Source organism: Salvia splendens, chromosome 7 (assembly GCF_004379255.2).
Source record: "Salvia splendens isolate huo1 chromosome 7, SspV2, whole genome shotgun sequence".
NCBI lineage: Eukaryota > Viridiplantae > Streptophyta > Magnoliopsida > Lamiales > Lamiaceae > Salvia > Salvia splendens.
This window is the reverse complement of record NC_056038.1, coordinates 10,004,690-10,073,415: the sequence shown is the minus strand read 5'-3', so window position 1 is coordinate 10,073,415 and position 68,726 is coordinate 10,004,690. Positions and strand designations below refer to the sequence as shown.

Genomic DNA, 68,726 nt, shown 5'->3' with positions numbered 1-68,726 from the left:
GAAAGTCACTACCGCAGTAGTGACGTGTCTTCCAGGAGAAAGAATCCTCAACCCCGACATGTTCCTGTTCCTCCTCGGTACCGGAACCACAGGAGAACTTCATCTCCTCCGTACCGAAGAGATGTCGGGTTCGCCATGTACGGAGCATTAAAGACTCCGTTCTCAGACGACATCACCCGAACTCCTTTGCCGCGGAACTACCGGACACCGTCAATGACTTATGACGGGCTAGAGGATCCTCATGACTTCTTGGGACGCTATCAATATAATATGGCGAACCAGGGTCTCAATGAGGTCCATATGTGCAAGCTGTTCCCCGAGCTGCTCATTGGGAACGCCAGAAGGTGGTTCGACAGCCTTCCTCAAGGCAGCATTAGATCCTACCGAGATCTAATGGATGCTTTCCACCGGAGGTTCTTTCAGAAAGCGGAAGCCCGGATCACTTCGGCTCAGCTGCTTTCCATTCGTCAAGGTCGCGACGAAAAAATCAGCGACTTTATGACAAGATTCCACAAGGAATGCCTGCAAGTAGACGATCTCAACGATCTGCTTATCATCTCGGCATTCCAAAATGGAATCCTGCCCGGAGCTCTCTACAGGAAGCTCGTTGAGTGCGGTCCGCAGACAGCTCAGGAAATGTGGGACATTGCGGACCAGTACTCCCGGGCCGATGAGGCAGACCGTCGCAAACGGTCGTTAGACAGCTCATCGTCCCGAGAAGACAGAAGGAAGCCCGATCATAGCGATCGGGGGCATCCTCGCCGGACTCCATTTGAAAGAATTCAAAAGGCCCCGGTGCAAGACAGATTGGGACCCCGTCTCAATCCCGAGAAGCTGCCCGCTCAGTTCGTACCGCTGAACAAGTCAAGAGCGGAAATTTTCGAACTACATTCCGATATGTTCGAAAGACCAAAGCGGATGACGAAATCAGCCGCACGGCGACCTCAGGATCAATATTGCTCCTTCCATCAAACCCACGGTCACGATACCGAGGAATGCCGAGATTTGGCTGCAGGTATTGATGTTCTTGTGAAAACAGGAACGTTAAAAAAATATCAAAGCAAGCAGCCGAAAAAGAACAAAAGGCAGAGAGGTGCGAACTGCAATCCTCAGGATCCGAAAAGGCATGAGGATCCCGAGGACGACGACGAGCCGCAATACGATGGAGTAATCCTGACTATTGATGCTCTCCCTGCCGGGAAGACTAAGTCGTCCCTAAAAGCAGAACGCAGAGGTTCCAATCAAGAGGAGCCAACACATAAAAGGCTGAAGAAAGACGAAGTGATTACATTTTCAGATGCCGATCCCGTCCCAGCCATCTCTCCTCACCAAGACGCTATTGTCATTCAAGCCGGAGTGGCAAACAAACTGATCCACAGAGTATTTGTGGATACAGGAGCGTCAGTCAGCATTCTTTTTAAAGAATGTTTCGATAAAATGGAAGTGGATCCAGCTCGGCTCAGTCCGGCTCCACTTCCTCTGAAAAGTTTCGCCCAGGAGGACACCCGCCCTGAAGGTATTATCAGCCTTCCGATCACGGTGGGAAAGGCGCCTACAAGTTCCAATACGATGATCGAGTTCTTTGTGGTAAAAGCTCGGTCTCCGTACAACATCATCCTGGGGAGAGACTGGCTCAACACAGTTCGGGCCGTTTGCTCTACTTATCACCTCACCATCAAGATCCCCACTAAAGGTGGGATAGCGGTCATCCGAGGTGATCAAAAGAGAGCAAAAGAATGTCTGCAGATTGCGCTTAAAAGTGCCGAGCAATCAGTTCGGCACCATCAAGCATAGCAATCACAGCAACCGGAGTCAGAGGCAAGCGAGATGACCGAAGTCACTTCAGAGCCGAACTCAATGACCGTTCAGTTATACGAAGATGATCCATCCAGAACGGTCAAGGTCGGCTTCGCAGGAACGCCTCTACTCCGGGAAAAGACCATTCAGCTCCTCAAGGAGTACAAAGATGTCTTTGCATGGTCTCCGTTGGACATGACCGGAGTGCCCCCCGAGGTAATCACTCATCGGTTAAATATTGATCCTTCAATCCGGCCGGTAAAACAGAAGCAAAGACTCTTTGCGGCAGAAAGAAGCCAAGTCATCCATGACGAAGTCCGCCAATTACTAAAAGCGGATGTACTATTCGAGGTGAAATATCCTTCTTGGGTGGCCAATCCTGTGATGATCAAGAAAAAAGGAGGAGGATGGCGGATGTGCATAGATTTTACCGATCTAAACAAGCACTGTCCAAAAGATTGCTATCCCCTTCCGAATATAGATAAAAAAGTAGAAGCTTTGATCGGCTTCGAAATTTTCTGTTTTCTTGATTTATACAAAGGATATCACCAAGTATTGATGGATGAGAGTGACGCTCCGAAAACAGCTTTCATTACCGATTTCGGCATTTTCGCTTATAAACAGATGCCATTCGGTCTAAAGAATGCCGGAGCCACTTATCAAAGGATGGTAGACAAGCTTTTTCGGCACCTGATTGGAAAGGAGGTCGAAGTGTATGTTGACGATATAGTCGTCAAAAGCAAAAGCACTTCGGAGTACGAGCACAACCTCAAGTCCACTCTCAACGTGCTCAAGAAAGCCAACCTCAAACTTAATCCCCAAAAGTGTACCTTTTTGGTAGATTCGGGAAAGTTTCTGGGTTGTTGGGTTTCAAAGGACGGACTCAAGGCAAACCCTTCAAAAGTTCAAGTCGTTCAGAACATGGCAATGCCGAAGTCCATACATGACGTGCAAAGGCTAACCGGATGTCTAGCCGCACTGAATCGATTCCTTTCCCAAGCAGCCGAAAAGCAATTGCCGTTCTTCAAGGTGTTGAAAAAGGCACCAAAGTTCGAGTGGGGAGCCGAGCAGAAAAAGGCCTTTGACGAGCTCAAAAGTTATCTAGCCGAGCTTCCTATTCTCTCTGCTCCAACCGAAGCCGAAGTAATTTTCTTATACTTAGCGGCATCCGATCAAACCATTAGCGCGGTGCTTGTACGAGAAGAAGGCCTAAAGCAGTTTCCCATCTACTTTACAAGCCGAGCATTAAGAGGTCCAGAAACAAGGTATCAACCTCTGGAGAAAATTGCTCTGGCGTTAGTAAATGCAGCAAGGAGACTGCGGCCATACTTCTATGCTCACAAGGTATGCGTCTTAACCGATCTGCCTCTTCGACAAGTTTTGACCAAGCCAGAAGCATCAGGCAGAATCGCCAAATGGGCCATAGAGCTGGGAGAACACTCGATCGAGTACCTACCTCGAAAAGCCATCAAGGGACAAGCCTTGGCAGATTTTCTTGCAGAGGCCAAGTTCGATCAAGCAATCCCTGTCATTGCCGAACAGAAAAATTCTGCCAATGCCGAACTAGTACAGCCCTTGGAATCCGAAGTAGAGCCGCCAGACTGCTGGAGCGGATTCGTAGATGGAGCTTCAAACAAGATGGGAAGTGGAGCTGGTATTTTACTCGTCGCTCCCGACGGACACGAGGTAACCTACTCACTTCGGTTCCTATTCCCCACTACTAATAATGAAGCCGAGTACGAAGCCCTCCTTGCCGGACTCCAGTTAGCGCAAAGTCTGCTCGTTAAATCTCTCAAAGTCCATTGTGATTCACAAGTCATAGTAAATCACATGTTGGGTACAAATGAAGCCCGTGACGAGAGAATGAAGAAGTATTTGGACAAAGCGCAAAGCATCAGCCGAAGTTTCTCCTATTTTCGGATAATCCGCGTTCCCAGGGCGGAAAATAGCCGAGCAGATACCTTAAGTAAGTTGGCCTCAGATCCGAGCTCAAAGGCGGAAGAATTAATGCATCGAAGCATTGATGAAGCCGAGGTACATTCAGTGTCCAGCTCGCCGAACTGGATGACGCCGATCTTGCAGTATCTGGATCAAGGACAATTGCCCGAGGATAAGAGAGAAGCTCGGAAGATCACATGCCGAGCACTTCGGTACAAACTTCATGAAGGAGTCCTCTTTAGAAAGTCTTACCTCCAGCCGTTATTGCGGTGCGTAGGACCAGAAGAGACGGACTACATCCTCAGAGAAGTTCATGAAGGATCGTGCGGCAGCCACATCGGAGCTAGAGCTTTAGCTAAAAAAGTTCTAAGATGGGGATATTATTGGCCAACCTTGGTACAAGAAGCAGTGCAGCTCGTCAAGACATGCCCGAAGTGCCAAATCCATGCAAATATCCCAAGGATGCCGCAGACCGATCTATTCACTATGCAAAGCCCTTGGCCTTTCATGCAATGGGGCATAGACATAGTGGGACCACTTCCTCAAGCTCCTCGGCAAATGAAATTCCTAATCGTTGCCGTGGACTACTTTACGAAGTGGGTGGAAGCTGAACCATTAGCTACGATAACGAGCTCGAAGGCATTGGACTTCGTCTGGAAGAACATAGTGTGCCGATTTGGCATACCCCACATCCTCATCTCGGATAACGGGACTCAGTTCACCGACAAGACGTTCAAGAATTGGTGCCAAGAGCTGAATATTCAACAGCGGTTCACTTCGGTCTCTCATCCACAAGCAAACGGACAAACGGAGGTAACAAATCGTATCCTGGTGAAAGGGTTAAAAGCTCGGTTAGAACAAGCCAAAGGACAATGGGTAGAAAATCTCCCTCAAGTCCTATGGTCCTACCGAACTACACCCACAACCTCCAACGGTGAAACTCCGTACAGTCTTGTGTACGGCACTGAAGCCGTGATTCCGGTGGAGATCGGCGTACCCAGTCCCCGAACTCTAAATTTCTCCTCAGAAATGAATGACGACGGACTGAGAGCCGAGCTAGATCTTGCCGAAGAAAGAAGAGAATTGGCATGCATAAAAGCAGCCAAGTACAAGGAGCAAGTAGCCCGGTATTACAACCAAAGGGTGAAGAAGCTACAATTTCAAGTGGGAGATCTCGTCTTGAGAAACAACGAAGTAAGCCGAGCAGAAAAGCTGGGCAAGCTCGAACCCACATGGGAAGGTCCGTATCGGGTGGCAGAAGTCCTCGGCAAAGGGTCTTACAAATTGGCTCACATGTCAGGAGAACAGGTACCCCGAACATGGCACATTTCCAACCTCAAAAAGTTCCATTTGTAAGAGACAGTCCGGTCAGTCAGTCTTGAGTCTTGTTCAGTCAATGTGCTTTATTTGGTTTACTTGGTCTTTATTTGTCTCTGTGCGTTTTGTCTATATGCGTTTTGTCTGTCTCTGTGCGTGTCGTCTCTTACAAATGTTACTGAGGTATCTTGTTCTTCGAAGGCTGATCCCCTTCTTAGAACATATACAAGCTAAACGGTTGTGAGTCAAAGCTTCTACAGAAGATACAAGACCACAATTCAGCTTAAACAAGCACTTCGTCTGAAACGAACTGCAATAAGCCAACGATTGTGAAGTCAAAGCTTCTAAAGAGGATACAAGACCACAATTCGGCTTAAAAATCAAGCACTTCGTCTGAAACGAACTGCAACGAAAGTCCGATTCTCGCGATAAAACTTGCCTGAATTAGGACAAGGGAAAGTCCGATCCACGCGATAAAACTCGCCGAATTAGGACAAGGGAAAGTCCGATCCCCAAATTAGGACAACGGAAAGTCCGATCCGAGCGATAAAACTCGCCAAATTAGGACACAAGCCTAGTCCGGTCAAAGATGTTTATTTCATCAGACCAAAGACGAGTCCGGTCAAAGAAGAGTTCACTTCATAAGACCGAGGACAAACATCAACTTACCCCATACCTTTATTCAGAATGCCGAACTAATTCACTTCGCTTTCCGGGGGGGGTAGTGATGGAGTACGTACTAAACAAGCCCAACAGCAGTAAAGCCCAAGAAAGAGTATCAGTTCGGCATGACTAAAGAGTTCAGTTCGGCACAACCAAAGAGTTCGGCCCCAGCCTACAGCTCGGTAAAAGCCAACCAATCAAACTCTGCTCTCAGGTCGGCATCAAGCTCTACTCTCAGATCGGCAAAAGCTGCTCGGCAATAATTTAGCAGTTCGGTCTCAGTATTCGACCGAACTGGGAGATAGTGGACTCATGCAGAACCTCCACGACCTCCACTACACCCACGATCTATTTAGTGGTGTCAAGCAGTCATTAACTCATGCAGGATAGTGGACCCATGCAAGATCGCCACGATCTCCACGACATCCACTACCTAGTAAATAGCTGCATGCCACGATCTTGGTCCTTTGTATAAATAGAACCTAGATCAGATAGATAGGGTTACATTCTCTCGATCTCTAGAGATAGAATACAAAATAGCAAGTCTGTATTGTAAGCTGTAGAAAACAGATCAAGCAATACAACTCTGCCCTCTTTTCTTCCCCGTGGACGTAGATTTACCTCAGTAAATCGAACCACGTAAATTCTCTGTGTCGTGATCTGCGTTTTTCCTGCATTCACTAACATCAGAAATTCGCCGATTCATCACAAATGCTTTCAAGAGATTAAAGAATGCTAACTAATGGAGTAAAATTCAAGGTTACGTATTTACGAAATTAAAGTTCGGTGTATTTAAATGGCAAATATTGCATTTGATTCTACCAGGAAAGTGACACATAATAAGTATAGGATAGAACGATCAAAGACTTGATTTTAAAGCAAAATAAATTGTGAAAAGAAAATGACATGGTAGCTTGTGCAAGCACACATATAATATGTAGTATATTAGATAAATACCTTAATTATTTGTAAAGATTATTTGATGATTAGGTAAAGCAAAAAGTTGGTGAATTATCTAATCTTTGTCGGAGGTGCTTTACCTAATTTTGCTTAATCGTTACACCCACAACATTAATTAGTTTAACTCTAAAGTCTACATTGATTATGATCAATTGTGAAGGAAGTATGCGGTGTGCATCCTCACGATTCATCTAATCAGCAAACATACCCTCATAAATATACAAAAATTCTCTTCATTTATATACTATCATTCGTCTTTTATAGATTGCAATTAACCCTTCATTATATTATCATCCATCCATGTTAACCATTTTCAAGATAAGATAAAAAGCTAATAAGTCAAAATGAAAAAAAAAAAGCAAATCATAATAAAGTTCACACAGAACCAGAAAAAGTTGTTAGATTTGGCAACGAAACTTAAGCTTATATAAACGTTTTCCAAGAGGGCATAAAAACAGAAGCTTGAAATGCAACACTTGATAGGAAAACATCATGCTATATATAGCTTATGAGTTGTTAGAAATGGCAAGCTCGAGGGATATTATGAAGGTGGATCTTCCGGCCTCCCTCAGATACTGAACGTCGCCATTCATTAGCTTCACTAGTTTTCTGCTGATAAAGAGGCTGATGCCCTCATCAGATGCTTCCACGTCGTCCCCAAACATCTGGTTCAGCACTTGTTGGGGCACTCCTCCGCCGCTCTGTGTTATCCTGCCATGCCAACAACCATATTACCACGAATTCATTTCAAGACATTTAACCAATTCCAGATGTATCAAAACTCAAATAGAATGATCCTAGTAACACAGATCTATGCATGGAAGCAGAACCGACACGTTTAAATTGTACCTGAACTCCAAATGACCAAGCTGAATGGTTTTTCCTATAGAGTCTTTAGTCAAGGAGGCAGCAATGCCTAGTTGACCTCCGTTTGGTGTGTAACTAACTGAAATAAGAAGAAAAGCAGCTAGGATCTGCTGAAGTCTCAAACTGTCGCCATATAGCGTTTCTGTAGAGAGGTTAGGAGCCAAGTCATCAACTATAGTAATACCCTTCCCATTACTCTTTATCATCACTTGACTAATGGCAGCGATCAAGACCTCGTGCAGCTTAAACTCCACCATTTCCAGATCCAAGTACCTGAACAGGTGACAATATATATTTCAATGAGATAAATTTTAGGTGTCATACAAAAATTCATCAGTAACAGCTCTAGTTATAGGTCTACCTATATGAAATATGGTAAAAGTTATCGATCATTCAGCAAAAGGCCATGAAATTTGAGCCTTGTACATGCACAGCATTTTTAAAACACGTCCATTCTAGAATTTCAAGAACAAAGATGCTTCAACAAAAATGACACATTTCAAATATATCAACAAGCAAATCCAATCGATGAAACACTAATGGTTATGAATTAGCTAACGTACCCCTCAATTATATGGTCAAGATCTGTATCGTCCAGAACTTTGTTCATCTGGCGCTGGCAGTGAAGACTAGTTCGCAGAAGGTTTTTCTGCTCATCATCCAGATTAGTCCCTTCCATCATCTTCCTCGAAAATATAATCCCAGAAAGAGGATTCCTGATCTCTTTTCTGATGTAAGACAGAACTTTTAATCTTTTCAATGCGGTTTGTTCTGATAGGCGTTGAACATGGAGCGCTTGCTGTAGCTCTTGACTAGCCAGCTGTAAGAAACAGAACACTCCAGTTACTGCACCCTCTGCATCGAGCTTCTTGCTAACACACAATAGGCATTCTACATACTTTCCACTCCTTGAAAAAAACCCAAATGGTATTTTTTCATTATCTTGGCCAGTCACCGCGTTGTTCAGCACAATCCCAAGGTTCACATAAGCCTCTTGATTCTTGAGACGGCAGCAAGCTGTATTCATCCCAAATACCTCACCCATGAGCATTTTATTAATCACGTCGTCCCTAGTCCACCCAGATACTTTAGTCATAGCAGCATTCCACTCAGAACACCAGCCAAACTCGTCTGTCCCAAATATAGGTGGGATCAATGGGTTAGGATTTTGAACAATAGCTTTGTACTCTCCTTCGATTCTTGTGAACTTGTCCATCATACTCTTCTGGGCTGTTATGTCCTGAGCAATAAAACAAACTCCTACCACGTTCTCCTTCACATCCCTGCTAGCACAAGCATTTACAACTAAGCTGACTGGACCCGACTCACTTCTTTCCCCATGCGTTTTGATCTCGAAATGCACGTTTTGCTCTTCTTCACCTGAACAAAATGAAAAATAGCTCATAATTCTTTTACTATGGTAAAAGTGTGTGTTCTTACAAGTTTGATATACCCATATTATACGGAGTATGTAGGCTTTACTCATTTTGATTTAAGATGAGAATTCTTTGGCATCTAAACTTATTCAAAGTACTGATAACATTTATCTACTAAATAAAGATATAATTTAACTTATAATTGTGCCACATCGTACCATTTAGCTAGCATAAAATATGTAAGAACTATATCTTGTAACAGACCTCATGCAAATGCAACAGATACTATCTTCAATAACATAGTTACGACATACCTTCAAGCGCCAGTTTCAACATCGAACTCACTCTATCAGCTGAAGAATCTTCAAGGAGTGAAAGAAAATGCTGGCCAATTGCTTTGTCAACGGGAAGACCAGTTAAATCTGCGATCTTGGTATTCCAACCATTCACCATACCATCTACATCAACAGCCAATATAGGCACTGAGGCAGTTTCAATCAGTCGGACCATCTCAGAGGTCACAGCTTCAAGCTCCTGTATCCCATCGATTTGAAGGTCATTAAGCTGTGTATGGATAGCCTTGGTGTATGAACTCGTATTCTCAGCATCCTTGAATGAGTTTCTCAGGATAAGCTGCAAAGAGTGGATTGCATCCATCTCATAATCCTTCCATGGTAGACTCCTTGTCTTGACAACTTCAAGGAATGCCTTGAACGACGATCTTGGATGCATCTTCCTACCATCATCCTTGTCATCTGGTTCGTGCTTTGCACCGCCCCAACGAATCTCAGCTGCAGTGTGTGATCTAAACCAGAAAAGCCAGTCCTTGTCGGTTATCTTAACAGCTGCCATTCCACAAATTGCATCACCTAGGGCGAGGGCACCTGGAAAAGCAGCATCATACAAGCTGTCCGTACTCAAGCCTGTCGAGTCCCTGTGGTACTCATCAAGCCACGAAACTATATCCTGAATCTGAAAGTCGCTTGGCGTCAGCCCCAGCCTATATTTCTTGTTCTTGTACATCAGGGCAGCACCATCACATTTGACAAGATCCATTACGTTGGGGCTCTGGGATACAATGCCCAACGGTGCATCACGCAACAACATATCACACAAGAGCGTCTGAGTTCTTAGAATGTTCTTCTCCAGCATCTGACTTTCAAGCTCCAACTCCTTGTTAACATGAATTGCAAAAACTTGAGTAAGAAACTCACAAGCATATCGGAGAGGGAAGGGGACGAATCTGGGGCTTGTGTGATGGCAAACCACCAGTCCCCAAAGCCTTTTCCTCTTCTCCGGATGTGTAGAATCAGAGCCCTCTTCATCACCCTCGTTGACTACAATCGACATTACCAAAGATGCTATTGAATTCATGTTCTCCATGTATTGCAAATGGCAACTGTGAGGGGCTCTGAGCGTCGAGCCACACAATGTCAGTTCAAGGGGGAGGTTCGCATCCTGAACCACCGTCACATGATTAGCTCGGCAATCACATATCATCCGGACCTTGTTCTTCATAAACAGAAACCGAGCAGCTTGAGGTATATCCGTAGCAGGATAATGTAAGCCCACATAAGGTTCGAGGCCAGGCTTCCTGATCTCCGTAAACACCTCACCATGATCATCTTCATGAAACTTATAGATCATCACCCTGTCATAACCAGTGAGTTCAAAGACTTCCTGTGCCATGGTATCACAGAGTCGTTCTATGCTCCCACTAGGCAAAGACTGCAGTCGCGTAATAGCTTTGGCTGCCAGCTTATACGACTGCAGTGCCCCCGCAGCAGTCATAGGGACCTCATGAGGCTTCACAGGCTCAAAATCAATGATTAAGCTACCAGTGACTCTATGGATTATGGCATAAAACGGTTTCCCAGAAGTCTTGCAGTGAACCAAAATAGGGTTTAAAAGCGAAACCTCACCAAAACTTAAAGCCTTCTGCAATGCTGCAGCACTCGGAGCAGTAAAAACACTCCTGATATCAGATCCAATGCCAAGAACTGGGTGGTCGCCTACACTTGGAACAGCGTGACTCACCATTGTGAGCATTTCAGGAGCATTTTCACTATAGGCAATCACTCGGAATGTTTTCTCATCAAGGGCCAACAGACACCCAAATGGCTGTATCTGCTTCCCCTTCTGTATCTGATGAAGGTAAGCCGTGGTAACCTTATCAGACCTGGGCCTCTCCTGCACGTTTGTAACACGCACAGAGGTCGAATAATCAAACGAACTGCCTGATTCTTCAAAATCCGCATGGAGCTTTGCATCTACAGACGTCTGTGCAATTACTCGAGCACTATGCCTCGACCGGGCAGAGTTTGTCGAAGACTGGCCACGCTGTGCAGACATATTATCTGACAGCAAAAGGAAACAATAAATTGTAAAAACAACAAGACAAACAACTGATAACAGCCATTTACTATTTGTTACTACTATGTTATTTCCAGCAAACCCTCACTTTAGTCTCAATCTTCAACAGTGCATACAACCTACTACTACAGATACAGTGTCTATTCATGACCTAGAGCCATTAAAATTAATTTACCAAACTCAAAGAGATCAACTTCCGCAATACTGTCCAAGGAAATTGAACAAGAATTTATACTAAATGACTATACTATACAGAGCAAAACATCACAAATTCATTCTAGTTTAGAACGAATACCAATTGATTCTTTAGGAAATAAGCATATCACTTCATCTAATTTTAAGTCGGTATATATCTATCTCAAGTTGGTAATGATCGAAAGAAAAATTGCAACACAAACGATTTCAATATCACAAAATCAATCAACCTGCATGCTGAGCATAAGAACAAACTAACCGTCTAATTCAGAAAGCAAACAACAACTTGAAATTCCAAAAACCTAGGAAACTTCAGCAGCAACAAGCCTCAATTTATTTCTACCCAAATAAGAGAGAAAGTAGAAACACTGACCTTCTCGATGAAAAGTCGAGAATCAAGATGAAATTATAAATTAGCGAAGGGCGCAAATCAATTACTCGAACAGATAAAAAAACGAATTCCCCTATGCTTTCAGCCCAATCAAATCAAAGTTCCATCATGGGGTAAAACATGAGCTCCAATATCTAGCTCTTCCCGCTCTCCTCCCAAAGTATTGATCAGTTCACCGCCATTCTCTGCTGCCAAAAATAGGGGCCACCACCACCCCCCACCAAACCAACCCCCTCAATTCATGCCCCCTAGCGCAGAATCAGAGAGCCCACCATTTGCAATAAACAAATATATATTTGCGTATATTATATTCATGATGCGGGAATCGCATTTACCAAAGTCGAAGCAGTAGCAAAAGACCAACTCCTCCCACTCCATACCACGTGAATTTGTATGCCTCTTTCTATATATATATACAATTTTATATTACCTGTGTGTTTCTCGATGAGAGAGATAACCATTGACAGTTGGGCCGCACCTGCTAATCAGTGCACTCTTTATTTAATTTCGCAATATTAATCCATTCTGGTAATTATTAATTACTACTCCACTAGTAGACTCCGGTGGGGTTCGGTTTTTAAGATAAAATAATATCAAGATTCAATTTAGGATTGAGTTATGAGATTAGTTTAGTCACATGGGGTTAGTTATAACTAATCTATCTAAGATTGAGTTATGGGGTTGAATCTCATGAACCAAACACATTACAAATTTAATCTCGGATACAATCTTACAAACCGAACCCCCTAATATATTTGGTATTCCAAGTTGTAGGATAGTGTTACTTTATGTATTTTCATGATTACAAAAAAAAAGACATATAGGTGATGAAATTAATGTGATTGATGAGATACGGATTGGATTGCACATGGTTTCGGTTAAATATGATTTCTGTTATGTTGACAACCCACCAAAAAAGGAAATTGTAGACATTCGGCTTCCTCGTGCAAATATTTGTCTGCATTTATCATAAATAAAAAAATTATTTTAATTTGCTAGCATTAGCTTTCATTTACAAAATTTGAATTAAATTTGTTGATATATAGTCATAAATTTCAAAATATAAATTTAGTATTTAGGTTATCAAAAATGATTTCAATTATTTGAGTAATTAAATAAATAGGAGATAGGGTATTTGTTTGCTGCGAGCGACTCCAATATATTTAATTAATAAAAAAATTGAGAAGATTGTTTGGTAGGACCTCTGATCTGCAGTGGATAAGTTATAAATATAAGGATTTGTTTTAATGAGTAATAATTTGTTTAAATGCTTCGACCTAACTAACTGATAAGGTCAAAATTAAATCTAATAAGCACCATGAATTCTAACTTTAAAACGTGTCGGATCGTGCTTAACTTTGAAAGTTCAAAGTCTGAATTGATTGGTAACATTATAATAGATGCGTAAATAAAATTTCTGAAATGAAGTCTAGAGTTTAGGTAGATTTCTTTTGAAAATAATAAGCCGGATATTTGACTAAGGTATGGATCAGGAAAAGGTTAGAAGGCAATTATTAATTGAGTCAATGTAGGAAATAATTATTTATCAGCTTGTGACATTATATTTTACTTTCTCTATAGAAATGTGGTGTGGTGAATTAATGGCATTAAATATTTAGAAGGGATAAGAGAGTGAAAAAGGTTATACTTATATGTGTCCATGCCTCAACTAAGTCCAAAATGTTATGGACGTCACATGGAAGCCGCGTGGTTGTCACACCTATACTTGTATTTTTATTGAGTTTATAATTTTGATCATAAAATTGTATGTATAATAATATAAATCCAAAATATTTTACCACAGATTGAATGGGGCCCACAATTACCCTTTGCCCATAACATTTTTGTTTTGACTCAATTATAACTTCAAACTTTGGATCCCATTCCATTCCTCATCATCTTTTTTCCTATCTTGTTGCATGGTAAATAATGCCATCCAACGTGGCTTCCAAGTCAATATATACGTCACAACGTACTTGCTTATTTCAGAATTGTGGTCAAATTTTTACTATTTTGGCTATAACTGGCAAGATTATGTTTATAAGTATTACTACATGTTAATGCTAAACTAGAGAAAGACAGCCTATAAAATTGAATTAATTGTGGTTTATATAGTTATGTATGTTTAAGGTGACATAAAAATTTAGCTGATTGAACGTGAAGTCGAGTGGGTCATAGACTCATAGACCATGTTCCTGGTTTTAGGTTCCAAAACTCAATTTCTTCTACTTTTTAAAAAACATGTGATTGAGTTGGGTATGTTGTGTTCTTGGTTTGTTGTTGTAGAGCTCTTTCGGCTGTCATTTTGTCATTGACCTTTTTGTGTTTGCTAGCAATAATACAGCCATTGATGGTTATAGCTCAAGCAAAAAACTCGTTGTGTAAGTAAGAAGACAAAGTTGATTAGTACTGTTTCATTAGCTGAAGAGGGAATATTGCATAGGTCCCTACACTTTGCTAACTCCAACCACGATATGAATCTGCCATATTGATATCGAAAAATTATCCTATACCAGAGACTTGGTCATAAAATTCTTCTTTTGCGTATCAGCTTTGAGATTCACTTGTAGACTATTAAACTGTTGATTTGTTACGATTTTGCAATCAATCAAGATTTCAATACTGACTTACTTGCGTAGTATTGTCAGACGTCGATCACAATGACATCACATTGTAGGCAGCAAAACGACGTTGTATTGTACTACATTAAATAATTTCATTTGTTGTACTCACTTCCATCTTGCTTCTCACTTTTTCTCCTTTCCAATTCATTCGTTTCTAATATAAACTTTAATTCAACAAAATAATTATTTAACATAGTAGTATACTACGGCAACAAAACGTTTCGCTGTTTGCAACGTTATTTTTATTGACATTCGATAGTGCCACATAAGTGAGTCATCAAACTACGTCAGTGCCAAATAGCCCAAAAATATAGAAATATTTAAAATATAGAGGACTACTATATAAAATCAGAATTTAATAAAAAAATTAAGAAATTCACCAACAAATCACTGAAAAATATAAATGCATCGTGTTTTCCCGTAAAACCATAAGTAAACAAACCCACGAGCCACGACTATCTTTTGCACTGGATACTAGTAGTACTATATTTTCTCTCTAAATTGGAAAATGGGATTGACCCATTACTACTATTATAATCATTGTGATTACAATTAATCCCATCTTCGTCCATTTTAAACAAAAAATTCTTAAAATTCTATTTTTTTTTATAAATTTATGTAGATGAAAAATGTGAGAATTGATGCAGTTATTTATATCTCGCACTCCTCCACTGAACATAATTGTAGGTGCTTCAGCCACAGCCGAGGTTGCTCATTCTATGTTGGCTACAATACTCATCAATATCATGTGTTAAATGGTAAACCATAGAAGTTTGAAGTAAGATAAGAAATTGTAGAAATGAAAAATCTGCAGTCATAGAAAACTGAACTTCACCTTTCGGTATCTTAAAATCTTTACAGTAACCTAAGTTTGCCATCAAAGACAAGGCGATTCAAATAAAATGTGATCATCACCACACACAGAAATGATCAAACACAGATGATTTGCGTCCAACATCACTAAATCTTGGCGCAACACCTTCGTACCTGACATACTACTGTGGAACTTCAGGTTCATAACAAGCCTGATAGTAATGACAGATCCAGGTGTGGTAATAACAAATAAAATATGGCTTGGAGGAGACATGAAAGTGCAAGGGAAATGTGATATTAACAAGAGACGCTACTATCAAAATAATCTAGTACTGCTTCTGTTACATTTCAAAGTAAAACAAATAGTAGTACTAGAAAAAAAAAAGGTGAAAGTTGATGTAGTTCTCACTGAAGCTCCCAAAAAAAACCTTAAAGCCTGTATCATTAAAAGGAAAAAGGTGCCTATATGATTATTGTCAACTGAGCTAAAGAAAGCACTATGAACCAATACCAACACTTTATTAAATTAGACCCATAGGCATAATCTGTCAGGAAACTGCCTCAGATAAATAGCTGCGGTAGAGAATAATTTAGCGGCTATAACAAGAATTCATGAGTTTTTCCCTTCTTTTTCATTCCTCCTTTTGCTGTCCCTTAAAGTGTAAGATACACAACATTTACAAAAATGCACAATTACAAATACAAGTTATCCCTGGATTTTAAAGCCAATCCTAGATACAGGCACAATATCCAAAACAGAAAATAAAATTTTCTTATGACTACATACCTAGCATGTAATCCTTGGGCATTTTTTATCATTCCTATTGTACTATCTTCTAAGGCTTGGTTTATTTTGGTGGATAAGTGTGAATTACTAAAAACTAACCAACTTTGTCCAATGCTTACTTTTATCAATTCAAATGGGTGGATAACCCCTTGATTGTTTTGGATTTGAGAAATATAAAGCAACATATGTATGGGATATGGTTTATTCATATCATCCAAATTTATGTACAGTAAGTTTTTATCAATTTTATCATGCCCCACCTTCTATCCAATATATCACAAATCCGCCATATTAAAAGATCTTAATGTAAACAAGGGTTAAGATTGTTTCCTTTTGCATATTCTAAAGCAACAAAAAACAGGGATAATACTATCCTTATAAAAGTTACAATAGAAATCCACATTTTCAGAACCTGTTTCCCTTGGCAGCCAAAGCAGCAGATTTATAATTTTATCACGTCAGATGCAGAGTATTCTTTCATCTGTAATTCTATATAAGCAAACCAAGCAGCCCACCCAAGAGGCAAAAGTTCAAAGCAGCTGGCTAAACAAGATGGCAAAAGGAGATAACCATAGTAAACCACATTAGTCTAAGAAATATAGCTAAAAGATAAAACAAAAATTCTGTTACTAATCATTCTTCTTATTACAGCCCCACTTCACCTTCTTAACTATATGACATACACCTGTTGCACTCATCTGATAGTTTCAACAGCATCACTGTTTATCAATTATTACAATTACATCAAGTACTGCAAACATTTAGATGTAGAAGAAAATTGACAGGGAATCAAGACCAAGTCCGACTCTCATTTTGAAGCTACCTATCCACCATCATGCCATTGAAAAACCATAAATCACTACAACATAAAAGGAAAACTAAGCTGATATACCAAAAAGTTCCAAACCTGGTTGTAGTCTTCTATCACGTCTGAATCATGTGCACCTGACTTACAAATCAGAATCAAAACCTTTGGAATTAGTCTTCCATTAGCTTGCTATGATCATATGGAATAGGAAAATGTACATACTACATACTCCACATGATGTATGAGCATCAAAAAATAAGCCATACCATTCTTTAGTTTTAGTAGGGATTCCCAAGGCCAGACAGAGGCAATGAAAAACTCATAAAAGACAAAAGATTGCACACTTCTTATGCACTGTACATAATGTATAAATGGTCCATTTACTTTACATCATTGATAAGATACTTAATCCAGTACTTTAACTTGAATGATAGAAATTATCAAAGGCCTTGGCATAACGCAAAGTTCCAACCCATCTTAGTAAACAATTGATTAGCCTATACCAGTTTTATCTATCTAAATTAACACTAATACTACTCAAGATTAAAGACCACAATGCGTTTAAACATGCATAATTCAATCATAGAATAAGGATAGAATCAATCAATCCCTTCAAAATTTGATTAAAGAACTCAACAGCATCACTCCAGGTGTCTTTTGCTTCTTTCTACTCAATGTAACTGAAACACGAGCAAATCATAACAAAGACTCCAGTACACATCATATAAAATAGTCGAATTAATCCAAAGACATCACACCAACAATGTACACAATCGATCAGGAATCGAATCATATTGAGTGAAGAAATAATTGATAACAAAAACAGGGCGGCAATGATGAAGAAAATATCACACACAGCTAAGCTAAAACAAGGAATTTGGACAATTGGGGGCTTCCAATATGATCAGGCATCGAAATGCGGATTGCAGTCTTTGGAATAAAAATCATTTTTCTCAATAAGAGCTCTCAACTCATCAAAACAAAACTCGGAACTATTAGGATCACTGGACGGCGACTCACCGGAAGAATCGAGAGTCTTGGGCTGCCGCAGGCACAAGCAACACCACCCACCGCTTCTTCCCCAACTCCGTGAATTCACATAAACGCCACTCTGCTTCTGCTGAAGCAGTTTCTTGCTCTTCCTCAACCGAAAGAAGGGCGGCCTTTTCCCCTTACTCCCACACCTCTTGCACTTCCACTCTCTATCCTCTTCATTGCCGCCGTTGATTCCTCCGCCCTCATCAGCCTCCGCCCGATCTATATCAGACATCAAAATTGCTTCGCTGATCAAGAGAATCACGACAACGACGTGGCGACAACATGTGGTGGCAGCATATGATTCTGTGCGAGTCAAGGAATTCAATTCTTCCGATACGTACCAAAATTGACAATGGCGTGTAATAATCAAGAAATTTTCAGTTGAATTGTGATCATAAAAAATAAAAACAAAAACAAGTGAGGGAAGAAGGAAGCTTAGAGAGAGAAAACGAGTCGTCGTGTTTCACAAAGGAATTGTATGGCGTCGAATTGCCGAATTGGATTTTACAGATACTGCTTCGATACAAGTTGGTTTTCTTCCAAAAAGAGTTCGTATCATTTGAAGAGACTTATTATTAACACCTGATATGCATCGGACATAAGTTGCAAATAATAAATATATAAAATATAAGAATTTTAAAGTAAAAGAATTTTAAAGTAAAGTGAGTATTTAAAACATAGAAATATACGTATCTTATCTAAATGAAGAATTTACTACTACTTAAATGAAATAAAAATAATAAAATCAATGACATGTTACAACACTATCAATACATATTAATAAAAATAAGAAACATTATCATTACGAAGAGTTTTAAGAAATTGTGTTAAATGAATTAAATGAAAATAAAATACATATGATAGATGAATAAATTAGGAGAGATAAAAAGAGTAAAGCAAGTGATAACTAAAATTAATGATGGACTTTGAATATGTAAAGAATAAACTTTTTATTATGAGAATGTGCCGATAGAATTAGACATCCAAACTGCATCTTTTAAAATCCAGTAAAAGGCTTTTACAATATTTTATGTTTTGTCGTAAATTGTCTAGCATGCATCTGTTTATTAACAATCATTAAAAGGAACAACTTTCGTAACTTTTCCCGTTAAAAATGGTATTTGTGGTATTTCACCCAACTGCCACTTTATATTATTATGAATGCGATAATTTATACTACGACTTATATTATACTCCCTCCGTCCCATAGAAATAGGTCATTTAGGGTTGACACCGATTTTAATGTGTAATTTGGTAAAGTAGTGGATGGTGGGACCATAAATGATAAAGTAAAAGAGAAAGAGAAAAGTGTTACCATAAATGGATATGGACTATTTGTATGGACGAACGAAAAAGGAAATATGGCATATTTCTATGGGACAGAGGAAGTAAGAAGTTATACAAACTTTATAAGTTAGATTTAACTTTAAATATTTATATTTTCATCTAATTCCGGAATTTATTTTAATAAACTTAGTAGTATTATTTAATTAATTGGAAACTAGTTAAAATATACTCATTCAGCCTCGGCCTAAGCGAGACGTTTCTATTTTGGCACAAGAATTTAGGTAGTGGTGTTCAATGAATTAAATTATTAATAGTAAAGTAAGAGAGAGAGAAAAGTAAGAGAGAGAAAGAGAGAGGACAAAGTAAGAAAGAGAAAGAGAGAATAAAGTAGAGAGAAGATAAAGTAGGAGAGAAAATATGATAAAGTAGGAGAGGAGAGTGAATTGATTGTTGCCAAAAAAGGAAACGTCTCACTTAGATTGGGACGTACCAAAAAGAAATACGTCTCACTTAGGAAGGGACGGGTGGAGTATTAAATTAGAGACTAATAAAAATATATTAAATTTTTAATTAAGTAAATAAAGGATAAAAATTATAAAGATTACATATTTGAATTGTTGATTAGGTTGTGAATTAATGCTAAGAAAAAGTATTACAATAAATGGTTAAATTTCAATTTTAACCTAAATAGAAGGCAAACTAAATTCTCTAGTACAATTGCAATTTTAATCCAAATAAGAGGTAAATTAATATATAAATTTAATAGCTTAATTATAAAATTAATTTGAAAAATATATATGGAATATTAAACATTGCAATATTGAATTTCCATCCAACGGGCCCTTTTAGCATTGTAATAATGAATAATATTTTAATTTTAATTAAAATAGAAGGCAAATTAAACTCTCTAGCACAATTCCAATTCTAACATAAATTGAAGGAAAATAAATATATAAATTTAATTACTTAATTAGAAAAGAATCTATTTTAAAAATTACATACTACTATTATATAAAATCCAATAAATAATAGTCAAATTAAATCCTAATTTTTAAGACATAATTTTTTAATCCTAACCCCCAATTTAGAACTCTTCTCAAAATATAGTAAATTTTTTCAAACTATAGAATCCAACAAATTAAAGGTCCAAATTATATACTCCTACATAGGAAAATAAGTAGTACTACTACTCTAGTGTAAATACTACTTTCAAATTACATAATCCAATAAATTAAAGGCCCAAATAATATACACATACAATATTCTTAAACTAATATAGTAATACTCCCTAAAAACCCTACGTGACAAAAAGCCGTCTCCCTCTCCCTCACTCGGCGCCTCACCCTCTCTCTCAATCGGCGGAATTATCCTTTCCACGCCACTACCTCACGCCCACCACCCTGCCTCGCCGCCGCTACTTCCGCCTTGCGCCGTCGCTCCTCCTTCCTCACTGCTCCACTGCCTTTCCTCGCCGGATTTTCTTACCATCTGCCTGATTTTCGTCTCCGGCATCTCTCTAGTTGTTGCCGTCCAGCCGCCGTCTCACCCGCTTACCCGCTTCCCTTCCTCACCGTTGTTGCCGTCCAGCCGCCACGCCGGCGTCGCTGGAAAGTTTCTGGAGTGGTGGTCGCCGGATTTCGGGCAGATTCGCCTCCATGAGATAAGCACTGCAATCATAAAATTAGTGTACATTAGTTCAAATGAAATCATAAACATAGTCTCAATTAATTATACACTTATTTATAAGTATTTTAAAGCTTGTTTGAGAAGTCTTGCAGCAATCCATTTGATTTTAAAGTTTATTTGAGAAGCTACTTTTGCTCAATAGTAGCAGCCGCTTTTCTGTCCAATGATTACTATTCAAAATGATCAAATGGTTAAAAAAATAGCTTCACAGTTTCCCGCCAAAAATGGAAATATTGACTTTACATCCAAGTCTCCCTTTTAGTAGTATAGATTTGCACATCATATTCTGCCACGTGTTATCATAAAAAAATAAATTAAAAATATAAGTTTTGATCTTTGCAATTATGAGCATTCAAATTCATAGCTAGGTTGTGTTTGCGCTTTCTCATGATTTTACTTTTGTAATTAATTGGAGTGTTAGATTTTTTTAGAATGTGGATCATAATTGTAGGGATCAGACTTAGATTGGATTCACTATTTACCAAGACATCTTTGATCTTCATTAGGAGCTCAGTCAAACTCCAACCATGTGACTGATATTACAATCAAAGTAACAAATAATCTTGAATACAGAATAGACCTATCTATTACACAAGATTACAGTTCACTCCAAACTCCAGCTTCTTCAACCCTGCACACTTGACAAACGAATTAGTACTACAAAGATCAGATCCTTTCAGATCTGAAGCCGTTACACGTATGAACACAAGATGCAATGAAAGAAAACACAGAAGAAAAACTGCTTTGGCTCAGACACTCGCCGATAGCACAAGTCTATTCTCAAGAACACAGATCCAAAAGGAGCACAGCAGAATCAACCGGTGATTAACCTCACCCTCCAGATTCCAGCTCAAACAGACTCCTACACCCCAGATCTACACCGTCTGAGAACACCTCACACCGAAACCCTCAAAGACAGAAACCCTAGTTCTCAACCAACACCGGCAACCGAAGTAGTTGCCCTTACTGCTACTGTAGCAAGGTCTACAGCCCTTTCAACCGAGAGAGAACTCACAGAAACCGCCGGAGAACCGTCGGAGAAGAGAGCAGAAGAGAGAGAGACAGAGAGTTTCGGAGAGCTTCGAGAAGGAGAGAGAGTGAATATCAAAGAATGAATAGAAGTGAATGGACTCACCTCTCACATAACAAGCACACACCACAATCCAACGGCTGAAAGCCTTGATCCGGGTGAGAGAACATGTGGCTGCATCTGGAGAGTGAGAATTAGTTTTGGGCCAAGCCCAACACAGCATTGTCTGGGCCAAGGAAAAAACCAGCCCAAATGAAGGTCCACCAATTTATTCAACATACTCCACCTTGGACTTCATTCTGAGAAACCAACTTGTGCTATAAGCTAAAGTGAAACAATCATCACAGCCTGCAAGGTAATTCCCCCTTAGCCTTAAAGAACAAAAATAGTTCACTGGCACTCAGGAGAACCACCACACTGCCTCCAGACACCAGAGGGATAGACCCATTAGTCTAGGAGGACTTCCTGCCTCAGGTCATATACCAGCTGTACCAAGGCAAGTAAGATGACTGAAGACTTTTTCCCCGGGACATGCAAACTAACCTAAATCAAAATGCAAAAACCTTATGCAGAAAATAAGTTTTTCAACAGGTAAGCTTTTGGTGCCCATATCAGCAGGATTTTTGTCAGTGTGCACCTTTTGAAGAAACACTTCACCTTTTTCTACAATGTCCCTAATGTAATGAAACCTAACATCAATGTGTTTTGTTCTGTCATGGAAAACAGGGTTCTTGCATAACTGAACTGCAGACTGAGAATCAGAAAACACAGTAGGAGATAACTTCACAAACTTGAGTTCAGAGAGTACTCCCTTCAACCAGATTGCCTCTTTCATTGCCTCTATAATAGCAATATATTCTGACTCAGTAGTGGATAAGGCCACTATATGCTGTAATTGGGACTTCCAACTAACACAAGACCTGCAGACAGTAAACACATAGGAGGTAGTTGACTTCCTCTTATCCCTGTCATTAGCATAGTTAGAGTCCACAAAGCCAGTTAAGTTAACACCTTCATCACATTTAGAGTAACACAACTCATACTTAGCAGTATGCTTAAGATATCTAAGGAGCCATTTCAAGGCCTCCCAATGCACAGATCCAGGATTTGACATATATCTACTAAGGCATGAAACTGCATAGGCAATATCAGGCCTAGTGCTTACCATCAAATACATCACAGAACCAATAGTATTTGCATAAGGAACCTTCTTCATAGCATCTATATCAGACTTAGTTTGAGGGCATTGATCTTTACTCAACACAAAATGGGCAGCCAAGGGAACTGAAGTAGATTTTGCATCAATCATGTTAAATTTTCTAAGTACTTTGTTCACATAAGGTTCTTGATGCAACACAAGGGTAAAACTCTTTCTATCTCTGAAAATATTTATCCCTAAGATTTTTTGAGCATCACCAAGATCCTTCATATCAAAATTTTCACTTAGAGCAGACTGTACAGACTTGATGGTCTTCAAACAGGGACCCATAATGAGCATGTCATCAACATATAATAGTAAGAAAACAGGCACAGGAGTTTCAAGGTTCTTAACATACAAGCATGCATCAAAAGTACTTCTTACAAAACCTAAGTTGTGCATGCAACTATTAAACTTGATGTTCCACTGCCTTGGTGACTGTTTCAGCCCATACAAGGCCTTTTTTAGCAAGCAAACATGATTGGGAAACTTAGGATCAACAAAACCTTCAGGCTGCTTCATTAGATAGGCTTATCTAAATCACCATGCAAGAAAGCAGTTTTGACATCCATTTGCTTCAATTCCCAATTAAAGTGAGCACATAAGGCAAGCATTAATCTGACAGTAGTAAATTTAACCACAGGAGCAAAAATTTCAGTGTAGTCTACCCCCTCTTGTTGAGTAAACCCTTTTGCAACTAGTCTAGCCTTGTACTTAAGGCCCTCCACCTCAGTTTTTAACTTGTATAACCATCTGCAATCAACCACAGAGGCACCAGGGGGCAAAAGGACCAAAATCCAGGTAGAGTTTACTTTGAGAGAATGCATCTCTTCTAATATGGCTTTATGCCACTGATTCCAAAACTTAGACTTGGTGGCCTGCTTATAAGACTGGGGTTCATCCCCATCAGATTCATGTACATTAAAAGCAAGGTTAATAAGAGCAATTAAACCAACAAATCTGTTAGGTTTTGGCACATTTTGTCTCCTAGTCCTATCCCTAGCAAGCACATAATCACTCAAGTCAGTTACAGCAGTAGCATCTTGCACACTAGAGGGACTATGTGTAGTATTATGAACAGGAGAAGTTTGCCTAATAGGACTAGCATGCACATAAGTGTCATTCACATTATGGGGGACATCAACAATCAAATCTCCTTCATTGGGTGTGTCATCAGATGTAAGAGCTGGATAAGTCTGCCAGAAAGGCTGCTCCACCTCACTTGGAGTATCATCTTGATTCTCCACATCAGTGAGTGGGATTGAGGACTCTTCCTCCATAAGAGGTTCACTGTCCTCAGGTGGTAGAGATGAGTCAGAGGTCAGTCTCGGGCAAGGGAATTCAGTCTCATTAAAGACAACATCCCTGCTTATAATGACCTTAAACCCTGGTTCATCTCTCAGCCAAACTCTGTAACCCTTAACACCCTCAGGATATCCAAGAAAAACACCTTTCCTAGACCTAGGCTCAAGCTTATCAGACTTAGTATACACAAAAGCAGTACAGCCAAAAACCCTTAGGTGAGAAAGAGTCAGATTTTTTCCAGTGAACACATGCTTAGGACACTGACCATTTAAAGGCACAGAAGGAGACAGATTGATCAGATAAGCAGCAGTTAATAGAGCTTCACCCCAGAATCTTTTTGACAAACCAGATTTTGCAAGCATACACCTCACTTTTTCAAGTAAAGTCCTATTCATCCTCTCAGCCACCCCATTTTGTTGAGGTGTGTAAGGGACAGTCTTATGTCTCTTAATACCATTAGCAGCACATAAGTCATCAATATGTTTGTTACAGAATTCAAGGCCATTATCAGTTCTGATAGCTTTTATCTTCTTACTTGTCTGAGCTTCTATCAATAATTTCCAGGTTTTAAATCTCTCAAAGACTTCATATTTGTGTTTCATGAGAAAGCACCAAACCTTCCTAGAGTAATCATCAATTATAGATAGAAAATAAACAGCACCAGAGTGAGAAGATACTGAGGCAGGGCCCCACACATCCATATGCAAGTACTCAAGAACACATTTGCTCATATTGACAGGCACAGGAGAGGGAAAAGAAACCCTGTGCTGTTTACCCAGCACACAGGTATCACAAAAAGGCAGGCTGCCTTGCACATCAGAATCAGTCAGCATAGCATGTTTTTTCAGTATATTTAAGCCTTTTTCACTCATGTGTCCTAATCTCTCATGCCACAACATAGTTTTATCACTTTTAACAACATTAGCATAAGCATTTGCACATGACAGAGGCACAGCACTACAAACATACAAGCCACATTTCTTCCTAGCCTTGAAGAGACACATGGATCCTTTGTAAATTTTCATGCATCCATCCCCCCACTTTCCCCCAATACCAGCAGCCTCTAAAGCAGTGCAGGACATCAAATTATAGCATAAATCAGGTACATATCTGACATTTTTCAAACTGAGCACAAAGCCATTATCAAATTTTAAGCAGACAGTGCCTATACCATGTATTTCACACTTTTTATCATCAGCCATAGACACATAGGTGTTAGTAACAGGCTTTAGTTCAGAGAAAACTTCTTTAAAAGGGCTGACATGATATGTACATCCTGAATCACAGAGCCAATCATTTGAATTGAAAGGACATGTAGGGGAAGCATTAGTAAGCAGCAAATCATGCACCATGAACACACATTCATTTCCAGCTTCATATTTAGCCACATTGACAAGATTTTCCAGCTGAGTGTCATTATTGGGGTTTTTCTTCTTCTTGGGCTTAGTGCATTCCTTTTTATAGTGCCCGACCTCCCCACAATTATAGCACTTCCTGAAAGATTTAGGATCCCTGCTATTAGACCTAGATCTATTCTTTTTCTTGAAATTAGAGCTGGTTCCTGAAGCATTATAAGAGTCCTTACCCCCTCTTGTTTGAGATCTACCTCTCACATTAAGGGCCCTATTAAAAACACTCTTATCAGCTGCCCTTTCCCTTAGTTCAAGTTCTTTAGACTTTAGGGAGCTAATAATTAGGTCCAGAGGGGCAGTGTCTCTGCCATATTTAATGGCAGATTTAACATCACTATAGGAATCAGGTATGGCATTCATTAGAGCTATACTTGTGTATTCATCTATAGTTTTATCACCAGATCTCTTAATATCTTGCACAAGCTTCTGAAATCTATCAATGTTGTCCTCAATGTCTTTAGTTAAATCAAGCTTAAATTTGAACAGTTTTTCAAGCAGATACATTCTAGAGGACATAGAAGTCTCTGTATACAGAGAATCAAGTTTTTTCCACATTTCAGAGGCAGATTCAATATGATCAACTTTCCTAATCACAGAATCAGACAGATTTAACACAATAGTGGCTCTAGCCAACTCATTCATCTCATCAACTTTATCTTGAGCAGTATCATCAGGTAAAGAACCATCCACAACCTTAAACACTTTTTGTTGAATCAAAACACATTTCAATTTCTGTTTCCAGATCATAAAATCATTTTTTCCATTGAAAGGGACCAAACCCACAGGCTGAGTCATTTTTGCAAGAATCTTAACACAAGCACAGACAGCAAGACAAACACAGAGAGCCTTACAGACCTTAGAGCACACCGACATGGAGCAAGAAACACACAGAACACACTTTCTCACAGACAAACAACCTCAATTCCCTGACTGTCACGAGCACACTGGCAAAGGCTATCCCAGCTCGCAATCACTCACTCTTGGAGGGCGCAGGGGGTCACTTTGGCAGTATCAGTGCTTGGTGGCCAAGTGAGGTGAGGTCAGATGCACAAAGCAGCACAGAGCAACAGCAGAAGCAACAACAAAACACAAGAAAGCATAAAAGCCCTAAGTTCTTGCCAAGAACTATCTACCAGCAGCAATAACCCAAGCCTAAAGTGGCACTACAACAGAAAACAGTAAAACAAGCGGGTCAAAGCCAATTTACCAGAGTGAATCCCCACTCGAAGGAGGATTCCACTTGCCCACCTCCTTACGCGACTTGGCGTGCCAATCTAGTCCCCCCGTGGCTCTGATACCACTGTAGGGATCAGACTTAGATTGGATTCACTATTTACCAAGACCTCTTTGATCTTCATTAGGGAGCTCAGTCAAACTCCAACCATGTGACTGATATTACAATCAAAGTAACAAATAATCTTGAATACAGAATAGACCTATCTATTACACAAGATTACAGTTCACTCCAAACTCCAGCTTCTTCAACCTTGCACACTTGACAAACGAATTAGTACTACAAAGATCAGATCCTTTCAGATCTGAAGCCGTTACACGTATGAACACAAGATGCAATGAAAGAAAACACAGAAGAAAAATTGCTTTGGCTCAGACACTCGCCGATAGCACAAGTCTATTCTCAAGAACACATATCCAAAAGGAGCACAGCAGAATCAACCGGTGATTAACCTCACCCTCCAGATTCCAGCTCAAACAGACTCCTACATCCCAGATCTACACCGTCTGAGAACACCTCACACCGAAACCCTCAAAGACAGAAACCCTAGTTCTCAACCAACACCGGCAACCGAAGTAGTTGCCCTTACTGCTACTGTAGCAAGGTCTACAGCCCTTTCAACCGAGAGAGAACTCACAGAAACCGCCGGAGAACCGTCGGAGAAGAGAGCAGAAGAGAGAGAGACAGAGAGAGTTTCGGAGAGCTTCGAGAAGGAGAGAGAGTGAATATCAAAGAATGAATAGAAGTGAATGGACTCACCTCTCACATAACAAGCACACACCACAATCCAACGGCTGAAAGCCTTGATCCGGGTGAGAGAACACGTGGCTGCATCTGGAGAGTGAGAATTAGTTTTGGGCCAAGCCCAACACAGCATTGTCTGGGCCAAGGAAAAAACCAGCCCAAATGAAGGTCCACCAATTTATTCAACAATAATTATTTGGGAGATATTGCTCTTTCCTTTTCAAGCATTGCAACGAATAAGTTAGCATGCCTAACGCTAACCGCCATCTTTATTGATTAATTATCTTAATTATTGATTATTGTTTATTGTTAATCGGGTTGTGTGGTTGTTTTACGGTGTTTGCCTTTCTTTGTTTATCGCAAATCAATTGACTTATGACTCCGAATGTAATTATTGTTAATGTCAATGTAATTTTCAGATGCAAGTACGCCTGTGAATAATAATTACTACTATTATCGTAAATTGACTAATGACTCCGGTCTCCAAATGCAACTAGGAGGAGCTTTCCTCAATAATAGAATATTGGCACAGGTTCACATTTTCATGAACTATATTTCTTTGATAGTTGAATGCAACAAAAAATATATATATTTCTCCGTCCATTTCTTGTTCACTTATTATATGTCTATTTTGATTTTACGAGTAAGTGTTTGTTACTTAATACTCCATCTAACCTATTAGAAATGAAACGTTTTCTTTTTTGGTCTGTCCCATTAAACTTGAAACGTTTCTAAAAATGGACACAATACTCTCTCTACTTTTTCTTCTCTCTTACTTTACTCTCTCTTCATTAACTCACAAAACAATACTACATAAAATCCCGTACCGAAAAGCAAATGTTACATATTTAATGGGACGGAGGGAGTATTCTTTTTCCACAAAAATAAATCTAATTTTCATATATATAGACATATAAGATAAAAAATAATCGTATCTATTGAATTAAGATATGAACGGACTAGATTGCATTTTACGTGTTTTGATAGTACTATATATTGATCTGCATTGTGGGGGCATTATTGTCAAACATAAATATGAGATTAATTAAATTTGATGGAGCGAGATTTCAATCAAATGTTTGTTTAATCATAATATTATCTAATAAATGTACCTAAACTAGTAATACTGCTAGATATGGCAACACGTTCGTTTATAATAAAAGTTTTTTACATTATATTCTGGCATGAAAATATCTCAACATAATTAGAAGATGGAAATTTTCCTTATATATTATGAAATGTTACTTAAATTGCAATGGATATTAATCATATTATGATGTACTACAATATTGCAATGCATAATTAAATACTGTCACGGCATACCCCATTTGTACAATACATATCCAAGTCGGGCTTAGCGAATAGCCCAACTATTAGCCTAGGCCCATTCTGAGCCCAAACACCCAAGCCCATTTAGCAAGTGTGCCGATTCTTATGATTTTTTAATTCTTATTCCGAAGAAATTGCATGCAGCTCTCCCAACCGTGCGCAATTATACAAAAATATTAATTAAATAATAGACAAATATTAATTGATTCCAATTAATGTAATTGAGTAATTTAATTAGGATTAATTATTTTTGAACATAAATTAGAGTTTATTAATCTTAATTAAGATTTATTGAACTATAATTACAATTTAATCTGGATGGATGCATCACGTATCCGAATCTTTATTAGTTGAGAGTGCATTTTCATCATTAATTAACAAATAAAATAAAGCTAGTTTAGAAGGAATCATAAAAGTTGCAGCAAGCCAAATTGAAATGGTTAAAGCAAATTTCTATCTAATCCAACATCATGATGTCAGTTGTATTATTTAGTTGATCTGTTGTTGGATGACAAATCTTTGAATTATTAAACGAGAGAAAGAGTTTGCAATGATCAAGTCAAGTTGTAAAGAGCAAAAAATAATAAAGTTAGAATTAGTCTATTGCCTTATCACACACTTTGAGCTACCTTTTCCAACTAATACACATAAGCATAAGGAGTAGACTAACTATAAATAAGCCCCATCCACAAAACATACCTCAACAATTTTACAAATTATAATAAAATCGAATTAACGAGCTTTTTTCGAGCCGAGCTAGCCAGCATGCGGTGGCCGATGCCTTGCCGATCAAGGAAGAATCTAATGAGGACGGAGTCGAGGATGGACATCGAGGAGATAGTGAAGATGAAGCTGGAGAGGATCGAGGAGGAAGAGGAGACGAGTCGAGAGGGGAATGGCACGATGATTAAGCTTCGAACGGAGTCGAGCAAGGTGAGAAAGAGTGATTCGGTTGTCAAAATTGGGAAGGCTTTTGGTTCAAAACGGAGGTTTAAGGATTCATATGTTATATTCATGAATGGATTTGCTTCAAAGGGTGGTCTTGGTGGAATCCCTAGATATTAATTTCATCACTATGTTTTTATTTAATCTGTATATAATTTTTTTTTGATTTAGTAACTTTAAATCTGTTACTAGAGTTGTTGATCTGTTTGGTATTTCTTGATCTAAACTTGGTTGAGTAGTATTCACGAGATATCATTTTCAGTTGGTGGATCATTGGCTTTAGTTTCTAATCACGAGGCGTTTACTTTTGAAAATTAATGGCCTCTTATGATATTGACATTATCTGATTTGATCCTTTTTCAGTTTTTCTTCTTGGTGCACATGCAAACAAGACTTTGTATTTAACCCTAGTTGAATAAGGATAAATTGTCAAATAAATCAAAAAAGATGTCGAATTTTGGCTCATCATACTCTTTACAAAATCTGACAATTAAATAACAAAAGATAGAAATTTTTGGCAATTATTCAACTTGTTTATTTTCCAGCAAAATAAGAGGGGATGTGAAGTCGGTCTTGAATACGTGAATCATATGATTGCACACTAAATCAAATGTTGTCGTTTTGTCAAACGTTGTTTTGTCCATGTATTCAAGATCGATTGTCGCATCATCTCTTATTTTGCCGGGAAATAGACCAATGGAATAATTGCAAACTTTAAATTTCGTAATTTAATTTTCAGATTTTGAAAAGTGTAGAACGGACCAAAATTTGATCATCTTTTATGATTTATTTGCAATTTGCCAATATAGCATAACCTAGAAGCACACACAAAGATAGATTAAAACTTTGTAAATTCCTGAAAACCACACAAAAAGATAGATTAAAACTTTGTACTAATTCTTATTCCTACTCCAATTTTAGTGTTGGTGAGATTTAAACTTTGGACCTTCAACCACAGTATTACCCACGCAACTACTAAATCATCCCCAAAAAGCTTTTTATCTACATAATAAATTAAATAAAAATATAAATCACATCTCAACTTGCAAAGACATGGTATCACTTTAGTTATGCCACTATCACTATAAGCTGGGCCCAAAGTAGAAACTTAAAAGAATCAAAGAAGTATAAAAGATTACCCAATTATGTTTAGTTTGTCACGTTTATTTAAAAAGATGGAATATGGCAGAAGTTTACTCTAGGGCAATTACACCCAATAACAATTTGTCAGGATATTTAAACCCAATTATCAAGTGCTGGTTTATTTTGTGTGTGAGATTACTTTTAGAGATTAGCATTTGCGTTAAAGAGACGAAATCGATCATTTATCCAAAAATATAACCAAATGAGATGCGTGATCACTGCTCAATCGTTTTAGAAAGTAAAGGGCAGTAAGAATATTCATCAAACAAAAGCAAGAAATATTAGTTCCGAAACAATCAAGACATTCAACCAACAATGTAACCTCCTATACGAAATGTCAAAACATGTCTCTACAACAACTATATGTACATATCATAATGCCAGCAGATTCTAGTGACACAGAGACCTACTTTCTTTTCACTTTTTTAGGGGGAAAAAAGGAACATACACGGCATTCAGATGCTCTACAGACCGCATCCGTCACCTTGTCTCGGATTCATTAGCTGCTGGAACCTCTGCTGGGTAACTAGACATGTCTATGTCAACAAGTGAAAGATCATAGGGCACAGAGTCAGCATTCGATGTATCCATGAGCAACGAAGAGTTTACAGCCTCCAATTTTAGAGTATCTGGTGCAGCATCTGAATTTTCAGGAGTTCTACTCCCCGACGATGATACACTGGATAATTGCACATCTTCCAGCTTGTTCCCATACATGTTTTTGTTTCTTCTAACTGTGTCCATTTCAAGACCAGTTGGGACAAATGTCCGTGCCCTGTACTTTCTTGCTCCATCTTCGCTCTCACTAGGATTGTAGAGCACATAATCATGGTAGGTAGGTGCAAACTGCGCAAAAATTCCAGATGCAGATTGTGAGAATACTTTTAGTACGAAGCATGAATTCCATTTGAATGAAGCCCTCAAGCTTTGATCTTACCTGGTGTACTGTATCATGGTAAAAGTCATTCAATTTCAAAGCATGGGCAAGGCTTGCAGTAAAGCCGTGATTTGTGCCGATATTTGCACCAGAATACTCTTGGTAAGGGAAGGCATATAGATGCCCAATGGCCGCAATAAGCATCTCCACACAGATTATAAAATTTTGAAATTCTGCAGCTTCTGTAGTATCTTTAATAAGTTCAAACTTAGCAGCAAGAAAAACCAAAACACCCTGTAAGAGAAAATTCATCATGATGAAGCACACAAGATAGGTTATCAAGCACATAACAACACCCGTTCCAAAATAACAGCAACTTTGAAATCTAAGGCATCCCATTGCAATCCAGAAAAGGTAAAAGCAAATGTGAAACAATAGGCAAGCCACAGAAAGTGACTAGAAACACGACAAAAAAATGCTCTAGTTATGATAGTAAACATTAAACACAAGCCCCCAGTCCCAGCATCTGCCACAGCACTATGAGATGGATAAGATATAATTCTTTTAAACCTGATGACAAGACTCATGGTTTACTCTATACTCCAAATCTAATTCTACAGATGAGGAGATAGCATGGAAGTGATGGTGGCCACATAGAGATAGGCTAATGTGATTATCATTAATCAGAAAAGATATGAGAAAATACATAGGATGGCAAGAATGATACTGCATCTGAAGTAGAAGCATGTGTAAGTACAACACAACGTTATCTACCATGAATCCATAATTCAGTAGGAGTGTAGGACACCTCTTCTCATCATCAGGAATCTTAGATTGAACATATATACAGTGATTATATTTATAGCTAGCTCACTGTGTTTTGCTGTTGATGGCTCAGAGTAACAGAAACACACATCTTGACTTGTGAGTCTATTTGATGAGTATGCAAGAGCAACAATACGAAACCAGAGAACAGTTGAAATACTAGACACATATTCGTTGAGTCGCAGTTGAAACAAGAGATCAATGCATAATGAAGAAAACATATTACAAACAAAGACAGTTTTCCTAGAAATCTCTTCCTTCCAAGCAATTTGCTGCTACATCTCTAGATATTTCATCCTAAGTAACAACTTTTCATCATTTTTAGACTAACTAATCTTATGGTCTTAGAGACAGTTTAATACTCCCTCCGTCCCACTCAAGTTGTCCACATTCTTGAGTAGCACGGGATTTTAGGAGGAATTGTTAGGTGGAGTAAGTAGAGAGAAAAAAGGTAGTTGAATATTTTAATGAGGAGAAAGTTAAGAGGGATTTATTTCCAAATATAGCAAGTGGACATCTTGGGTGGAACAAACTAAAAAGGAAAGGTGGACATCTTGAATGGGACGAAGGGAGTTCAAGACTAGTCTAAGAGAACCACTAAATAAACAAAACAACTTAATCGAATAAGATATAGCAGCTTATATACTACTAACACAGTTAACTTAATATCTGATATATGATGGGGACACTCAAGTCAAAGAACAGGACATATGTAGGTGGAAAGTAAAGAACAAGGAATGTTTCAACATAGCAATAGAAGCAATGTTCTGATCTTACCTGCCAGTATGTAAGAAATACTACAGATTTGATTATGATGAACTTGGGAACAGGATTGAATGGATGGAGTAACTCTCTGCAAGCTACATAAAACAAGGCCAATGCATAAAGTGCCATCGAGTATGAGATGGTATAGGTAATGGTGAGGTAAAGATATGATTGTAGTGGATTGAAGTTTCCATCTTCATATTTCCCTTTCGCATAAAGCATTAAGGTAACAATGACTAAAATGGGCTTCAAGATCACAAACTGCAGACATCCTTGTTTGCACCTACGTATAAAACGCCTGTACAGCATAGCAACCATAGGTTAACTAAGAACAACCTAAGGAAGCTCAACATTCCCATGGACAGCATCCATAGGGCAATATCCGTTCCATTGAAAATTTCAGAGGTTCCAAATAATACAGCATAAACAAGATTTGAAGGAGAATTCATTAAGTACGACTGAGCAACAGGACAAAAACAATAATTGCTCAAAATGATGAAAAGCAACAGGTAACATGTAAAACCAATTACAAAAACAGCTACACAACTAACTGACCCGTGCCAATTAAATCAGGCAATCCAACAATTCTCGAAAAATTGAAGATTAATAAGCCACTATTTCTCAGCAATTAAATTATTAGTGTCTGCTGCATCAACAAATTAACTAATGAAATACCTTCAAATATAGTAGTCTTAGAATATACAATTTGACGGAAAAAAAAGAATTCGATAATCAAGTATATAACCATGTAGATAAACCTACTCTCAACCTCCCCCCCCCCAAAAAAAAAAAATCAGCATAATATATTAAAACACACTAAAATTGAAAGAAACTAAACAGATGGTACAGTGGATGATTATGATGCCTACATTAAATACTTGTCTCCACTCAAACAATTTATATTTTCATGGATTACTAGTAGTGACTTACCCATCCAAAGGAATTGGAGGAAAGCAACACGTCATTAGGCACCAATTTGGCTGCAGAACTTTACCAGACAGACTTACGACAACAGCTCCTGGACCACCAACCCATGCTAGGCACAGTGACAAAAAATTATAGATGACCCATGCTTCGTACCTTCAAAAGACAAGCACATTAAGAATAATCATATTCATCCTATTAAAAAAGAATAATCATATTCATGGATCAAAAAATCTAAAAACAGCATATTGGACCAATTATGTAATTTGAAGAATTGAGGCATGAAAAATACCTAGCAAGGCAAAAAAATAGTAGTCACACCGTTCCGTGGTAATAGAGATGTTTTTCCATTTGGGGACAAAGACTTTTTGAGCAAAAAGAAAATGGTTATGAGAGGACAAATAAGATACTAATAATCATTCAGGAAATATTAGGATACCATGCATACAAAGTAATAGTTGAGCCCTTAAGCTTATGCCATTAATATTTGGCTCACAATTCACGTGAGCACAGAGCAGTCAAGTCATTCAACGATTTTATTCAACTTTATGGTGCACTACAAAAAGATGAGAATTATGTTGAGTATCATCACAAACCTATGCCCATCGAGAAATAATTATTTCTTTATCACTTGCACAATATCTCGGATAGATGGACAATGAACTCAATCCCAAATACTAGAAAGAAAAGCAAGGTTCCATCTTATGGACGAATAAGATGGGTGTCCAGCTTCAAGAATTGAATTTAACTCCAACACAGTCTCTCCCATACTAAACTAAAGGAAAAATAATATTTCTAGGGAGTCACTAGTATGAAGGAGGATGTTATAATTATGGAATGGAATTATGATGGAAAGGATTGAAATAAATGTATCCATAAGGAATGTGGTATGAATGAAATATAATTCCTTTTTTTCGTTGAATTGAACTTGAATGGCAGTGTAATTCCTATACTAGTGTAAGAAATTTTCATTATTACAATTGATAATCACTAATTAGATACAATTAACAATTTAAGATTTATCATTATTAGTATTAGTATTAGTATTAGTATTATTAATCTTTTTAAAATTAGAGCCCAAACTTTGACTTCATGGTGAATTTTAAACTTAAAAATAGATTAAAGATATCTTTGTATTTATCTCCGGTAGCCTAATAGCCGAGACAGAAAAATAGGTAAATACTAAGCAGGGGAGGATCATTTGATGATATCCGCATGGGATGGGCATTCCTTTAGAAATGATTATTCCTACAAGAAAAACATTTTAACCTCATAATCAGGACCATTACCTAGCGTTCATTCATGATTTTTTTCTAGAAGGGGGTTCCGGGAGTGATGGAAAAGAAACCATATAACAATAAATACAATAGTTCATCAAGACAAGCAATACTCGATGAGTATGCAATTAAAAACAAAATCGATGAGAATATACTACTCAAGACTTAATAAAATAATATGAGGAATTTTATAGAAAGAATGAAGAAAAAGAGTGACAAAAGAGTCAACCAAATACAAAAATGACTTTTATCCCCAAAAAAGGGAATGAAGGTCAAGAGGACATAGGCAATAAAGTTATGCTGCTTATGCAATCACCACTCTTCAGTACTTATTAACAGCCATTTGTTTTTTAAGAAGGGAGCATAATAGAGATTCTCATACATATTACCCATATTGTGCAAATATAAAGAGAGATTCAAAAACAAAGAAAGAAATGTCTTCAGCCATACTTACATTTCTCTTATTGAATTGAAGTAAATTGTGCTTTTGTTTAGGACCAGAGATAAGAAAGACATCAATGCATAAACCTGTTAGATAACAGATATCAAGATGGTCAGGACACTCAACCAACATGATAAAGCGAATTTGAAATATGTCCAGTTCAACCTCTACTCAAACAAATCAACTATTTTTTTCTATTTTGCTTCTGGCATGAGCACAAAAATATAAATATAGAAATATCAGATATAACGGCATAACAAGTACAGAAATATCCTAAAAGGCCATAAGTTTGTCTTTAATTATTAGAAGTCCAGAAGTCTTATCCTTAAACAGTAGAAGTCAATAAGTTTAACTTTAAATGTCATCTAGATTTCCTTAGTATTTTGAGAGTCCTATAAATAAGTTCACATAGATTTCAGAGGAATGGCAAGTCATGAATTTAGTAAAATCATGGTATTAAACCGTAGGGCCTTGTATGAGGATTAGCCTCGCAAGAGGAGTATTTTTTGTTTCATTTCAATTATTATATCAATATATTTTCTGTTCGTCCTGTTCGTTCCAACTTTTCTCGCCTCTTTTCCCTAACACAGGCATGACATCAAGAATAAGGTTTACGATTCAGTTAGTTAAAGTTTCATCTTGATATCGGGTGTCTACGATAATATGTTATATTTATATTTTACATGTGATGTTGGAAGGATCTTTCTCTAGTTAAGGAGTTTTTTCAAGGAATTTCAGTTAGACCTGCCATCAATCATTAAGACAGTAGAATAAGGTAATAAAGATCAACCCACCTTATTATCACAGTTACAGATATATTCTAAAATACTGGCCACTCACAAACAAGAGCCTTATTCTTTATCCTATATCAGATCTGTTATAGACATTCCTAATACTGCTACTTAAGTATTTCCTTACTGATTGATTAAGTTACTTAGGGTTAGAAGAATAAAAGGATGGAACAGGCTTTTGTTTTGGGGGCCCTAGTTTCCTTTGGTTATTAAATCCTAGAGTTAAGTCATTTAGAGGCTCCTGAAAAGTTATCCTACTTGAGTCAACTGATATGGGCAGCTGTATCCGTTCTTGGCGCTCGCGACAGGTTCCTCAAGCTCATATTTTTCTTCTCTTTTTATATTTTTACTTTCATTATAAAGTTTGGTTTGAAAGTCCTTTTCATCTTTAAATACCCTTCACATTATCAATTTGCCCAACCTTCCGGATGCAAAAAAGGATGAAGAAGATGGTAGTGAAGGGTGTTGACTCGACAATTGATTGCATATTCAACAGTAAATAGAATCGAGAAGGTGCTGCTGCAATACATCTTTTTCTAGGATTGCTGCCTCTGAAAAACGTCAACACAAAAAATGTCAGCGCAGTCACTGACATTTCTAATAATATTTATAAATAACAATTATGTGATTAATTATATTTATTTTGTAGATTCATACAAAAAAGAGAAATAGGCTCGAGCATAAGAGGATGTAAGATTTGGTTTATGTGAAATATAACCAAAAATTGCATGATAGGAACAAGCTTAGTGCAACCGATGAATTTGATCCTATTATTCTCGATGATATTGATGAGTGCAATGAGTGGCTAGTTGGGGAGTTGGATGATGATGATGATATTGATGGTGGTAATCATTTGGTTCATGATGACGATGACACACTTGATTGGAACATGGTGTATAAGGCTTTGGGTGTTGGAGAGCCTAGGACATATACTAGGTCAAAGAAGAGGAAAGAATCTTCTACATCTAGTTCAAGTTGTCTTAGAGTTTCTAAGAAAAAAGAACCTATCATACCTAGAAAAGGGAAAGGGAAAAGGAAAAGGCTTGCGCTTGTAGATGAAGAATCGGAAGAGGAAGAATTTGAGGATAGTGTAAGTGGAGATCAAGAGGATGAAGCAATGGAGGATGAAGATGAAATGGATGCCGATGATAGTGATGATGATGAGCTAGAAGACTATGTTGAGCTTGATGATTGATGTCTATTGAGCTTATCATGGTTTTATGTTTTGTTGAACACTTGAACTAAAGACTTTAATTGCTAGACTTTTATATAATTGTTTTCTAATTTATGCTTTATTACATGTTTTTAGAGTTTTTAATGTTATATTTTTATTATTTTCTAATTTTTTGAATTATATATGAATATATAAATATTATTTTATATATTTAATTAATGACCGCTATATCCCGCCATACCGATACGCTATATCCCTGTGGCATTTTTCGGGCGAACCGCCATGAACCGCTATACTGCTTTGACAACATTGGCGCAGTGGTAGTTCCTTCCATTCAGTATTGCATAGAAGCATCCATTTTGATTTCAGTCGCGCACAAACAACTGTGAGAACTCCTGCAAGGCACTTATTCCTCTCCGTGATAGGCACTTGTCTCTCTCCCTGAGACAGCAGCGCCAAATCTCTCCTCTTCTTGAGACAGTGCTTGCACAGCTACCTGAGTGTGTCAATACTATAAAGGGCCGATGCTTGTCTCACTCATGTAGCAATTAAAAAGAAGCTCGTAGATCCTCCATAGCCAAAGGTTGTAGACAATGCACTAGACTTTTTGCTTCATATATGTGCATTGGAGACATCATCTTTAAATGGACACTTCATTGCCAATTTCTCTCTATCTTTTGACGGGTGTGTGCCATAGTTCTAAGATTTTTTATACCAAAGATGTGAGTAAAACTCAAATTGAAAAGACGAATACGTCCCCAAAGTTCACCGTGTGTCACATAATGGAGAAAAAGAAAATTGGGGGGTCTAATTCGTAGCCAGGAGCCCAAATCCTTTGAGCAACATTCCCCCTATACCAAAGGCTTAAAAGTGCTTTGTCCTATCCATCAGACAATGTGATTCCGAAGGGAGGAACTTTCATGAGTACCACAATTCAAACATGGGTGAAAAAAGAATTGGGGGGAACGTCTTTGTACTGGATCCCTTTTTCATGCCTCATTTCAAAGGAACCTCAAAGTTGCTTATTTCATTATTCCATCAGATTACGAATTTCCTTTCAGTCGAAGGCAGGATTAGGTGTTCATGCAGTCAAGCATTGGACGGCTTTTTAAACTTTTACCTACACAGTGAGTTTCTTATCATAATATTATTATTACAAAAACCAGTTTGTCCGAGAACCTATGTTTAAAATGATAACAATAACAATTATGTTTTTAAGGGCTTTTCCTACGACATGACATTTAAATTAAACTTTGTTCTCACAGTTCATTTAATTGTTGAACTGTATGAATTATACCTTGATATTGTTTATGATAAGAATTGTAAAAGGCACGTTATGTTAACCCACAAATCCAGTTAAAACAACCAAAGTTTCATGCTCAATAGATGCCTGGCATCCGAGAATTTACAAACTTGGTAGTTGAAATAAAACCCTGCATGACAACACAAGACACGCTTCCAAAGTCTTCCAACTAAAGTAATTTAGAAACACTATATAAAAGAAAGTAGCCAAATAACGATTGTGAACTATTAGCAGCAGCAAGAACAGCAAAGCCAAGCAGTAAGTGCAACATAGAGCAGTAAGATACTTACAGGAACCATAAAGATGATTCGGACAATGTATCTCTGATATGTGGGCTCAGTATAATTCAAAAGATGCTTGTAAATGTGGAGAACTGCCAATGTCATTGCGCCAATTGTACAAGGCAATGCTATCAGTATGTAGTATATTGGCCCCATCCCCTATGCAGACACTAAACGTCAGTCACCCAAACGACGCTCTTCTCCAAGAGAAATCCTAATCGATTAACAAACAGCAATCATTTATGTGATGGTACAAAATAAATAGAGAAAGGGTAGTTCAAAATCTAAGAAGCGGATAACATATTATCACATAATTACTACCTTAATGCTTGAATTCAGAACTTCCCCAATCCGGCTGCTGATTTGGAAAATTTTTTATTGCAATACACCAATCCAACTATTTTCTCCGAATCCCTTTTAAAAATGTAAGAACCCTAATCCCTACCAGAAGGGGGTATAGGTTCCCACAGCAGAAACTGGCATTGCAAACAATGATCAGAGGCTAGTTGAAAAAATTACTATAAAAACATCCAATTAAGTCGAGACTACGGGAAATAACGAAAATCCAAAATGGGTTCCGGAAAGGGCAACATAAAGATAAATACTGTCGCTACAAAGTATATAATGAACAACGCTGCCAATCTTGCAGATCAAATTGAACATAAAACGAAAAAAATTGTGAACTCACATTATCGATGTAATCGGCGGAAAGAACCGGCAATTGTTCCCAAAAATGGTGATGAGATATCGAGCGAATAAAAAGCGAAATGATCGGAATTGAAATAGAATGAACTGGGATTGGTGTAATCAATCAAGGGAAAGAACAAATTCTTGCGCTGTAAATGAATGCTAGCGGGAGAAGACACCTCGTGACAGACTGGCACTAATGGCGGCTTTAGATTACGTAGATTTTTCTGCTGTGTGAGATTATTTTCTAGTACTAGGAAATAACAAAATGAGTATTAGTATTGGAAAAGAGAAATCAATTGAGTTCCTTTTATTTAATGGAGAATTGGTGGTATTTCACTATGAGTAGCTCTCAATTGAACTAATAATAAGTGATATTCAATGACATTTGCTGCTCTATGAAAAAGTGACATCTTATATAATCATAATCATAATCATAATCATAAGAGTTAAAAGGACACAATTGGTCCGAAACATATCACCATTTTACAGTTTTAGTCCTATACTTTTTTTTTGGATATTTTGGTCTTATACATTTCAAATCGGATCACATTTGGTCCTGAGCTAACAATTCCGTTAAAAACTAACGGTCAACGGGTTTAATCCCGATTTTGACGACATTAGACTTTTAATTTTGATTTTTTACTCCCTAATTATTTTAGTAAATATTCATTTAAAATATCATAAATAAATTAATAGATTAGGGCTCCCCACCAAATCCACCAGCATTCCGTCCACAAAAATCGTCTGATTCCCCCTAAAATTCCACTGCACCTTCATCACCGTCTTCTTATCCATGCACACCCACAAAATCGGATTCTGCTCCATTTCCCCTCCGCCGCACCGGATCAAGACATCGTGCGCGCCACTGCCCTCGCTGAATCTCGCCTTTGTCGAGTACACCGCGCTCTCGGAGAAATGCTCCTGCCGCGACACCAGCGCGAATTTATTTTTTTGGTCAGAAACAAGTGTAGTTGAGAAATTAGGCTTTCCATGGCTTCAGAGTTGCGGGCATAGGAGTCGGAGTTCCGGTCAAGCATATCGGGCAGTACACTGCTAGAGCAAAAGTATCAGGACGGGCAGAGGGGCAAATTCTGCCTCCGCCGCAGTGAAATTGATCGGCTCGAAGCCGGTAACTGAATTCTTCTAGCTAAAGTGTCGTAGCATTTCTGATCTCTCTCTCAACACTTGTTTCTGATCTCCATAAGAAGAGGAAGAGGAAGGAAGAAGATGAAAGATGAGAGGAAGGAAAAGATGAAAGAAAATGAGCGATGTAAGGAAGATGAAATAAGCCCTAATCTATTATTTATTTCTGATATTTTAAATGAATATTTACTAAAATAATTATGGAATTAATTAGGGAGTAAAAAATCAGAATTAAAAGTCTAATTTGGTCAAAATCGGGATTAAACCCGTTGACCGTTAGTTTTTAACGGAATTGTTAGTCCAGGACCAAATATGATCCGATTTAAAATGTACATGACCAAAAAATCCGAAAGATAAAGTATAGGACCAAAATTGTAAAATGACCATATGTTTAGGACCAATTTTGGCCTTTACTCTAATCATAATAATACACGTTTCATTAACTTTTCATAAAATAACTTAATATCTTCCTCATACAAACAAATCACTAATGATACCCAATAATAGCACTTTAATTACTAATCTAACCCACAATTTAGATATTAAATTATTCACTAGCATGAGAGGATGGTTCCCTTCTTGCAAAAAAAAAGTTTGAAACTCCAACCCTAAACCCCTCATATTATGGCCCGACTGTATTGTGAGGGGTGATTAATCAGGGTACGCAGTAGTCTGCTAAGGGGTGGACCGTAACCCACAGTCCTGCTAGAAGTCCACCTCCTAAGGTCTCACACGTATGCATAAGAGATGTTGCAACTACACGGGAGTAGTTGGAATCGATCATTGGCCATTCTTGGAATTCTGCCCATCCAGAACCAACCACCCTATGAGCACCTGAGAGTGTGATTCTCTGATTGTATCTTTCGTAATCGTTTTATGTTTGCATACTATTGATATACTACTATATGTTTGGATAGGTTGATTGAAGGAGATAGAGACGTGATATATAGATGCTGCAATAGAGTAGTAATAAAATGCAAACTCTAAATATTGTACAAACTTCAAACTGTGATCTGAACCGTTAGAAAATGCCAACAGATGACAAAATCACATCAACAAAAAATGTCAACACAGTTTCAACTGTTGATATTGTGTTGACATTTTTTGGGAGAGGAAAGACCATGATCAAATCAATGAAGAACACACCCACACAGATAATTTGTCGAACACTAACTGTGCAGCAGATAACCAAAACAAGATTTGAAGACACAGGGCTTTACGTGGTTCGGTTTCAAAGAACCTACGTCCACGGGAGAAAGGGGATTATTTTATTAATCAATTGCTTACAACACTCGAGACACACTCGCTCAAGAACATGTTATACACTCGCTGATTACAATTTACTCTCCAACACTCTCTGAAATCACGATCAAGAGACTAGTAAAAGTAGCTATCAAGTGAGTAGATTGAGGGGATGAAAAACTAACTAATGATGAAGCTATGTTATACACTCGCTGATTACAATTTACTCTCCAACACTCTCTGAAATCACGATCAAGAGACTAGTAAAAGTAGCTATCAAGTGAGTAGATTGAGGGGATGAAAAACTAACTAATGATGAAGCTCGGATCAACATTTATATGTTGCCCTATCTTTGGTTGTAACCACTCCAAAAAAACTTCCCTAATCTGTTGAGATAACAGTCTCTCAACTCATTCTTGAGTTCCTTTCTTGAACCGAAGACTAGCCGTTGCTACACTCATTGTGTCAGCCTTTTAACCCAACAAATCTCCACCTAGGATTTACAATGATCAACCTTAATCCCCTCTGTCTCCATCTTCAAACTTTACCTCTTGAGAACTCCCACCAAATCCAAGCAATGATTATACTTGGCAATTGGCAAGACTTTTGTCAACATATCTGCAAGATTGTTTTCAGTCCCTACCTTTGGTATCTTCATTTCCCCTTTACTGACTTCATCCCTCACAAAATGCAGCCGGACGTCGATATGTTTGCTCTGCTCGTGGAACACTTGATGCTTGGACAAACTTATGGCACTGTTGTTGTCACAATGCAGAGTGACTGCCTTTTGTAAGATCCCAAAGTCTTTGAGAATTCCCTTGATCCAGAAACTTTCTTTCAACACTTCAGCTAGAGCAATGTATTCAGCCTCGGTGGTAGACAAGACAACCACTGACTGCAATCCAAACTTCCATGAAACTGCTGAGCCATAAAGTGTGAAAATATATCCTGTCTGAGATTTTCTATAATCGAAGTTAGTAGCAAAAATCTGAATCGCAGAAGCCCATAGTTGCATCTTTACTGACATCATAGTCTCTTTTATACAATATCCCTCTACTTTCAGACTCCTTTAAGTACCTCAGTACCCACTTCAAAGCCTGCTAGTGAGTTTTGCCCGGGTCTGCCATGTACCTACTAACACAGCTTATAGCATGGGCAATGTCAAGTCTCGTGCACACCATCGTGTACATCACACTGCCCACTATGCTAGCAAACAGTATTCTTTGCATTTGTGATCTTTCTGCATCAGTTTTAGGCTTCTGTTCAGCACTTAATCTAAAATGCTGCCCCAGGGGAGTCCCAACTGTTTTTTGATTCACTCATCTGAAATTTCTTCAAGACTTTACTCACATAGTCTTGCTGAGTTAACCATAATATGCCTTTGCTTCTGTATCTGATAATGTCCATTCCTAAGATTCTTTTGGCTTCCCCTAAATCCTTTATTTCAAATCTGCTACTCAAATCCCTCTTGACCAGATCAATCTCTGTTTGCTCGATCCTGCAATGAGCATATCATCTACATATAGAAGTACGTATGCTACTTTCACCCCATCTCTCTTCTTCATGTAAACACAGCCATCATATTTTGAACTTTCAGGTCCAATAGTCATCATGTGCTCATCAAAACGCTTATTCCATTGCCTGATGCTTTGCTTCAGGCCATAGAGGCTTCTTTTCAATAAACACACTTTGTCTTCATTTCCAGGTTCTATAAAACCCTCTGGCTGCTCCATATAGATGCTTTCCTCCAGTTCTCCATGAAGAAAAGTTGTCTTCACGTCCATTTGTTGCATTTCCCGGTCATTATGACACACCACTGCCATGAGTATCCTTATGGAGCTATGCTTGACCACATGTGAAAAAACTTCATTGTAGTCAATCCCATCTTTCTGTGTGTAGCCTTTAGCAACGAGCCTTGCTTTGAATCTGATCTTGTTATCCTGAGCAACCTCGATTTTATTTTTAAAAATCCACTTACACCCAATCAATTTTTGCAGCTTTGATCTTGTTACCAAAATCCATGTTTTGTTCTTGAGCAGTGACTCTATTTCTTCTCTTATTGCTTGAGTCCACCAGCTTCTTTCTTTACTTTTCAAAGCTTCCTTATAATTGATTGGCTCTGAATAGTCAATGCCCTCAGCTACACATAAAGCATAATAAACTAAGTTGGAATTGTTGTATCTTGCAGGAGGTGTGATAGTCTTTCTCTGTCTATCTCTTGCCAACTGATAATCTCGTAGATCCTCTGCTTCAACTATTTCATCATCAGATAATTCTACAATTCCCTCATTTGCATCTGAGTTACCTGCAGCATCTGATTCCTCACCCTCCAGTAGCTCCACCTTGATTGAAGTACTATTTATCTTCTTGGACTTTGAATCATGCTGCATGAGATATGATATTTCTTTCTCTCTGAAAGTCACATCTCTACTGATGATGACTCTGTTGTTTCTAGGCTCCATTGACCATAACCTATAGCCTTTAACCCCCTTCTGATATCCTAGCATAACGCATTTAATTGCCCTTGCCTCCAACTTACTCTTCTTCACATGAGAATATGCTCTGCAGCCAAAAGGCCTCAGCTGTGTGTAGTCAGCGTGTAACCCGAACCATCTATAGTCAAGAGTTTCCATGTTTATTGCTGAAGAGGGACACTTGTTCAACAAATACAGTGCAGTGGCAGCAGCCTCACCCCAGAACCTTTTTTCCATTCCAGAACCAGACAACATGCATTTAACCCTCTCCAAATAGTTATGTTAGCTATTTCAGCCAGCCCATTTTGTTGCAGGTTATTTGGAACTGTCCTATGCTTCTTTATTCATTTCATTTTACAGAAGCCATCAAATTCATGGGACAAGAATTCAAGCCTGTTATCTGTTCTTAGACATCTCATTGAAGTCTTTTTCTCAACCTCCACTTCAGTGCACCACTCTTTAAACTTCTCAAAAGTATCTGATTTTTCTTTCATGACATAGATCCACATCTTCCTAGAATAATCATCTATGAAAGTCAAGAAATACCTGCATCCTCCAATTGTTGGAACTGGAGATGGCCCCCCATATATCACTGTGTGTGTAGTCGAGCGGCCTTTTTGAAGTGTGCTTTCCAGTTCCATAGGGTTGTTTTGTGCTTTTTCCCAATATGCAATCTTCACAAGTGCTTAGTTTATCTGAACTTGCAGCACTTATTACTCTATTCTTGACCAGAGCTTTGAGTCCTGCTTCTGAGACATGCCCCAGCCTAAGATGCCAAGAATCCATATCCGAGCCTTGAACAAAATTCATCTGCCCAGTAAGAACCTCAGCTTGCAAAAAATATAGGCTCTGCTTCCTTGTTGCTATCATCACCACTTCTGAATCTTTAAGAATTTTGAGCAACCCATCTGATATTGTAGTTGTGCACCCCTTATTTTCAAGTACACCTAGAGACACTAGATTTCTTTTGATGTTGGGAATATATCTAACTTCTGATAGGATCTTGACTTATCCATCCGTCATCCTGAGTCTGATGTTTCCCTTTCCCATGGCTCTACACTCTTCGTCATTCCAAGCAATACAACACCATCTGACTCCTGGAGATCCTCAAACCATTCCTTATGTGGGCACATATGAAAACTGCAGCCACTATCAACAATCCAAACATTTCTGATGTTCTGTGCAACTACATTCAAAACCTGGGTTGTTTGTGGTTCCTCAGCAACATCAACTGTATTTTGACCACCTTGTTCCTCTTGTTGCTTTCTCTTCCAAGCATAACATTTTTCTTTAGATGGTCGGGTTTCTTGCAGTAGTGACATGATTGGATTCTTTCTCATCCACTGACTTTTCTTTCCCTAATTTCTGCTTCTTTTGAAACTTCTTCTTTCCAGACTTTTTCCCATATTCTCTCACATTGAGGCTTTCAGCTGCAGAGTCTACTGGTTTGCTTGCTGATTTATGAATTTCTTTCATTTTCAAAGCGGAATGGACTTCCTCGTAGGTGACCTTGGAGTCTTTTCCCAATAAGATAACATCCTTGAACTGCTCCAAAGATCTTGGGAGTGAGTTGAGAAGCATTAGAGCCTTGTCCTCATCCTTGATTGCTTCATCAATATTTTCCCTAATCATCTACACACTTTGCAAACTCCTCAAGTTGTTCACCAATACTTCTTGATTCTGAAAATTTGAAGGTGAAGAGTTTCTGCTTCGAGTGGAGCCTATTCGTGATGGATTTTGTCATATACTTACTCCATATTTCAGCAGCCGTTTCCAGCTTCGAAACTTCCCTCAAGACTCTATCACTTATGCTCAAGATTAGGGTGTTGTAAGCCTTATCTTGAAAATCATGCTTCATGATTCCAACCTTGTCGTCAGCCTCATCATTCCTCCATTGATAACCTCTCATAAACCACGCTACATCATCACAGCCTTCATCTTGAGCCTCCATAGCCCAAAATCGTTTGTTCCTGTGAACTTCTCCATATCGAACTTAGCTGTCGACATCGCGATGGGTTGTAATTCCCACAGACAGTGTCAAGTTGAGAGGAAAGACCACGATCAAATCAATGAAGAACACACCCACACAAGCAATTCATCGAACACTAACTGTGCAGCAGATAACCAAAACAAGATTTGAAGACGCAGGGCTTTACGTGGTTCGGTTTCAAAGAACCTACGTCCACGGGAGAAAGGGGATTATTTTATTGATCAATTGCTTACAACACTCGAGACACACTCGCTCAAGAACATGCTATACACTTATTGATTACAATTTACTCTCCAACACTCTCTGAAATCACGACCAAGAAACTAGGAGAAGTAGCTATCAAGTGAGTAGATTGAGGGGATGAAAAACTAACTAATGATGAAGCTCAGCTCAGCTCAGCATTATATGCTGCCCCATCTTCGGTTGTAACCACTCCCAAAAAACTTCCCTGATCTGTTGAGATAACATACTCTCAACTGATTCTTGAGTTCCTTTCTTGAACCGAAGACTAGCCGTTGCTACATTCATTGTGTCAGCCTTTTAACACAATATTTTGTTGCTAATATTTTGTCATCTGTTGACATTTCCTAACGGTCCAGATCATAATTTGGAGTTTGTATAATATTTAGAGTTTGCATTTGATCACATTCTTGCTGCAATAAAGCTCATATTGTATATTATCTCCTGTATGCTATTGACATCATTATTTTATGAGGGCACATCAGGACTCAATTGAGAGATTGATGCAGTATATAGATCACTATTCAGCAGAATATTTCGGATGGTGAATAATGAGAAGAACCAATTCTATTTGGCAACTAAGTATATGGACTAAGCAGGTATGGTGGAAGAGGTTGGAGGCTTTCAGAGAGATACAATTCCATGATTCCATCACATATCTGAGAGTGCCTATATATTGTGGGTGCATGCATGTTGATCATTTACTCCCACTCCGACTGTAGATAATTGACAAGATCATAGTTGTGTTGTACATGGAGCCACATTCATGATTTTATTTATTAGTCTCTTGGTAAGGGAATATTAGTTTATGGGATGACGTCTGGCTTGGGGCTCACCCCATTTGCGACTTGTGTCATCCAATGAGTGATATTCCACCAAAAAATGTGTTTTCTTTTTAGCATGAGCATGTTTGGATGAAGATATGTTGTATAAGATAAATACTAGGTTTAGCGTCTCAACCGATTTTCTTAATGATAGTAGAGTTACGCTCATTGAAGTGGGCGTCGAGGATGTGATGAGGTGAGTCTGACACATGCCATAGCAAGTTCTCAATGACCTCAACTTGGGGATGATTTTAAATTGTAGAGTGACCCTACTATATACGTGTTCAATGTTCTTATGGAGGTTGTTGTTCAATAGACTTCCATTGGACCGTACGCTTCAATCTCGTGGTATTTCTCTCGCTTCCAAGTGTATTTGTTGTGAGTCATCGCCTGATTTTCTTATTTGCACCTATTCAGACGAGTACTGATATTGCACTTAAATTAGGTCACTAGTGGAATTCATCCACAAGGGCTCCCGCCTTACATGTAAGTTTCTTGATACCTTGTTTGATTGTTTGGTTCATATGGGCAGATAAGAATAGTCGCAAGCATTCATCTCCAACATTATCACATTATTTGGCATGTTTATCACCTTCGTACTTATGTGGTGGTCAGGAAGCTTGTACCCCTTTATTGGAGAGGTTATTCCTCATATGTTGATTCCTTGCTTTTTGCACCTTCGAAACAACATGTTATGCGTTTCCTCCATGGTTCTCTAGAATCTTTTGGATGCTATGTGGGTGAAGCTAAATACTGAAGTCGTTTTTTCTATTTCGACTCTAGAGGCGGGAGGTGGTGACATTATTCGTGGTTCTGATAGTGGCCTTCTCAGGGCCTTTTGTATTCCCTTTAGGGCGCGGCTAGTTTTGAAGCAGAGCTTTTTGCTCTTATTCAAGGATTCTCACCTGCTATGATGTTCTTTTCACACATTTGGATTTAGCTGGATGTGAGACACTTTATGGTTCGCATTCGCAGCATACTCTCATAGCAGTAGAAATCTTATTGTATTTCTATAGTGATAAGTTTTTTTTTACTACTTATCAATAGTGAATTCAATCACAACTTACTGCACCTAGTACACTCCAACATAACAGTGTAGATAAGAGACGAAATCAAATACTTTTGTGACTATGTGCTTGAAATAACGATCTATACCTTGAATGACTTACCATTAAAGTTTATACCAAATACACCCTATGAGTTGTGAATTGGTCGCAAAATTAGTCTACGACATTTCAAAGTAGAAGGTTGTCCAATTCATGTACTGTAAAAAATCATGTACCCACGCGTGTGAAAACTCTCAAATATCGGAGGGATGCCACATTGACAACAATCCAAGAAATTGTACCATAATCTCGAACCATCAACTGTTTTACCACAATGCAGAATCACGTCATAGTGGGAGACTTGTATGAGACCTTGATAGATTCATTGGATTAGGAGAGTCTTCTACCTTTGTTTCTGGCCTAAGATAAATTAGATCACTAAAACTATGATAAGGCAATGCATGACAAAGATTATTTCTCATAAAAAAAAATCTATAACCTTGTAACGAAGGCTGCGAACTCATTAGGACAGTGGATAGTTCTAGAGATATAGGAGAATCCTCTAACTGAAATATTAAAAGCAACAATCATCGTATATTATAAAAAACACCATCTTGTAATCATTACAATAATTAAGTTATGTTTAAAAAGCAAACAAAGTATCATATTCATGACAACTACAACAATAGTTATTTAAATTCCACTTCATTCTTTCCTATATTTCAAAGCCAATAATAAATAAATTCTAATTATCGAAACGATCATTTATAACAGTCTTTAAAAAGACACGTACCCTTATGCGATTAATATGATCAAAATTAGGGAAATTTTTAGTATTTTATTTCAGCAATCGGATTAAAAGATGGTGTGGTGTAGATAAGAGCATCTCCAATGGCGGACGTCCGGTCGGACATCCACGACGGGCGACCGGGACGTCCGCCATTGTAACGAACCAACTCGGATACGGACGTCCTGTAAGGACGTCGGATGTCCTCGGACGTCCGGGCGACGGGCGGGCGGACGTCCGCCATTGTGGCGTGGGTCGGACGTCCGGTATTAATTTTTTTTAAAACTCTATATATACGGCTCGTTGAACTCCATTTCATTCGCACCACTTGTGTTAACAAGTTTCTCTCTCTACATCTCTATTTTCAAGTATATCTAGAATGGCCAGTGGTCGTGGGGGTGATAGTGGCGGGGGCGCTAGTGATAGTGATAGCCAGGATGAATTGGAGGTCGCTGTGGAAGGTGCGATAGATAGGCTGCTACACCAGAGGGAGCAGCGGCGGCAGCAGGCGTGAGAGCGATATTCGGGGAGCGGTATCTTCGGAGTCCGAGCCCCGAAGACTGCCAGAGGCTGATAGATATGCATGGGTCGGTGCACAGGTTCCCTGGGATGTTGGGCAGCATAGATTGTATGCATTGGGAGTGGAAGAACTGCCCCGCCGCCTGGAAGGGGATGTACACTACCGGCTTCAAAGCCAAGCATCCCACGATGATCCTTGAAGCTGTAGCTGACTACCGGCTGTGGATATGACATGCTTATTTTGGAGTCGCCGGGTCGAACAACGACATCAACGTTCTCCAGTCGTCACCCCTGTTCAACGCTCAGTGCAATGGCGTTGGTCCCGCCATCAGTTTCGTCGCCAACGGCAACCAGCACATTATGAGATACTATTTGGCGGATGGGATATACCCAAACTGGCCCGTCTTTGTGAAGACAATCAAGCATCCGCTCGGACAAAATAAGACATACTTTGCGAGCCGTCAGGAAGTAGCGCGCAAGGATGTGGAGCGGGCATTTGGTGTGCTCCAGAGTCGATGGGCGGTAGTGAAGGGTCTTGCACGGCAGTGGTATATTCCCAACATCGGCGATGTCATGTACGCATGTATCATAATGCACAACATGATTGTCGAAAATGAAGCTGCGGAGCTGACTCAGTGGACCAATGAAGATGATACGGGTGCAGGTCCAAGTCACGGCGTGGCCACTGCGAATGTGAATATGGGGGTATCTCATGGAGAGGTCGAGCGGATGCGTGCATTTGCCTACATGCGGCAAACAGATGCCCATGTTCGACTTCAGCACGATATTATCGAAGAGGTTTGGACGCGGAGGGGTTGACGTTGATGTGATTAATTTTTTTGTTTTATTACTATGTAATTTTTTTTTTCGAATCATGTATGTTTTTTTTAATGAAGTTGTTAATTTTTCCCGTTCGTATTCGTGTTGAAATTTTATTTCCATAAACGTAAATTGTTTTATTTGTGAATTTGTGATTTTTTTATTGCGAGAAGTCCTAGTGGGAAGGGCGATGGGAATGGCGGATTGTGCAGGGGAAGTCCTAGTGACGTGGCAGTGGAATGTGAAATCCTAGTGACGTGGCATGAGGTGTTTTTGGGAAGTCCTAGTGGATGTCCGAGTGGGACATCCGTGCATTAGAGATGCTCTAAGGCTTTGGTCATGGAATAAAATCTAGCTATTTTTATCAAAAGCTTATACATATATTTATTGGCCAGGGTAAATGTTTAAAAAGAAGAATAAAAATATCTTGCAAGAGAAATATTATCACCCTCTCACCTCCAAAGAAAAATGAAAATAATGAGAAAATGAAATTCCCTCTCTCACCTCCAAAGAGTACTATAAATAGACACTCCTCCATTGGTTAAACCCTCTCATCGAGGTGGAAGCCGGTAGTACCATACGTTGTAAACCCCTCCACCCTTATCCTCTCCCTCCCTTACCTCATTTCTCGCCATGGCTTCCTCTTCCCTTCGACTCTCCTCCATATCCCGAACCAGCCCCTCTGTTGAGAATTGCGGGAAACCCACTCCATCTCCGCCAGTATCCCTTCACTTCTCCGCCGCCCACAACCCATTCAGGCTCTTTTCCTCCCGCCCTAACTCCATCGTCCGTCCTTCACTCTCATTCGTCCCTTCGGCCGTCGCAACATCCAACTCCTCTCTCTTGAGCGAGGAGGCGTTCGGCCTCGGAGGGTTCGGGAAAGGCACCCTCGACGTCAGCGACACCGAGTACGAGTATTCGGAGGGCGAAGCTGAGGGAATTGAAGCTGTCGATGAGAATGAACTCGACATTTCCAAATTGGGATTGCCACAGCGTTTCGTCGACACTCTATTGAAGCGCGGGATTGCTAGCCTTTTCCCCATTCAGGTATATGTCTGTCTGCCTGCTCAATTGGTGTTTTTTAGTTACGTATTTTCATTTGTTTCTGTAATTTTGTGCTAAACTTGAGTTGGTTTTCGTTTTTATGAACTTATTATTAAGAAATGTAGACGAAGAAGAATTTTAGGAACTAGATAAGGATAAGATAAGGTGAGGGAAATCATATTAATTTTTAGAGCAAAAAGATGTATCCTTTGTACTTGACCTAAACTGAATTCATCTTTTAAAGAGCCAGACTTTATCTTGAGATTTTGTAACGAATTTGTACTCTTCTTTGTTGGCTTATTATGCAGAGAGCTGTTTTAACGCCAGCATTTGAAGGCCGGGATATAATTGCTCGTGCAAAGACTGGTACAGGAAAGACATTGGCGTTTGGCATTCCAATAATTAAAGGTTTGGATGACTTGCAACAAGGAAAAGACATAAGGTATATTTGTTTGGTAAGGTGTTACATTGGCTTCTGTCCTATTGGTAAACTAATGTTTCTCTATTTCTTTGTAGGCGGGGGCGGCTTCCAAAGGTCTTGGTCCTTGCACCTACAAGGGAATTGGCTAAACAAGTGGAAAAAGAATTCAAGGAGTCTGCTCCATATTTGAATACAGTTTGCATCTATGGAGGGGTATCATATAATGCACAAGAGTCTGCCCTTTCCCGTGGAATTGATGTTGTAGTTGGAACCCCTGGTAGAATCATCGACCTTATAAAAAATAACAGCCTGAAGCTGGGAGAAGTTGAGTACTTGGTCCTTGATGAGGCAGATCAAATGCTTGCTGTGGGGTTTGAAGAAGATGTCGAGACCATTATGGAGAGACTACCAGCAAAGAGGCAGAGCATGCTTTTTTCTGCCACCATGCCAAACTGGGTTAAGAAATTGGCTCGAAGGTTTATGGACAACCCACTGACCATAGATCTGGTAAAGTTCCATCATTCATCAGATCAGATTTTATGCCTTTCTGTTCTAAATTAAATGGTGGAGTGATACTTTCATTATGTCTACTAAGTAGATATTTGTGATAATGTGCGAGTCTAATTTGTTGCTGGTAATCTCACATGGTCTTAATTATTTTCTTTTCAGAATACTACCTAGTAATGTTAATTGCAAATAATGTTTCTAAGTGCATAACAGATACTTCATTTTGTCATCTGGCTCCATGTCACTTGGTTTTGTTTGACAGGTTGGTGATCAAGAGGAGAAGTTAGCTAGTGGGATTAAGTTATATGCCATATCAACTACAGTGACATCTAAGCGGACAATTCTGAGCGATCTTGTGACAGTATGATTTAGCAGCATTGTTTCTAAATTTGTTGCTTCTCACATTGTGTTTTTCTATTTCCAAATTTTAAATTCTGTTATTGGATATTTGCCTAGGGATTATTGTGTGGGTTGACCTTTAAACTGAATTTGGTTTTCAGGTTTATGCTAGGGGTGGAAAAACAATTGTTTTTACACAAACTAAACGAGATGCAGATGAAGTCTCTTTGGCTTTAACAAATAGTATTCCATCGGAAGCACTGCATGGCGACATTTCCCAACACCAGAGAGAAAGAACTCTAAATGGTTTCAGACAAGGAAAATTCACAGTGCTTGTTGCGACTGATGTTGCCGCTAGAGGGCTTGATATTCCTAATGTTGACCTTGTGAGTTTGTTGGATATTGTTGATTTACTTCTATATCTGCTTTTCCATTAGGGTGTCATGAATCATGCTAGAATAGAGCTATCTCAGACAGTGAGAATGAATATTGGTTTTAGATGCTCTGCAATGTTATGTTCGCATTTAATGGTTCTTAGTTTTGGAAACTCATCAATAGTGTTGCATCAGTTGAGAGTGAATTTTTGGTTACATCATGATTGGTATCCATGTGTAATTTCATTAATTGATTTGTATTTTGTTTCTCTCATTTTCCAGATTATCCACTATGAGCTTCCCAATGACCCTGAAACATTTGTGCACCGATCTGGACGGACAGGTCGTGCAGGAAAAGAAGGCACTGCCGTTTTGATGTTCACTGGTAGTCAGCGCAGGACAGTCAAATCCCTTGAGAGGGATGTTGGGTGCAGGTTTGAGTTTATCACTCCACCCTCAGTTGAACAGGTTTTGGAAGCATCTGCTGCACAAGTCGTTTCTACCCTAGGTGGAGTTCATCCTGAATCTATCCAGTACTTCACACCAACTGCTCAAAAGCTGATGGAAGAACAAGGGGTTGAGGCACTTGCTGCTGCTATTGCAACTTTGAGTGGCTTTTCCCAGCCTCCATCATCTCGGTCTCTTATTACACACGAGCAGGTAATGATATGATTGGAAGTTTCCGCAGTTTAAGTGTCTCATCTCCTAAAAAAGTAGCTTGCATGTCCATCATTGAATGCAACTTGCTGCTGCATTTTTTGCTGTCCTCATTTGTGATTTTTTCCTATGCTGGCCATCTCTTCATACTTATTCTGATAAGATAGCATGCACCAATTACAATGGTTAACAAATTATTATGAGTTGTTTGCTGCTGGTCATATTCTCTTGTGCTTGCAATAGTATTGTATTTGATCCGCTTATTTGCCTCCAGGGTTTGGTTACATTACAGCTTATCCGTGAAAGTAGTCATTCTCGGGGGTACCTAAATGCTAGATCTGTTACTGGTTTTCTGTCTGATGTGTATACTGCTGCTGCTGATGAAATTGGAAAAGTTCACCTCATTGCTGATGAAAAGGTGAGTATCCAAGATACTTGTGATAATCATCTTTCTGCAATTTTAATGGCGTTTTTATGTGTTATTTAAGCATTCTGATGTCCTATCAGGTTGTGGGAGCAGTTTTTGACCTACCCGAAGAAATTGCAAGAGAGTTATTAACTAGGGAACTACCACCTGGAAACACTGTTACCAAAATCTCTAAGGTGAGCTCTTTACCGGGTTTTAGCTGTCTTAAGTCAGATTTATTTGGCAAGTCTCGAATGTACATCAAGGCTGTAACTTTACATTAATATTTCTTGCACTTGCAGCTGCCTTCATTGCAAGACGATGGGCCTCCAAGTGATTTCTACGGGAGGTTTTCAAACAACGAAAGGCGCCCTCAAAGAGGTGGTGGAAGAGGCAGAGGTGGTAGATCTTCTGGGGATTGGTTGAATGGTGATGATGATTTTGAGGATGGGTTCAGAAGTGGTGGCCGCGGTGGTAGAAGTCCAAGCAGGTGGTCCAACTCCAGACCCTCAAGAAGTTCTGGTGGCAGTGATTGGCTAATTAGCGAGAGCAGGCGATCAAGCAGCAGACCATCTTTCGGGGGCAGAGATTCCAGCCGATCATCATCTTATGGGGGCAGAGATTCAAGCCGATCACCATCTTTCGGAGGCAGGGACAGGTATGTTATGTATTCCAAATACCTGGCTGAGAAGGCTGTTTTAGTTTTCGGCTCTTACAGATTGTAATATGTTTGGCAGAAGCTTCGGTGGTTTGTGCTTCAACTGTGGACAATCTGGTCATAGAGCATCGGATTGCCCTAGCAAGAGAGAATACTAAGAAGTCTGTATCAGTGGAAGAGCTATTTTGAGTGGGAGAGTGGAAGGTGGCTTATGGAGAATTGGGATACTCATCTTCGTATTGCAGCAACGATGGGCTGCTCTTTAGTCACTTGGAATCATCACATTATCCGTTTCTGACAGCTATGGATTTTTAGGTTTTTATAGAAATTTATGCTATGTATCTTCTTGGTAGAAAATGCATATACGGATCTTCATTTAATCATTCTGGGTTTGTATTCAAACGGTTTCTACTATTTTTTACGAGCTTGGTTTGATTAAAATTGTCATCAATTGATATCATAAAAAACATTCACTTCCCATACAAAACATTCATCACCAAACGAGGAACGCTCCCTCTCCTACCCTTAACCACATCCCTCATCTTCCCCTCTTCCGGCGCCGCGCCCTTCGCCTTCAACATCTCCAGCAACTGCGTCGCCTCATCCTCCATCTCCGCCCTCAGCAGCCCCTCCACCACGGACACACACGCCCCAGCGCTCGGCCTCATTCCCCGCCCCACCATCTCTTCGACATACTTGCTGGCCTCGTTGACTGCCCCGGCCTTGGCCAGCCCCCTGATGAGGACCCTATAAGTATAGGCATTAGGCGCCACCCCACTCGCCAGCATCCGCAGATACACCTTGTGGGCGTCCTTGGCCTGGCCGGCGTTGGCGTAGGCCTCCATCACGGCCGTGTGGGCGATCACGTCGGGCATCTCGCCTCTGTCCTTGATCCGGGAGAAGAGTTCGAGGGCCTCGTGGGTCAGGCCGTCTTGAGACAATCCGTCGAACATCTTGGCTGCGCTGTTCATGAGGCCCTCCTCGCGTATCTTGGCGAACACCTCCTGCAGATTCTTCGGGTCGTCGGGGTCTTTGATGGCGGGCTCTTTGCTGAACGGGTTGTACGGCGGCGGGATTTTGGGTTTGTCGAGGGGTGGCGGCGCGGCGTCGGAGTCTGAGTCGGAATCGGAGGGGGAGAAGTTTGTTAGTTTAGGGTTTTGTTTATTGGGCTCGGGGGTTTCGGGAGAGGTGCAGAATGGAGTTGTTTGGCGGAAGGAGGAGGAGTATCTGGAAGGCGGCGACGGGGAGAAGGAGAGGCGGCTGAAGAGAGTGGGAAGTTGGGATTTGGAGAGGAAGAAGGATCTCAGCGCCATGGAGTTTAGCGGCCGTGCGATTTCTGGCGCAATGGAACACAAAATTACATGAGAATGGTGCTTCAGTTTGTACTCATCCCTTTATATAGTTTATTGAACACCATATTCGAGAAACTACCAAGGGAAACACTGAAACTGAATCAATCATTTTAATTGGCTAATAACCTATAAATGAAAATTGAACATATAATAGTGATGGGATGTCAGTATGATTTAAAATTTGTAACCTAAATTTTAGTTCAATTAAATCACATTTCATTAGTCCTCAACCAAAATAGGAGCATCTTTGATTATAAGTGAAACTTATTATGCCATTTTTTAAAAAATATATAAAAAATCTGAATATCCAATTCAAACTAAATCAAATTTTAAAATTTAGATCAGATTATAGTTTAGATAATTTTTCATATTAAATTCAATTACAAAAAGAAAAGAGATGTTGGCATCTCGACCTGCCTATATCCTTCCGAGTGCAATCGCATTTGCGGCCACACTACGAATGTCCTTATTAAATTGCGATCAAATAACTTTGCCAAGAGTTAAAACTGACAACTAAGGCCATCCACAATGTAGTCGCCCTCGCGCGGCTGCACAAACATTCGATGTTCTGCCCCTACCTGCGCAAAGTCCAGTGTTGTGGTAGTGGTCACACGGCTGCACATGCCATTGCTATAAGCCAGTTTAAAAATATTTAGTTTTTACTTTACGATAAATGATTTATGTATAAAAAATTAATTTAAATTTTAAAAATTATTTCAAAGTAATTACCAAGTACTAAGTATATATTAAAATGATCCATGCTTTAAACTAGGCGCATTAATAGGGAGAGTGTTTCTATGACTATTTTTTGTAGAGCAGTTTTACTTTGTCTCAAATCTATTTTTTCAATATGGGACAACCTTTTATTTTATAACTACACAATATGAGTTGAAATCTATATGAATTTCGTCATCATATATGTACCTGTTTAATTCAAAACTTATACTACAAAATTATGAAGTTCAATTAAAATGTCAATATATTAGTTTTATCTATGTTGAATTTATTTTAGTATGAAAAGAAAATATAAATTTAATCATTTTGATATAGTATGTGTTTGTAAAGTAAAAAAATGACAATAATAGTAATTTATATGTTTGGTTATATTTATTTGAACTTTTGAATGTTTTTTAATTTGTGATTGTGAGTCGAACAAGGTTAAATATACAGATAGATCAAAGTAAAGCTCGAGGAAAGAAAGAAGTATTCTTATGCAATAATCTATAGTCAAACCAAATTCACCTGGGAATGAAGGTTTTACCATTTTTACTTGCACATCCAGAGCAAAATTGAGTCGATCTGAAGCGCATCACTTCTCCTCCGGCGATCAGCAAAGAATCTTCAGAGCTTTCTTTGTTGCGGATTCAGATCCGTGTCTCAGTATAACTGAAAGACCAATTTGAAAGCGATGCTGCGGTTACGGGCATTCCGGCCGACGAATGATAAGATTGTGAAGATTCAATTGCACCCTACGCATCCGTGGCTTGTAACCGCCGATGCGTCAGATCACGTCTCCGTTTGGAATTGGGAGCACCGACAGGTTAGTCGCTGTGTGCGTGTGGGTATTTTTTAATCTATCTTGTTCTTGAGTTCGAGGTCCGAATTTGTGGTGTTTGATGGTGTTTTTTCATTTTTTCAGGTTATTTACGAGTTGAAAGCTGGAGGTGTGGATGAGAGGCGTTTGGTTGGTGCTAAATTGGAGAAGCTCGCTGAGGGTGAAACAGGTCCGTTGGCGTGATCTTAGTTTAATTGAGCTTGAGACCTTTAGCAGGACTCTAGAACTCTACAAAGTTCGATAAATATCTGATAATTGTGATTGAGATGGATTCATTTTCTCTCCATTGTTGTTTAGTGCTCATTTTGAATGTTAGTGGTGTTTGATGTCAAATGTGGCTCAATAGGGTGTAAATCGTTTGGACCATGATTGTGATCCCCTCATTTGAAGGACTGCCAACTGTAGTTTGCTACAAAGGTGTACTTTTGCTTTGGACTAGCTATGGGCAAAAGATTTAACTTTTGTTTTTGTGCTAAATGTTTTTTCTTAGGAGCGAACAGTCTGACCTGTGGATTATGAGTTTCTCAATTCCATATTGCATTTGGCATATAGATCACCTTATACATATTGTCTTTGCATTGGCATCTTTCTGGGACAGACAAAAGTAACTCTAAGTTTGTTGTGTATGAAGTCTTTGTTTATGATGCGTTTTGTAAGATGCAGAGAGTCATAATATCATGAGTCGTCCTTCATCAGGATTTTTATTAGCTTTCTTCAAGAGAAAATAAGTCATAATCGCATAGAAAACATACGGTAATTAAGTATGAAAAACTCGAGATGCAATGATCTATTCTATCTAGTCATTATTCTTCTATATTTTACATAAGTACCCTATTCGATTTTGCAAAGAATCTCATTCCGCTTTTCTGTTCTGGGATGAGTTTGTTTATTGATACTAACCCAGAATGGCCGTTTTCATTCTTTTGATGCATGTAGAACCTAGAGGAAAACCAACGGAAGCCATACGAGGTGGAAGGTATATTTCCATGACAACACTTCAGTGCCTTTTTTCCATGTTTCCTAGGGCTCATTTGGTATGGGTGGTTTAGTGGTTATGTACTTTAATATATCTATGACACCCTAATATCCTATTTGGTACGAAACACACCACCTTCATAAATCAAAGCCTGCACATATTGTAATAGTTTGTAGGATTCTATATACCACCTCTCAGGGTGGTATAATTATTACCAATCCTAATTCCTAATCATTTCAAATATTAGGTATATTTAGTTTTAAATACATTATACCAAACAATGGGTTACATATTACAGATGTTATAATACATATCAAATATGATATTGATATGTTATATAATAAAAATAATCTCAGTCAAATCTATCACAACCTTATCCCCTATTATGTACCAAACGAGCCCTTAATTTATTTTCAATTAGTGTGTGTTTACCTGAGCCTGACATCATATCATGGGGTTTAAAGTGTTAAACAGGTTAGCTTTTATGATGACGATGTGCGCTATTGGCAACTTTGGCGGAATCGGTCAGCTGCTGCTGAAGCTCCAACGGCTGTAAATAATGTCACCTCAACCTTAAGTAACCTTGCTCCCTCAACAAAAGGACGCCATTTTCTTGTTATATGCTGTGAGAACAAAGCTATTTTTCTTGATTTGGTGACAATGCGTGGCCGTGATGTGCCAAAGCAGGACTTGGATAACAGATCTCTCCTATGGCAAGTTTAAATACACCTACCTTTCTGAGAATTTAATGTTTTTTTTATTATGTTATATTTGAAACTTTATGCTGAGCATACTTAAAGTTCACTGTGAGCTTGAGTGTACTCAAATATGTTAGGGTAAGATCCCATTAATGTGAAATCATTGGTGCTGGAGTGTTTGGACTTAGTTCCTGTAATTTGAGTTTGAGAGTACCGAATTTTAATTATTTTGGGGAGTTTATTTACAAAGGGAGGTTGAAACATGTTAATGATGATAACGTGTTTATATATAATCTATAAAAATATGTTTGATGTTTTGTTGGGGAAGCATGAAGGAATGTGTTTGGTTGCCAAGTTCAATGTTGAGTCTTGTCAGTTCTACTTTCTTGTAGATGAGGTGTAGACTTTAATGATCCATTTTCTATTTTTCGTAAAAATATTTACTATAATGATCCTTTATTCTTAAAATAGTGATGGTAATGATCTATTTTCTGTTTTTCTTACTACAATTATCCTTTGTTCTTTAAAATGTACTCCTACTATCTCTTTTTGACCTGGCCATTTGTGGATGTTGATAGCAATGAGTTGTTCTTTCTAATTTTTTTTATTATTCCTTCTATTTATTTCTAGAACTTATCTGGAAGTTTGTTGCCTGGTAATGAAGGAACAATTGTCTTGACCGTGTAGAATTATTTTATGCAGCATGGGGTTCTTGTGTCGATCGACTGCCAGTGATGGCCCCCTTGTTGCATTTGGTGGATCAGATGGTGTGATTAGAGTTCTTTCTATGCTAACTTGGAAGGTTTCTCTATTTCTTTTATGGGGTTTTATCTATGATTTGATGTGATGAAGTCACACCTGCAAAGAAGATGATTGAGGACTGACATTGCATGAGATGCTTATTTTTGCTGCAGCTTGCTAGAAGATATACAGGAGGTCATAAAGGATCAATTTCTTGTTTAATGACTTTCATGGCTTCTACTGGCGAGGTAATTCTTAAGTTATATAAAGTTTTTTTTTTAAGTTGACGTATGGACATGTACTTGGCCTCACATTTTGGTCAGGAAACTCTTGTTTAATCCTTTACCGGTATTACTTGAATATGGTGAAGCTGAATTGCTTTATTGGTTTTGGGAAACTTTTTTCTGTACCTGGTAGGAACTTGGCCCAGTTGGGTATGTTATGAACAAGAAAGTTCCAATCTCACATCGAGCAACCAATCATGACTGGATCTTTCATGTGGAGCTTGGAAATGCTGTTTGAAACCATTTTAGGAAAGAATTCAATGTGCCACCTTTAGCTGCCTATACCATGTTACGGTTATTAAAACTAAAGTGTCATACAGTCTTGGCCTTAGTCTACTTTGATGTAAGAGAAGTGAAGAGCTAAGTGTCAACTAGTGATCTTTCTTTTCTTCCTTCTTAGTTGATTTGCTGCTTGACACTTCATAAATCCATCTTTTTGTGCGAAGACATGTAGAAAAGCAGGGTTTTTTCCTCTTTACAGAAGATTACAGAGTCTGGAGTGAGAAAATTAATTCTAAAGCCACTTATTTTATGTCGAGAAATGTTGGGAAATCAATTTAGAGAGAATATTTATCATCTTTCTTTGGAACTGCTTAATATTTATTACCTTTTTCTTGAGAGCTGAATATGGTGATTAAAGTACATATATGCTAGTTTCAAATTAATAAGTAAAATCCATAATGTAGTTCTTGTTTCTAACATAGTTTTGTGTTTGTATGTCATACCTAAGGTTTTTCAGTCTCATCCTACTCAATATTGTGGGTCTCTTGCAGTTGAATATGTGTGCATTCGGGTAGTGATAACCGAACCATTTCCTAGGTCCCGTTAAATAGTATATTTTCGGCAGCTTATGTAGCAATTTAGTTGTATTTGATATTGGTGTGTATATTATTGTCTTACTGGAAATTGTGGATTTGTTCTGTGCAATGCAAGCTCAAAGTATACATTGTTTCTTAAGTTTCTCTATTCAAGTTTCTGAAAGAGATAAATCTGTGTTATATCTCTTAATAAATTTGTGACACTAGTGAATGAGTATTCTTGTACTACTTAACTAGGTGACAGTTGAGGTCATGCAAAAAACCTAGGATTTCCTTCACTATCATTTGTTTGAGATTTTAAATTCACAGTTACTTCATTCATTGGCTATCAGAAGATACATTTGAATGATTTAAAATCTACTGGGTCCCACTATTATGATTATAAGTTGAGTTTTGGGGTGCTAATCCAGGCCTTGGGAGATGCTATCAAAGTTACCGAACCACACCATCCTGTAGATTTTGCACTACATACAACTGACTTAAGCCCAAATAGCATGCTCTTTGCACACAAGCTCGTCAAATTCATACGAACTCTGGTTATCACTGTTGTCCAGTTTCACGCATAAAACATAAAGAAGGATCTTAGTTATTGTTTTTCCCAGTGGCAATGTCAAAACTAGTTTGCCTCACAATAATTTACTGACAAGAAAAGAAATACTAGCGATCCATTCATGAAACCAGATGTCGTTGAATTTATACATTCACCCTGCTTCCTTTTTATTATAGAGTTTGGCACGTGAATTTCCTTCATTTATGTTATATTTGTGACTTCTTACTTATTGCCTCTGTTTGATTTGCATTATCAGGCCCTTTTGGTATCTGGTGGCAGTGATGGCCTACTTGTGCTTTGGAATGCGGATTATGGTCATGATTCACGTGAGCTTGTTCCTAAGTTAAGCTTAAAGGTAATTGCCTTTATCTTTACTCAGTATTTATGTTCCTTGTTTTCCTTTATTATATGAGCTCTGTTTTATGACGCTTCAGTAACTTGAGTTAATTAATAATATCCGTATGCCGATTCTGACGATTGCATTAAAAACCCTTTGTTTTTTTTTGTGAGATCCTCAGGCACATGATGGTGGGGTTGTTGGAATTGAGCTTTCTCATGTGCTTGGTGCGGCACCGCAACTCATTACTATTGGCGCAGACAAGACTCTAGCTATCTGGGACACTATATCATTTAAGGTTCTCATCGATTTTTTCCTGCATCTTTTAGTAAATAATATATGTCCAAATTTTCTCCCATTTTTTATTCCCCTTGCACTCAAACTAGGAACTGCGTCGAATAAAGCCCGTTTCAAAATTGGCTTGCCATAGCGTGGCATCTTGGTCTCATCCTCGAGCTCCAAATCTTGACATTTTGACATGTGTTAAAGATTCCCATATATGGTATGTTGCAGTACATGTTTCATTTATCTCATGTGATTTATCTTTAAACTAAGTCGTGGAATTATTACAAACCAATGACAGTTTTTGATGTTTCATGCTGCTTGTTGTTATCTCAAGGGGAACCTGATGATTACCTGTCATATCTTAACAGGGCCATTGAGCATCCCACTTATTCAGCTTTGACAAGGCCACTGTGTGAGTTATCATCGTTAGTTCCACCCCAGCTGCTCGCATCTCACAAGAAACTAAGGGTATAAGTGTGCAACTTTAATAATTTAACAATTAGTTTTTATCATCAGTTAGTTGACAACTAAGATAAGGACTCGTACTGAGCTTACAATGCATATTACTGAAATAGGTTTATTCCATGGTTGCACATCCTTTACAACCCCATCTTGTTGCAACTGGGACAAACATGGGTGTCCTTGTATGTGAATTTGATGCTAAATCACTCCCACCCGTAGCTCCATTGCCAACACCACCAGGAGAGCGAGAACATGCTGCTGTCTATGTAGTTGAACGGGAATTGAAACTGCTACAATTTCAATTGTCAAACACTGCAAATCCAGCTCTTGGAAGCAATGGATCCTTGAATGATGTTGGAAGAATTAGAGGAGACACACCAGAACAGCTCCATGTGAAGCAAGTTAAAAAGCATGTTAGCACTCCTGTTCCACATGATTCATACTCAGTGCTTTCTGTGAGCAGTTCTGGGAAGTGAGTAGTCTCTTCATTTTCATATCTTAGCTATAGAGTTATTGGAATGAAAGTGTTGTTCCATAACTCTTCCAATCAAAACTGTTACATATACTTAATTCTGAATTTATTGACTATATTTCATGCTCTTATCTTTTATGTGCTTACTTGAGTCTGAGACTATGATGCTGATATGTTTGATTTGCTTTATTATTTTGCAGGTTTCTTGCCATTGTGTGGCCAGATATACCCTATTTCTCAATTTACAAGATCAGTGACTGGTCCATTGTTGATTCAGGTAGTGCAAGGCTCTTGGCTTGGGATACTTGCAGAGATAGATTTGCCCTGCTGGAGTCTGCTTTACCTCCCAGAATGCCTGTAATCCCTAAAGGCAGCTCATCTCGTAAAGCCAAGGAAGCTGCAGCTGCTGCTGCACAAGCTGCTGCAGCTGCTGCTTCTGCAGCTTCATCAGCCAGTGTCCAAGTTCGGATATTGCTTGATGATGGAACATCAAACATTTTGATGAGATCGGTTGGCAATCGGAGTGAACCAGTCACTGGGTTGCATGGGGGAGCACTGCTTGGTGTTGCTTATAGGACATCTCGACGAATAAGCCCGGTTGCTGCCACAGCTATTTCTACTATTCAGTCTATGCCCTTGTCAGGATTTGGAAATAGTTCCACCTCTTCTTTCAGCACCGTGGATGATGGATATTCTTCACAAAAAACTACTGCTGAAGCTGCACCTCCAAATTTTCAACTTTACAGTTGGGAAACCTTTGAACCAGTGGGAGGTCTTCTTCCTCAACCAGAATGGACTGCATGGGACCAATCTGTTGAATATTGTGCTTATGCCTATCAACAATATATTGTCATATCTTCCTTGCGTCCTCAGTTTCGCTACTTAGGAGATGTAGCAATTCCTTATTCTACTGGAGGTGTATGGCACCGAAGGCAACTGTTTGTTGCTACACCAACCACCATTGAGTGTGTTTTTGTGGATGCCGGTATTGCACCTATTGATATAGAAACTAAACGAAAAAAAGAAGAGATACGGCTTAAAGAGCTGCAGTCAAGAGCAGTTTCTGAGCATGGGGAATTGGCATTAATATCAGTTGATAGTCAACAGGCTGCCCCACAGGAAAGGATAGCTTTAAGACCCCCTATGTTACAGGTTGTGCGTCTAGCTTCTTTTCAGCATGCTCCATCAATACCTCCTTTCTTAACATTGCCTAAACAATCCAAAGTTGAAGGAATTGATTCCTCAATACCTAAAGAGATGGAAGAAAGGAAAGTTAATGAAATTGCTGTGGGTGGTGGCGGGGTTGCAGTTGCTGGTACTAGATTCCCAGCCGAACAAAAACGGCCAGTTGGACCTCTTCTCGTTGTAGGAGTAAGAGATGGTGTTCTCTGGTTAATTGACAGGTACATGTCTGCTCATGCAATATCACTCAACCATCCTGGTATCCGTTGTAGATGTCTTGCAGCATATGGTGATGCTGTTAGTGCCGTGAAATGGGCGAGTAGGCTTGGTAGAGAAGATCATGACGATTTAGCTCAATTTATGCTTGGAATGGGTTATGCCACTGAAGCACTTCACTTGCCTGGGATATCCAAGAGGCTGGAATTTGATCTAGCAATGCAGAGTAATGATTTGAAGAGAGCCCTACAATGCCTTCTGATAATGAGCAACAGCCGAGATATTGGGCAAGAAGCGTTGGGGTTGAACTTGAATGACATAATAAATATGTCCTCAAAGAAGGAAAATGTTGTTGATGCTGTTCAAGGAGTAGTTAAGTTTGCCAAGGAGTTCCAGGAACTTATTGATGCTGCAGATGCCACTGGACAAGCGGACATAGCTCGTGAAGCTCTTAAGAGATTAGCTGCTGCGGGTTCTGTGAAAGGGGCTTTGCAAGGCCATGAGATAAGAGGGCTCTCACTCCGCCTTGCAAATCATGGAGAGTTGACACGTCTCAGTGTATGTATCTATTTGTCAATAGTTCTTATAAGCTCATCATTCGTCAAGGATAACTATAACTACCCTCCCAAACCTTGGAGCTTTTTCCACTTTGACACCTACACTTTTCGTTTATAGCTGTTCACATGCTACTTTGAGATCTATAGCTTTATTAATGGTTCTGAAAGAAGCACATTATGTTAACAAAGGAATTTAACTTCTAAGATTATGCAATTGCAGTATGCCTTGGATCCTGTTTGTCAAGGATTTTCTAGTTGAGTCTAGTCATAACATGAAGTCAGTGGCTCCCATCTTCTCAAAATGCTACAAGTTTCGGTGGTTTCTGACCTGAATCTAGAGTTTTATGTCCTTGAAATAATTCTAACTCATATGGATATTCTTCAACATATGAATGTTAAAACCAAAATCATTTCAATTTATGTTATAATATCTCCTTATATGCTAGAGCCAGATCTGCTTATGATTATCTTTGTAACTTTCTTTTTATGATGATTCTACTTCTTTCATATTGGGAACATAACATGTTCACTTTGATGTCCCCTTGTAATAAATCTCTACGTTTGCTAATTTTGCAGAATTTGGTCAACAATTTGATCTCAGTTGGTTCAGGAAGAGAAGCTGCTTTTTCAGCTGCCCTCTTGGGAGATAACATACTCATGGAGAAGGCCTGGCAGGAGACAGGAATGCTTGCTGAGGCTGTTCTTCATGCTCACGTATGATTTGCATAGCCTTATAAAAGTTACTGCAAACTAAGTCTATAAACCTAACCACAGCAAACTGTTTTTTGTAGGCTCATGGTCGTCCGACATTGAGAAGCTTGGTTCAGGCCTGGAATAAAACACTGCAAAAAGAGCTAGAACACGCTCCATCTGCCAAAATGGATGCAGCAGCTGCATTTTTGGCTTCTCTCGAGGAATCAAAGATCACAACCCTGCAGGATGCAGCCAAGAAGCCACCGATTGAAATTCTGCCACCAGGAATGGCAACTTTATATGGTCCTAATCCTGGTCAAAAAAAGCCAAGTCTTGCCCTGCCAAGTTCGCAGCAGCAGCAACCTACCAAACCTTTGCTATTAGAAGCATCAACAGCCGCACCCATATCCACTTCTTCAGAGTCCAATGGTCTGCCCTCAGCTGAATCGGGTTCTTCACAGAACTCTATGGGAGCTCCTGCTGCTCCTCCTACATCTGAATCTGCTAGTATGAATTTAGAGACGAACGCTCCACCACAATTGGCACCAGATTCTTCTGCCCCACCAGTCGCTGAATCCAGCGACAATGCCCCTCCATCAGATCATAATAATATAGAAAACCAGGAGCAGCCAGCAACAGTTCAGAGTGTTGCAGAGTCTAATGGTATCGAGGGAAGTGTCCCACCAGTATCTGAAACTACTCCCATTGTCCCAGATGCGGGCCATGAACAAGCAAGTAACCAAGGAACAAGAGTACGCCCCGAACTCTCAATGATTGACTTCAGTTGACAAGCACACTACTCGATATCAGCAGACTATGTTCCAGTCCAACTTGAGTATGAGTCAGTGGCATGCCAAACTCTCTGGAGCAAGAACCATTGCAGGCGAGTGCTTGGGGACCTCGTGCATGAGCTGAATTTTCATTTAGATTTCTGTCTGTTGCTTAGCTAGAGAGATGTTTCTTCTCCCCAACTATGATGATTTATTGTGCAGCTGTGATATAGTAGTTTGTATCATGTTTGGTTATCTTTTCATCCCACTTCGAGGTTTTTTTTGAATTTGCATTTCTAACATGCTCCCCCATTAATACTAGCTCTTTTGTCATTTCTATGTCGCATTTTAAGTGCTCATTTTTTGTTTAGAAATTTTTCATTGAAATTTCTTATTTTCATTTTTAGGATAAACTTTGATGGGACCTTCATATAATTATATATAACTAGCCTGCTTTCTTGAACAATCGTGACAAAAAACATAGTAATACACTTCAAATGGGATGTGGATGGATTATACATGTTACTTCATTATTTACTAAAATGTGTTCAAATTTTGTGATATCCTAATGTCACGCTAATACACATTAAAGTTAATATTACTTGAGGTATTACATAATAAAGTATCTCATCGTTAATGTTCTAAATATTAAAAAGAAAATGCCTTTTAGTGTTGAGAG

At 38.9% G+C, this 68,726-nt stretch overlaps 6 protein-coding genes and 1 long non-coding RNA gene across 11 annotated transcripts; 2 read left to right on the top strand and 5 right to left on the bottom strand.

Annotated features, from left to right (window-relative positions):
- Positions 1–7,049: 7,049 nt before the first annotated feature.
- On the bottom strand, positions 7,050–12,277 carry LOC121741481 (phytochrome A-like). Its single transcript, XM_042134248.1, has 5 exons — positions 11,860–12,277; positions 9,233–11,275; positions 8,106–8,922; positions 7,525–7,815; positions 7,050–7,386 (listed from the first exon to the last, which is right to left on the bottom strand). The coding sequence occupies exons 2-5, from the start codon at positions 11,268–11,270 to the stop codon at positions 7,182–7,184; spliced, it is 3,351 nt and encodes a 1,116-aa protein (XP_041990182.1). The 5' UTR covers positions 11,271–11,275; positions 11,860–12,277; the 3' UTR covers positions 7,050–7,181.
- A 4,434-nt stretch (positions 12,278–16,711) lies between these two features.
- LOC121811624 lies at positions 16,712–18,550 on the bottom strand. 3 transcript variants are annotated; one of them, XR_006052735.1, is made up of 3 exons: positions 17,930–18,540; positions 17,009–17,050; positions 16,712–16,924 (listed from the first exon to the last, which is right to left on the bottom strand). XR_006052735.1 is itself a non-coding variant. In XM_042212499.1 (3 exons), the coding sequence occupies exons 1-3, from the start codon at positions 18,177–18,179 to the stop codon at positions 16,910–16,912; spliced, it is 303 nt and encodes a 100-aa protein (XP_042068433.1). In that variant the 5' UTR covers positions 18,180–18,540; the 3' UTR covers positions 16,712–16,909. The 3 variants fall into 3 exon arrangements, 1 of the variants encoding a protein (XP_042068433.1); XM_042212499.1 differs by having other exon boundaries at positions 17,009–17,046; XR_006052734.1 differs by having other exon boundaries at positions 16,712–17,050; positions 17,930–18,550.
- A 12,965-nt stretch (positions 18,551–31,515) lies between these two features.
- On the bottom strand, positions 31,516–40,870 carry LOC121741909 (transmembrane protein 184A-like). 3 transcript variants are annotated; one of them, XM_042134860.1, is made up of 8 exons: positions 40,608–40,870; positions 40,241–40,395; positions 39,929–40,133; positions 36,383–36,456; positions 34,658–34,807; positions 33,740–34,025; positions 32,198–32,431; positions 31,516–32,106 (listed from the first exon to the last, which is right to left on the bottom strand). In XM_042134860.1, exons 3-8 carry the CDS (start codon positions 40,073–40,075, stop codon positions 31,741–31,743), a joined length of 1,257 nt encoding a protein of 418 aa, XP_041990794.1. In that variant the 5' UTR covers positions 40,076–40,133; positions 40,241–40,395; positions 40,608–40,870; the 3' UTR covers positions 31,516–31,740. The 3 variants fall into 3 exon arrangements, with proteins under 3 accessions (XP_041990794.1, XP_041990795.1, XP_041990796.1); XM_042134861.1 differs by having other exon boundaries at positions 39,929–40,078; XM_042134862.1 differs by lacking the exon at positions 40,241–40,395 and having other exon boundaries at positions 39,929–40,078.
- An 11,367-nt stretch (positions 40,871–52,237) lies between these two features.
- Positions 52,238–56,540, top strand: LOC121741459 (DEAD-box ATP-dependent RNA helicase 3, chloroplastic-like). Its single transcript, XM_042134220.1, has 10 exons — positions 52,238–52,740; positions 53,046–53,179; positions 53,254–53,665; positions 53,928–54,026; positions 54,166–54,390; positions 54,661–55,038; positions 55,310–55,453; positions 55,543–55,638; positions 55,744–56,099; positions 56,179–56,540. Exons 1-10 carry the CDS (start codon positions 52,327–52,329, stop codon positions 56,255–56,257), a joined length of 2,337 nt encoding a protein of 778 aa, XP_041990154.1. The 5' UTR covers positions 52,238–52,326; the 3' UTR covers positions 56,258–56,540.
- On the bottom strand, positions 56,490–57,530 carry LOC121741460 (pentatricopeptide repeat-containing protein At4g38150-like). The gene has a single exon (XM_042134221.1). The coding sequence runs from the start codon at positions 57,410–57,412 to the stop codon at positions 56,570–56,572; it is 843 nt and encodes a 280-aa protein (XP_041990155.1). The 5' UTR covers positions 57,413–57,530; the 3' UTR covers positions 56,490–56,569.
- Positions 57,531–57,778: 248 nt separating this feature from the next.
- LOC121741461 lies at positions 57,779–58,813 on the bottom strand. The gene is made up of 2 exons (XR_006037872.1): positions 58,694–58,813; positions 57,779–58,029 (listed from the first exon to the last, which is right to left on the bottom strand). It is a non-coding gene; the product is annotated as an uncharacterized LOC121741461 (long non-coding RNA).
- LOC121741458 lies at positions 58,602–68,380 on the top strand. The gene is made up of 14 exons (XM_042134218.1): positions 58,602–58,991; positions 59,091–59,175; positions 59,943–59,982; positions 60,447–60,695; positions 61,383–61,482; positions 61,595–61,669; positions 63,330–63,428; positions 63,592–63,708; positions 63,797–63,912; positions 64,064–64,163; positions 64,271–64,629; positions 64,830–66,585; positions 67,161–67,298; positions 67,376–68,380. The coding sequence occupies exons 1-14, from the start codon at positions 58,860–58,862 to the stop codon at positions 68,063–68,065; spliced, it is 4,056 nt and encodes a 1,351-aa protein (XP_041990152.1). The 5' UTR covers positions 58,602–58,859; the 3' UTR covers positions 68,066–68,380.
- Positions 68,381–68,726: the final 346 nt, after the last annotated feature.

Coding starts and splice junctions, on each gene's coding strand:
- LOC121741459 (XM_042134220.1), top strand. CDS start 52,327: ATGGCTTCCTCTTCCCTTCGACTCTCCTCCATATCCCGAACCAGCCCC. Junction 54,391..54,660: donor ATATTCCTAATGTTGACCTT/GTGAGTTTGTTG, acceptor CTCATTTTCCAG/ATTATCCACTATGAGCTTCC. Junction 55,039..55,309: donor CTCTTATTACACACGAGCAG/GTAATGATATGA, acceptor ATTTGCCTCCAG/GGTTTGGTTACATTACAGCT.
- LOC121741460 (XM_042134221.1), bottom strand. CDS start 57,412: ATGGCGCTGAGATCCTTCTTCCTCTCCAAATCCCAACTTCCCACTCTC.
- LOC121811624 (XM_042212499.1), bottom strand. CDS start 18,179: ATGTCTGATATAGATCGGGCGGAGGCTGATGAGGGCGGAGGAATCAAC. Junction 17,047..17,929: donor CAAGACTCTCGATTCTTCCG/GTGAGTCGCCGT, acceptor TTTGTAAGTCAG/GTGCACATGATTCAGACGTG.
- LOC121741481 (XM_042134248.1), bottom strand. CDS start 11,270: ATGTCTGCACAGCGTGGCCAGTCTTCGACAAACTCTGCCCGGTCGAGG. Junction 8,923..9,232: donor GTTGAAACTGGCGCTTGAAG/GTATGTCGTAAC, acceptor CATTTTGTTCAG/GTGAAGAAGAGCAAAACGTG. Junction 7,816..8,105: donor CTTGACCATATAATTGAGGG/GTACGTTAGCTA, acceptor TCACCTGTTCAG/GTACTTGGATCTGGAAATGG.
- LOC121741909 (XM_042134860.1), bottom strand. CDS start 40,075: ATGGGGCCAATATACTACATACTGATAGCATTGCCTTGTACAATTGGC. Junction 34,808..36,382: donor TTCAATTCAATAAGAGAAAT/GTAAGTATGGCT, acceptor TGTCTTTTGAAG/GTACGAAGCATGGGTCATCT. Junction 34,026..34,657: donor CCTCCAATTCCTTTGGATGG/GTAAGTCACTAC, acceptor TATGCTGTACAG/GCGTTTTATACGTAGGTGCA.
- LOC121741458 (XM_042134218.1), top strand. CDS start 58,860: ATGCTGCGGTTACGGGCATTCCGGCCGACGAATGATAAGATTGTGAAG. Junction 61,670..63,329: donor TCATGGCTTCTACTGGCGAG/GTAATTCTTAAG, acceptor TTGCATTATCAG/GCCCTTTTGGTATCTGGTGG. Junction 64,164..64,270: donor CATCTCACAAGAAACTAAGG/GTATAAGTGTGC, acceptor TTACTGAAATAG/GTTTATTCCATGGTTGCACA.